The following is a 72,089-nucleotide window of genomic DNA, read 5'->3' as shown; positions in this document are numbered from 1 at the left end:
TCTAAAGACCTGACGAAGGAGTACAAGGGCGTGACCGAAATTTCCAAGGTCCGGCCTAACAAGCTCCGTGTCGTGGTCAGTAACCTGAAAGAGGCCAACGATATAGCTTGCTCTGAGCTCTTCACACGCGAGTATCGCGTTTACATACCCGCACGAGACGTGGAGATCGACGGTGTCATAACCGATTCGAGTCTGTCCGTCGAGTGTATACTGAAAAGTGCCAATGGGTGCTTTAAGAACAAAACCTGTCCCGATGTAAAGGTGCTCGACTGCAAGCAATTGCGGTCAGCATCGATCATCGGTGGCAAAACAGTATACACCCCGTCAGACTCGTTTCGAGTTACGTTCGCCGGGTCAGCGCTACCAAGCCACGTCTCGATCCACCGGGTTCGTCTCCCTGTGCGATTATATGTGCCTCGCGTCATGAACTGCCTGAATTGTAAGCAGTTAGGCCACACCGCCGCCTACTGCTGCAATAAGGCACGTTGTGGCAAGTGTGGGGAGAATCATGCGGATGATTCCTGCAGTAAAAATGCTGAAAAATGCATTCACTGTGGGGAGAGTCAGCATGAGCTCTCGACATGTGCGGTGTACATGCAGCGCAGGGATAAAATAAAGAGGTCTCTCAAAGAGCGTTCGAAGCGTTCTTACGCTGAGATGCTGAAGAAGACCGTTACCACTTCTCCCATTACATCAAACCCTTATGATCTGTTGTCCTCTGATGAAACCGATTCTGACGATTCACCAGCGGGAACATCTTACGCCAATCCTGGGGCGTCTAGAAAGAGGAAAAATATTTCCTCTCCTAAACTTCCCAGAAAAGGTCCTAAGATTTCTCAAAGTGAAATGAAAGTTACAAGCAAACCAAACAGTGCTGCGGAAAACCCGAAGCAAACTCCTCCTGGGCTTGCAAATTTAAAGTCCCAGAAGGAGTTCCCAGCACTGCCAGGAACATCTAAAACCCCAGTTGTTCCTTTTGCACATCCAGTTGATGAAACAAACTCTGGATTGGTGAAATTTTCTGACATTGTGGACTGGATTTTTGAAACTTTCAATGTACCCGATCCAATTAAAATTTTTCTTACAGCATTCCTCCCAACAGTTAGATCAGTTTTGAAGCAGTTTACTGCCCAATGGCCCCTCCTTGCAGCGATTGTATCCTTCGATGCCTAATTCAACTGCGTATATGAAGGATTCTATCTCTGTCTTACAGTGGATTTGTAGAAGTATTTTACCAAAAATTGATTCGTTTAAAGTTTTGATAAATGAAAACAAATGCGATGCATTTTCCCTTTGTGAAACTTGGCTTACTTCAAATATTGATCTCAACTTCCATGATTTTAATATTATTCGCCTTGATCGAGACACCCCATATGGAGGAGTACTTTTAGGGATTAAAAAGTGCTATTCTTTCTATCGTATTAACCTCCCCTCGATTCCAGGCATCGAAGTTGTCGCATGTCAAATGACAATACAAGGTAAAGAGCTTTGTATTGCCTCAATATATATTCCTCCCAGAGCACAGGTTGGGCAACGGCTGCTCTTTGATTTAATAGAACTTCTTCCCTCGCCACGTTTGATTTTGGGAGACTTCAACTCTCATGGCGTGGCTTGGGGTTCCCCTTACAATGATAACCGCTCCTCTTTAATCTATAACCTTTGCGATGACTTCGACATGACTATTTTAAACAACGGCGAAATGACACGTATCCCGAAACCTCCAGCGCGCCCAAGCGCTTTGAATCTATCCTTATGTTCGACGTCGCTACGGTTGGATTGCACATGGAAGGTAATCCTCGATCCTCACGGTAGCGACCATTTGCCTATTCTTATTTCAATGATTAACGGGTCAACTCGCATGCGACCAGTTGACATTCCGTATGACCTCACACAGAATGTCGATTTGAAGTTATACGAGGAAATGATTTCAAAAGCGGTTGATTCGATTCAACATCATCTACCTCTTGAAGAATACAACCTCCTCGCGGGCTTGATTCTCGACGCCGCGTTGCAAGCCCAAACGAAGAAATATCCCGGCGTAACGATTAAAGAACGGCCTCCCACTCCGTGGTGGGACCTAGAGTGCTACGATGTCTACACGCAAAGATCTGACGCGTTTTTGGCCTACCAGAAGGGAGGTATACCTGGCGACTATTTACGGTACTCGGAGCTTGATACCAAGCTTAAAAGCTTGGCTAAAGCAAAGAAACGCGGATATTGGCGTCGATTCGTGAACGAGACGTCGAGGGAGACATCGATGAGTACTCTTTGGAACACAGCCCGAAGAATGCGGAATCGCGTAACGGTCAACGAAAGCGAGGAGTCTTCAAGTAGGTTGATATTTGATTTTGCCAGGAAAGTATGTCCGGACTCTGTTCCTGAGCAAAATATTGTTCGTGATGCGTCTCCGGGCCACGACGCGATAGAATCACCTTTTACGATGGCAGAATTTTCAGTTGCCCTCCTGTCCTGTAACAATAACGCGCCTGGGTTAGATAGAATCAAATTCAACTTGTTGAAGAATCTACCCGGCAATGCCAAGAGGCGCTTGTTGAACTTGTTCAATAAGTTCCTGGAGCAAAACATTGTACCGCAGGATTGGAGGCAAGTGAAGGTGATCGCCATCCAAAAACCAGGGAAACCAGCTTCTGATCACAACTCTTATAGGCCGATTGCAATGCTATCCTGTATCCGGAAATTGATGGAAAAAATGATACTCCGTCGTTTAGACCATTGGGTCGAATCAAATGGCCTACTATCGGATACTCAATTTGGCTTCCGCCGTGCCAAAGGGACGAATGATTGTCTTGCGCTGCTTTCAACAGATATTCAGCTGGCGTATGCTCGCAAAGAACAAATGGCGTCTGCGTTCTTGGACATTAAGGGGGCTTTTGATTCCGTTTCTATTGACATTCTTTCGGGCAAACTTCACCGACAAGGGTTTTCTCCAATTTTAAACAATTTTTTGCACAATTTGTTGTCCGAAAAGCACATGCATTTTACGCACGGCGATTTGGCAACTTTTCGCATTAGCTACATGGGTCTTCCCCAGGGCTCATGTTTAAGCCCCCTTCTTTACAACTTTTATGTGAATGACATCGACGAATGTCTGGCAAATTCATGCACGATAAGACAACTTGCAGACGACAGTGTAATCTCTGTTACAGGAGCCAAAGCTGCCGATTTGCGAGGACCATTGCAAGATACCTTGGACAATTTGTCTGCTTGGGCTTTACAGCTAGGTATCGAATTCTCTCCGGAGAAGACTGAGATAGTAGTTTTTTCTAGGAAGCATGAACCTGCTCAGCTTCAAACACAATCAATGGGTAAAACGATTTCTCAGGTTTTGGTACACAAATATCTTGGTATCTGGTTCGACTCTAAAGGCACCTGGGGTTGTCACGTGAGGTATCTGATGAAAAAATGTTAACAAAGAGTGAATTTTCTTCGTACAATAACCGGAAAATGGTGGGGAGCCCATCCAGGAGACCTCATAAGGCTTTACCAAACAACGATATTGTCTGTTATTGAATACGGGTGTTTCTGCTTCCGCTCCGCAGCAAACACACATCTGATCAAACTGGAGCGAATACAATATCGTTGTTTGCGTATCGCCTTAGGTTGCATGCAGTCGACCCATACGATGAGTTTGGAGGTCTTAGCTGGAGTACTACCATTGAAAAACCGCTTCTGGAGCCTGTCTTCTCGTATTCTTATCAAATGTGAGGTCTTGAACCGTCCCGTGATTGAAAATTTTGAAAGGTTAATCGAACTTAATTCTCAAACCCGTTTTATGACATTGTATTTCCATCACATGTCCCAAAATATTAACCCTTCTTCGAATATTCCAAATCGTGTCGACTTATCAAATACTTCTGATTCTACTGTGTTTTTCGATACATCCATGATAGGAGAAACTCGTGGAATCCCGGATCATTTACGCGTGCAGCAGATCCCTAAATTTTTTTCCAATAAATATCGAAACATCAACTGCAACAATATGTTCTACACTGACGGATCACTTCTTGATGGGTCCACTGGCTTCGGTATTTTCAATAACAATTTAACCGTCTCCCATAAGCTCGATAATCCTGCTTCTGTTTACGTCGCAGAATTGGCTGCAATTAAGTACACCCTAGGGATTATCGAAAAAATGCCCACGGACCATTATTTCATCTTTACGGACAGTCTCAGTTCCATTGAGGCTCTCCGATCGATGAAAGATGTTAAGCATTCTCCGTATTTCCTGGGGAAAATACGGGAACATCTAAGTGCTTTATCCGAAAAATCATTTCAGATTACCTTAGCGTGGGTCCCTTCTCACTGCTCGATACCAGGCAATGAGAAAGCGGACTCTTTGGCTAAGGTGGGCGCAACAAACGGTGATATTTATGAAAGACCAATTGCTTTTAATGAATTTTTCGCACTTGTACGTCAGAATACGATAATCAGTTGGCAAAATGCTTGGACCAGAGGGGAATTGGGAAGGTGGTTACATTCCATAATCCCCAAAGTATCGACGAACCCGTGGTTCAAGGGGTTGGATGTAGGTCGGGATTTCATTTGCGTGATGTCCCGGCTTATGTCCAATCACTATAGATTTGACGCGCATCTCCGTCGTGTTGGGCTCGGGGAAAGTGGTATCTGTGCCTGTGGTGAGGGTTATCACGACATAGAGCATGTGGTTTGGTCATGCCCTGTACACCGTGACGCCAGGTCTAAAATAATAGCTTCCCTGCAGGCCGAAAGTAGGCAGCCGGCTGTTCCTGTTCGTGATGTCTTGGCGAGCCGTGACCTATCCTACATGTCCCTTATATACGTTTTCCTGAAATCCATCCACGCCCCAGTTTAATCCTATTCCCTTCCGCCTACATCCAACCAAACTTCAAGAACACGTTAAGACCCCGGATCCGGAAACAGCAACTAGACCCGCACGATACTCTCAAGTCCCGAGGGAGACAACCCAATATGTCAGTCCGTAATATCTTGGCCCAGCAGCGGAACATATTCAATATGCTGCTTACCTATGGCGATGGAAAACCATTAAACAACAAATCAGTGCTTTTAATGCAAAAAATTCTAGCTTTAAGTTAGATTTAGTTTCAGCTCGTAGTCGGCAGCGAGGATAAAAAATTTGCTTTTAGTTATTAAGATACTTTAGAAAGTAAGCTACCAGATATAATTGGCGCCGTTAAACATTAAATTGTATTTGTGCCGTGTCAAATAAATTATAGATGAGGAAAAAAAGTGCAACGTAGTGATTCATCATCAAACCAACTTTGGACATTGTCGAAGAAGGTTAGATTAATCAATCTGTAAACTTAAAAGACTTATAAATAGTCTCGATATTGCCAGGGTACATTCTAATAAACACAAAAATTCTGTAAATGAGATTTTTAATATGTCATATTATATGAAGTAAGTTAAGTATCAATGAGTTTCAATGTAAACAGTCAATTGCAAATCAAAGCCTGTATGTTTCTGGTCAAATTGGTGGTTTTAGATCATCCGAACCAATCCGAACTCATGAGTTACATCATTGTGAAAATCATCGAAAAATTTCAACTTTTCAGCTTCCGGCAGCGTTGTTGCCTTAGTTTCAAGAACATACCTCTGTTATGTAACGAATGAGTGTTCTGAGACAATCTCAAATGCACTATACCGCCCATTGGGACTGATGCCAGTAATGTTCCCAATTACGGCAACTGGTCGCATCAATATAGGATAAGAGTCGGATTTCGTTTTCGTACCATGATTTTGGGCTGGCACCTGCGCCGAGCTCCCTTAGTAATGTCGTGTGATAACGGCTTGAAACGGCGAGATTACAACCGGTGCAGGGGTCTCCGTCCCGTAAAACCTGGCAGGCCTTCCAGTACGTTCCGAGTCCATTGCCGGGTGGGAACCCGGCAGGAGTAGGATCAGATGTCTTTTCCTGACTTGCGCCGGTCGGGGGTGTCATAGTTGCCCATAAGGCGCTATGGCAGCCGCCCCTAGCCATGGCCTCACTGCTCCGGCATAGACTACCTTGGGACCATTTAGGCGACTACTCCATTATGGATAAGGATAGCGGCTGGTAGGGGGACCCAATAAACAAAAATGTTGAACTCAAAAACAAAAGAGACGGGTGCGGAGGGGTTACCAAATCCCTTCGCACGAGGTGGCATCCAGCGGTCTCCGCGGAGACGGATGCGGCGAAGTCTGGAGGTGGAAAAACGGTGAATCCGTCGGTGTCCACACCAGACATCTCGGTAGACGGTCCCTTGCTAGTCAAGGCCGTCGAAAGGTGTATGGACACGCGGCCAAGAGTGGCGGCGCTGTCTGAACAACTCGATGCCATAATCGAGTTCTTGGCGAACAGGCGAAACATCGCTGGCGACCTGAAGCAGAGCCTCCTCCTGCTTCGGAGCACCATTGATAAAGCCAGAAAGGAGCACGAAGAACTCGTAGCTCGGGTGCAGGCGGCCGAGAAAGCGGCCAGGACCGGGAGGGCGACTGCATCTAAAGAGGTGCAGACAGACGCCCCCTCGTTCGCGTCGGTCTGCTCCACGGGGCAGGTCGCTAAGCGAACGAGGCAGTCCCCGGGGGAAACGGCCCCCGGGAACACCAAGAAACGATTGGTCGTGCTACTCCCACGGGAACACACGCCAACCGGTTCAAGGTCCACCGTGGAAAAGGCACAGGTGGAGGCTACGGGCAACCCTTGGACTACCGTAGAGGGTAGGAAGCGTCGGGAAGGTGCGACGCGACATGATGGCGGAGCGGCCAGACGACCAAAAAAGGTGAAAAGGCGCGGAGTAGGGGTGATGCCTTCATACTCAAGACGAATGGGTCGAAGTACTCAGAAGTCTTGAAGAAGATGAGGGGGGAAACCCAGCTCAAGGATCTGGGGGCGGATGTGCGGAGTATCCGCCGATCTCGCACTGGCGAGATGATACTTGAGCTCCGGAAGGACGCCAAGAACAAGGGGGCTACCTACAAAACGGTAGCTGAAAAGGTCCTAGGGAAGGAGGTGCAAGTGCGGGCACTCACCTCAGAAGTGACTCTCCAGCTTAAAAACCTGGACGAAATCACTGAGGGGTGCGACATTGCACAAGCCCTAAAAGCGAAGTGCGGGGTGGAGGTGGCTTAGGAGTTAATCCGCCTCCGCAAAGGTCCGGCGGGGACCCAGATAGCTACCTTCCGACTACCGTCGGCGGACGCTAACCTGGCCCTGAAAGAGGGCAAGTTGAAGGTCGGCTGGTCTGTATGTCCTCTGGGCATACTACAGCAACCAGACATTTGCTTCCGGTGCTTTGAGGGCGGACATAAGTCCTGGACCTGCAAGGGGCCCGATAGGAGCCAGCTGTGCAGGCGATGTGGAGGTGCAGGCCATAAAGCAAAGGACTGTGTGGAGTCTCCCAAGTGCATGGTATGTTCCGGGAAACGGGACGCCAAACACTTTATGGGAGGCCCCAGGTGCCCAGCCGGTAAGCCGGCTGCGAAACCACGGGCGTAAGGGTGACGCAACTGAACCTGAACCATTGCTTCGCGGCTCAGCAGCTGCTACACCAAGCAGCCACTGAGTCGTTGTCGGACATCGCCGTCATATCGGATCCCTACCGCATCCCTCCCGGAAACGGTAACTGGGTTGCGGATAAGTCCAGTTTGGCGGCCATATGTACGACGAGCAAGTTCCCGGTTCAGGAGGTTGTCTCAACCTCAGAAGAAGGGTACGTAGTTGCTAAGGTAAACGGAGTGTTCTACTGCAGTTGCTATGCTCCGCCACGTTGGTCTACCGAAAGGTTCACCCAGATGGTCGACCTCCTATACATGGAGCTAACGGGCCTAACGCCGTTGGTGGTGGCGGGCGACTTCAACGCTTGGGCTGTTGAGTGGGGAAGTCGCTTCACGAACCAGAGGGGCCAGATCCTGTTGGGAGCTTTTGCAAAGCTCAACCTAGATCTGGCCAACGTTGGGAACAAAAGTACATTTAGCAGAAATGGTGCGGAGTCGATCATCGACGTGACGTTCTCCAGCCCAGGACTGATCAAGAACTGGAGGGTAGACGATGGCTACACTAATAGCGACCACCAGGCGGTCTGTTATAGTGTAGACAACCACGAGAGGCGGCAAGCGACGGGTAGAGCCAACACTCCGACCGTTCGCGGGTGGAAGACATCGCACTTTGATGCCGAGGTATTCGAAGAGGCAATGAGAAGGGAGCGCGAGGGGGGCAGTTGGATCCGCCTGACTGCTGACCAACTAGTTGCTATGCTATTGCGGGCGTGCGACGCCACCATGCCTAGGACTCGCCAACCTAGGAATGGAAAGCCACCGGTTTACTGGTGGACGGACGCGATAGCCGACCTTCGCAGTGCGTGCCTCCGTGCAAGACGGGGGATGCAGCGTGCGCGAAACGAAGAAGAGAGGACAGAGCGCCGCGCAGCATTCAGTTCAGCAAGATCGATGCTAAAGAGTGCGATAAAGGCCAGCAAGAGGGCCTGCTTCGATAGGCTATGTGCGAGTGCCAATACAAATCCGTGGGGTGACGCCTACAGGATCGTAATGGCCAAGACTAAAGGCGCGCTGGCGCCTGCAGAGAGATCACCAGCGATGCTGGAGCGTATCATCGAGGGACTCTTTCCACGCCACGAGCCAAGTCCTTGGCCTCCGGCAGTCGAGTCTCACGTCCGACGTTCCAGTATCTCAGACATAGACCAGAGATGGTCGGCCAACCTGCCAAGCATCCAATCCGTGAGCGACGACAGCCGTGTCGAGGCAGGGGAGGAGGCAAGGGTTACGAATGAGGAACTCATCGTGATCGCCAAATCCCTAAAGGTGAGCAAGGCACCGGGACCGGATGGTATCCCTAACCTGGCGATCAGGCTGGCGATAAAACGGCCCCCGGGCTGTTCAAGGCAGTCATGCAGAGGTGCCTGGATTACTGTCTCTTTCCGGACAGGTGGAAGCGGCAGAGACTGGTCTTATTGCCGAAGGCTGGGAAACCGCCAGGGGACCCATCGGCATATAGGCCTATCTGCCTGCTGGACACCGCGGGCAAGGTGCTTGAGAGGATCATCCTCAACAGACTGGTGAGGTACACGGAGGGTGTACACGGTCTGGCAAGTAACCAGTTCGGCTTCGGGAAGGGCAGGTCCACGCTGGACGCAATCTCTTCCGTCATCAAGACGGCGGAGGTAGCAATCCAGCGCAAGAAAAGGGGAATACGCTACTGCGCAATCGTCACGCTCGACGTGAAGAATGCGTTCAATAGTGCCAGTTGGGACTCCATAGCGCTCGCGCTCAGGAGCATCCATGTACCGGTGTCGCTGTACAAGATTCTGGAAAATTATTTCCAGAATCGAGTACTTGTTTACGACACGGAGGAGGGTCAGAAGTGCGTCCCAATTACCGCAGGAGTTCCGCAAGGTTCTATCCTGGGCCCGGTGTTGTGGAATGTCATGTATGACGGAGTGTTGAAACTCAAGTTCCCTGTAGAGGTTGTGATCGTCGGCTTTGCAGACGACATAACGCTGGAGGTTTACGGCGAGTCTATCGAGGAGGTCGAGTTGACGGCCGCGCACTGTATACGCAAGGTCGAGGACTGGATGCGCTCCAGGAAACTGGAGCTCGCGCATCATAAGACGGAGGTCACGGTTGTGAACAACCGTAAATCGGAGCAACAGGCGGTGGTCAGAGTCGGAGACTGCACCATCACCTCGAAGCGATCCCTGAAGCTCTTGGGGGTTATGGTGGACGACAAGCTCACGTTCGAGAGTCACGTCGACTATGCCTGTAAGAGGGCCTCATCGGCTATTGCAGCACTATCTCGTATGATGTCCAATAGCTCAGCGGTTTATGGCAGCAAGCGAAGACTTCTTGCCAGCGTGGTTTCGTCCATACTTAGGTATGGTGGGCCAGTGTGGTCCAGAGCGCTAGGTACTAACAGTTACCGTGGTAAACTGGAAAGTACCTACAGGCTCATGTGCCTGAGAGTTGCGAGTGCGTATCGTACGGTGTCATACGATGCAATCTGTGTCTTGTCCGGCATGATGCCTACCAGCATCGCCATCAAGGAGGACAGAGAGTGTTTCGACCAACGTGACACAAGGGGCATACGAGGTACCAGAAGGTCATTCTCGATGCTCCGCTGGCAGCGGGAATGGTCCAACTCCACAAAGGGCAGATGGACGCACCGACTCATACCGGAGATATCCGGCTGGGTCGGGAGACGACATGGTGAAGTGAACTTCCACCTGACACAAATCCTGTCAGGCCATGGTTGTTTCAGGCAATATCTGCACAGGTTCGGACACGCGGTGTCCCCCATGTGTCCCGAGTGCGTGGAGGAGGAGGAGACTGCTGAGCATGTCTTCTTCGTATGCCCCCGTTTCGCAAGAGCGAGGAGCAGCATGATGGCTGTGAGCGGGCCTGGCACTACTCCGGACAATCTAGTCCGGAGGACGTGCGACGACCCGGACATCTGGAACGCGGTCTGTGCGGCCGCCTCTCAGATTGTTCTGGAGCTGCAACGTGTGTGGCGGGTCAACCACCAACACGCCAGTGGTAGCTAATTACCAGTCTCCAGGTAGTTAGCTAGGAGGTTATAAGAGTAAAGAGGGTGCATCACGCACAAAAGCCACTCCCCGACGTAATACTTAACCGTCGTTCCGGGATGACCAGGGCTGGAGACTGGAGGGGTTTTAGTGGGTCGAGACAGGGATCAGTAGGTGTCTGGGCGAGTGTAACTACCCCAGCATCTCTCCCCTAGTCTCATCCCCACACCCTGAGTTCTCTTCTCAGGTGTCTGTTTGCAGATTTCCCCGCCACCTTTAAAAAAAAAAAAGACAATCTCAACAGGTTACTATTAAATTCGGATCCTTTGATTACGAGCTCTAGACCAAACTCTAAAAAAAAACAGTCAAGTTTTTTCGTCCGAAACAATACAAATGTTGCAAGTGAAAACTTCGTACACGGACAACGATAATGATACTAATGACTCTTCAGATTCTCCTGAGTGCTCAGATTGATTATTAAACAAAACAGTGTTCACCCTGAACCTCACTGATCCAAAAAAATAGTTATATTTCATTCATAAAGGCTCAGTCATCTATTGTAGAAAAGAAACTACCATTGAATCCGAATTACATCATCAGAAAAGTAACAAATCACTCAATGGTGAGTTACTCCATGAAACTTTTAGTCACAACTATTTATTGTACTATATTTTCGATCCATGATACGTTTCCAGTCCAAAAATACTTAAAAATAATTTTGATCAGGTTTGATGTTCTAAGTGCTCCACTGTGGGACAGTATGTTTTATGAGTTTAGTTTAAAATGCATAAATCTCATACAAAAATGGGAAAAGTTCATAACACTCACTAATACTAATGCATCGACGTGAATGACATACATGCTCGTAAATAATAACTCATGAACTGAGCAACTCTGACTCAGTTTAGAACGATGTTCGTAGACGTTAAAAAATGAGTAGAAGTCCTTTTTGATTTTGAGTAGCTTTGACTCACTTTTTGGGTTCCCTTCATATAACTTCTTTCTGAGTAACGTCGCATATAACGATGTCCATTTTGAAAGATGATTACGATGTGCTTCAGTTTGTGACATATGTTTTTTAATTGTGTGCGCCTCAGAAGGCATTATAACTGTTTACTTTTATTACAAGGTAATTAATGATGAACATGTGGTGTCGTTTATTGGCCGTGGCGGATTTCTAGCCAGTAATGAAACTGAACTGTACCCAAAAAAAATGAGTAATGTCGTACTCAAATTTTGAGTAATAATGACTCATTTTAAAGACGCCTAGTGTTATTCAGTTTTGAGTATTTAGGGGGTTACTCAATTTAAGAGTTGTTCCACTTTTTACGAAAATGCTTCAAATGTTACTCATTTTGAAGTTATTATTTACGAGCGTGTACCTTCTAGAACTGTCATTTATACTTGGGTACACGTTAAGCCATTTTTACTCTAAATCGAGTGAGAGCACGTAGTTTTACATTTACGAACCATGCATCAAAAAATGAGTCACATTGATTGGCAAAACCGAACCATTGGCATCCCTATACCGACATACAGTGAATGACAAAATGACTAATTTGCGCCCACTGTCAGCTGTCAGAAAAAGGTGTATGAAAAGTGGCGGTGATATGCTATCTCCTTTACGCATACTTTGAGATGTTCGCTCTTGAAATATGGCGCTATGCCATTGGCTGGGCAAAGCTGAACAACTTTCACTGTCAATTATTCAGCTCTGTGATTTCGGAATTTCCATACAAGAATGTCAAAAACTGAATCACTCTATCAGGCTTCGAAATGGTCACGGTAGAACAGGGCTGCCAAGTATACAGATTTTTTTTGTATTATACAGATTTTTTGACCACGATACAGAAATGATACAGAATACAGAATTCATACAGAATTTTGATTTTCAATACAGATTTGTACAGAATTTCCGCAATCGATTTTTTAAAGTTTCGGTTTGAATTTGTAATGTTTCGCAAAATGTTAGAACTAAAAAAGGTAGCTCTGCCTCACAAACATTTCATCCAAACATCATTTTCCGGTTTCTCGAATGCGTTTTCCACATAGCCGCCAAACTGGCCGAATCGTCTAAGGCAATGCACGTGTTACATTTCACTGCTTACACGTTTGTCATTGCTGTTGTTTTTCAAATGGTAAAACCAAAATATAACCGAACATGAAATCATTTAGTGTCGGAAAAAAAATCTCAAGCAATATTTCATTGTTGTTTAATGCCTTGTTCAGACTACGCCGGATATAACCTGATATCGCCAGATGATATCGGATATCACCTCGAGCGTTCACATTGTAGTGAGCTGATATGATTTGACATTTGCTTTGATGATTGAAAAGAGAAGAAAACAAAAACAGATCAAAGCTAAAACAAGACAACAAGAGCAATGGGATTGAGATGGAGATGTCAGTGAGTTGGCTCGTACCAACGCGAACTCTTATATGCAATTGTCAACATATGCGGGATGAAAACAGCAAAAATATTTCCTTCCTTCTTTCTCGCATGCAACGCGAAGTGCGAAATTTGCAGGGTTGCGTCAAATGTCTGTTGGCCGTGTTGCCAACTGCTTGAAATGTGGTTATTATTGGTTTTCGAACATGATATCCGCGATAGCATGTAGCCCAGGTGATATCCGTTGACAGCTCGATTGTATGGGATATCAGGTAATATGGATGATGATATGGCCTCGATAGCACGAATCGCCTGCCGGTGATATGCGGTGTAGTGTGAACGGGGTATAAAGGATTTCCACTTGCACTACTAGAGCAACCGATGTCCGATCGGTTTGTTTTTTACACTTTTTTGATTCGGATTGCATCCAAGTTGCGTTCTCACGACAATACCTGAGGCTTTGAGATCTGTTTCTTCGTCCAACGTGGAATATTTGCAGCTGATAGTATTTTTATTGTATTTGCGTTGACGACAACCAATGCTCTTCTTTTGCCCTATTTTACTTCTGTTCGACTTCTACTGGCCGTCCGGCATTTAATTGCTTATGTTTGATTTCTTCTGGACATCCGACATTTGGCTAAGCGGAAAAACTTTGGAACACAAATACCTGATTCGATCGCTTTCATAGGAAAAAAAAACACGGTTATAGACCTTTCTTATAGTTTTCTTTCTTTTTTTACCCAACCTTTACGGTTTGAGGCGAGGTTTAAAGTCGGATTCTAAGCCCAGTTTCCTCAACCCCGAGAACTTTTAGGCACACGAACAAAATGCAGAAAAATACAGATTTTTTACAGTAGACAGCCGGTAGAACCACTTTTCATTGCGATAATTGTTTTCCTCTTCCTCTGACGCTACCAAGGCTCGCTGTCTGAATACATTCTTAAACAAGAAAGTCAAATGAGTATCGCCATCACGACGTTATTTTCCTCAAACGTATTTTGACATTTTTTCTAGAAATGAGACTTACGCACGATGAGTGCGTGTATTCTGGAAATTATTTATTTCATTGATCTTGTAATAATATTTCTCAACATAAATGAACGAAGTATACAGAAATAGGCCGAAATAACTTCGCTAAACAGTTGACAGTGTGCATATCTTTGATACGCGAGTGTCGTTTGACTATCCTTTTCTTTCTGTGAGCTGAGCGGCGATGGTTGTTTTACATTTACGAGCGAAAGCCGACTGTGCTGTGACGCACGCTAAGGAAGTGAGATCTAATTCGGGTTATTCGCGTGGAAAGAGATTTTGAAGGCTGTTCGCACCTACGTGAACACTCATATGTAATTGTCAAAATGTGCGTGATGACAAAAGCAAAAATATTTGCTTCCTTCTTTTTCGCATGCAAAAACCAAACAAATATCAGCAACACCGTCAACGCGAATGAAAATGGTGACCGTTTACAAGGCTGCACTCTATTGTGTCAAACCTATTGGCATAAACAGTAAGCATATTTTTTTATAAGCTGTACTTATTGCACTAATGCGCATTTCACAATTTTTCCAGCAGGGCCTTGATTTTATTTTTCAAAAATCAAAAACTTGTTTCAGTTCAGAAGGAGGTTTAGTCTAGCAATACTCAGAGGGAGAGATATGCGAAGAGAATGTTGTGAGCCAACCGAACAAGGAAGGTAACACATTGAAAGGTGTTTCAATCAGGTACAATGAAGGATATATTTATTTTCACACGTTTTCCATGTTTTATTGCTGAACAATAAATTGAGAATGCTCCAAAATTGGTTAATCACCGTGATTTTTACCTGGTGGTTCACAAATTTTGTGTATGATCAACAAAATAATGATCAATTATGGTGAGGGTATATAAAATTTAATATAAACATAAAATTTAACAACTGCACGGTTTTTGTGATGCATTTTATTATTCCTCAGGACTTTCATTGTCACCACCGGTTATATGAGTTGAATACAAAAGTAAGTCAACATTGCGCTTTGAGAAGAGATCTGGCACCTCTAACATGTGAAACCTAGTTGCCAAATTGCCGGTTTTTTATCGCTTGTCTCTCTCTCTTTCTCTCTCTCTGAGTATCTCTAGTTTAGTCTTCTCCAGAAGAAGTGGTCTTTTTTATTTATGATAGGTTATATACCTTTTTGCCAAAATGAGAAAATTGGGATTCTTTTAAAACTCTATAGCGACTTTGTGTATCTAATGTAAGCGCTATTTGAAATTTTCGATGGTAAATATATAAGATTAATTAGTCCTTAGATAAGTAGTGTCACTAGTGTACCTATTGTATTTGAGAAAAATCGTGCTTTGCGAATCATAATCTAGTAGCATTATCACTATTTTAAGCTTTTCTATGGGCACCAACTGATAAAAAACAAGCAGACTACACTAAGCCAAATTGCTCGTACATAAATATCTAACAATTGTTTGAACTTGTGTGGATTTCATATGATTTTCTGAATTTCACCCATCTGATACTTTTGAATAATAAATCATCTAATAAAGGTTCGACGATTCCGAGCAGTGTAACGAAGTGTGATTCCCAAATAGATCAACTCTAGAGTTTTCCATTTGTTTCTGTATCGGTGTGATGCATTAGTGTTAGTGAGAAAGTTTTCTTTGTTAGCTGTAAGAATTTTTTGTTAGCTGTAAGAATCTCGAACAAAAAATATATAAACAGAGATGAATTCTACGCACACTATCTTAGATTGCAACTCTATATATAACCTGTGAAAATCCAGCGACATTACTTATCTAGGGACTAAATAATCTTATTTTTTTTTATTCTCGCTTATTTTCCGTAGGTCTAGTTCCGCCACTGTTGTGGCCAATCACCGACGCCCAGGGAGGCGACTCCACACCCAGGACCCTAACTCACGACCCGTTTATCAACGGACCGGCGCCAACGGCTTTACTTCCTCATGCGATGGAAGGCGTGATCCCAGAGATTTTTCGCCTCAGAAAATCTTCCGGTGTCGGCCCTATACCCCCTTCGACTCTTTCTTCATGCTGAGTTCTAAGGTTAAACAGAGTTACACCAAAAACATTATATCAAGAAGACTGGCATCTCTGGATCGATCCCATACAAATGACAAGCGTCTAATCAATCAGCGCACTCCTTCTATTGGAGGTGGTAGCTTGTTATGAAAGTGGTGGTTATAACATCGCTACGAAGTCATTGTGTACGTATGTGATATTCCTGCATGTGAGTTCGAATTACATGCGCAACGCCAGCTCACATACTAGCATGCATCAGTTCCATCTGAACTCATTAGACTGCACTGCCAAAACTGTAGCTCGATTTCAGGCAGAGTTCCCAGTCTTCTTGATATGATGTTTTTGGTTACACGCAGTTGAATGAATACCTCTCGAGAAAATTATATTTGCCGATAACTAACGAGGCTCGGTAAAGAAAATCAATAGCAAGCGTAAAAGAAAAAGTAAAAGCACAAAATAACAGACGTAACACTGGAACCTAGCTGCATCGCCACAAAAAACGTTCATTTCAAATTTCGAATCAAACAACCGTCATCGCCAACAACACCGTCTGGGGCGCTGTCATGCAATCTCGAAATTTATTGAAAATTCGTTCAAAGTGTTATGTTTGTTAGTCTGTGGTAGAGGTATAAAAAATCAATCACTTACCATCGGGACGAAATACCAAACATGACTTAAGCAAGATTCGCGATTCTTGTTGCAAGTAGGGGACACGAATTTTAGGGCGCATGAACAAAAGTCCAAATAATTTATTGATTATTGATTAGTTATTTATTTATTAGTTTATTTAACCCTCTAGTGCCCAAGTTAATTTTCAGACGAGCTTCGAAAAAAATCACTATGAATCTTTAAAATCATTTTTTAAGTATTGATTGAAACTTTTTAGTGGTGTAATTGGAGACCGTCTAAAGGCGGCACTGGGCACCAAAATGTTAATGATATGGATGGGGGAAGGTGAAACAATTTCTTCAGTATGCCATTTTGTTTTCGTTCTCATCTTTGCACGGTTCCTTTCCGTTATAGTCGTTGGAGACGCAATGTGATATAATTTAGCGTAAAAGATCAGTTTAAGGTTTGTTATCATACTTTTATTTTACATAAATCTATTCTAAATCTCGTTAATTTACTCGCACTAGGATTGGTTATTGTACAATCACTTCTTAGTTACATATGATTTTCACCATATTTCACGTATAGTTTTAATCTAGGGTCTCATAATTGAGAAATTAAGCTTATTCCTTATAATTAGATTGAATAATAAAACAACTTGATATGCCATGAAACTTATCAAAACTCTTTAAGTTGCCTTCAAATAGATCATGCCAATCCTCTAGTGCCCAAATTAATTTTTAGACGGACTTCGAAAAAATCGCTATGAAGCTTTATAAACATTTTTTAAGTTCTTATTGAAGCTTTTTAGAGGTTCAACTGAAGACCGTCTAAAGGCGGCACTGGGAACTAGAGGGTTAATGTTAATATTTCGCTTTTATGAAAACTAGCTAAAGTTTCTTCGAAGCTCGAAATTAGTTCATCATTCTTTTTCCGATTCGTTCGTATGGAAAACCTTGCGAAAAATATGAGAATTCGTTTCATTGCTAGCTGCGCTTTAGTAAGTAGAAAGTGAAAAATGTATCAAGTTAGAAAGCTTTCATCAAATGCCGAACGAAATAAATTAGGAGTGGCGCTAGCTTTTCTGCCACTATTAGTGTGAGTGTCCCAATGTTCCCTCACGTAGGAATTTGTCAGACGGTACGGTCCGGAAGAAAGTAAGCCTTCTGTTGAATTTAATGAAAACAGGTAGAGTGTAAACCGGAACACGGCCTTCTGCCGTCGTCCACTAAAACAATTCACAGTTAAAGCAAGCAGGAAAAGTTCCTGATGAAGAAGATCACAAACAGTTCCGCTATGCAAACATTGGCAAAACACTTGGCCCTTCGCGATGCCTAGCCAGAGCTCTGAGTTACCTATAGGGTAGTATTCAAGCTTTTGTGTAAAAAAAACTTCCAATCTACCGCTTAAGTCTCGAGTGGTTCTGCATGTGCAGGGTGCACGTACAGGATTCGAAAAATCCAGGACACAAAGCGGTACATTGAGTGGTGACAGCGGTGGGATTGTGTGATGTGTCTTCAAGAAAGTAAGTAAGTGAGGTGACTCTTAACATGAGCGTACACAGTACGCTCATGTTGAGTACAGTATCAATCGCCTTCTCCAATCATGCAGATTAACACCAGTCCAGTGAATTAGTGAAGCAAATAAAAATACTGCGTTGTACGCTCAGCCTCAGTGAAGCAATAAATAAAAGCATGGCGAAAAACAGTTTGTGTCATCAACAGTGAAGGCCGTGCTTCATCGGTTAATTACAGACAAAAAAAAAACAAAACATAAAGTGATCATTCATGTTTATTCCGGTGCATTTTCATAAGAGTATAATCTAAGTGAATCGCTTAGTACCTAAGTACTTTGCGTATTAAACACAAACTGAATCGTGGTTTTAAATGTCGCCACGAGGCTACTTTATGGACTGTAAGTGGCCTATCCCAATCAATGTGGTTGAAATGATTTTATTAGCTACTTAGTGCAAAACGAAGCATTAGTGATTGCAACCAAAAAACGAGCAGCCCCCCCCCCCCGCCAATCTGCCGCGCATACTACTTATTACTAAACAATACAGTGCCGAACAGAATGCAAAATAGTGCTCGAAATGACTACAATGCGGTTTATTACTAAACAATACAGTGCCGAACAGAATGCAAAATAGTGCTCGAAATGACTACAATGCGGTTTATTACTCAACCCCAACAATGGTGAGTGCCCATGTACACGTTCTCTACATCGCTATCAACAAATGACTTTAAACAACAAGAGCTAAGTGAAAAAGATGGGAAAAACTAATTCTAAATTAGTACAAAACAATGGAGATCCACAGGTGAATATACAAAACACCTTGGATGTCCATAGCGAGTTCCATGCAGACCACGAGGCGAAAATAATCTTAATATTGTGCGTGGTAGTTATTCAATTACTAATCACGGTTTATCAAATATACAAGCGCCACACGTACAGCGATGGCTTTTCGAATTGCTATCTCTGTCCCTTTCGCATGCACATCGATCATGGATAAATGATCGATGTACATAGCACATAGATCACAAATACATAGAACGGTGGCTTCAGGCGTCTCCAGCAGGAGACATGTAACAATATTCAGGAAAATAAAAATTAATTCTACCAGAAAACCTCAAACGATTGACTTCTCCTTATATGTCTCCTTACATAAGTGAACTATATTGGTATTATACTTGCAAGCTATCGAATAGGGTCTGCAAAAATAATATTTCGTAGTGATAATATCACGGTTCAAAATGTTTTGCACGAAAGTAACTAAGATCAAATGACAGAGCAGAAAATCACATATTTCATAGTTATTGTTGTAGTTCCGTTATTTGGCAGCTGGGTTTCATATACCATGGGATGCCAGATCGATTTACTGACTTTCACTTACGACTTGAAAAATGTGCAAAAAGCGTTGAGGTGTTAATAAAACACAATTGAAACATGTAAGTTTTTTTCGATTCGATAGTGCGATTCTACAAACATTGCGATTCTATAAAATCTATAATTCTAAAACTTAACCTAAATTACAGTGGTTTAAAGTGCTTTAAGAATGGAATAGAATGGCAATAATAGCTATGACTGACGAAATCGTTTAGTATTTCACTAGCTAGTAGTGGCAAAATTTTAAACCAGACGTCCACTAATCACGTAGAATAACTTTTCTGAAATGTAAAATTTGTTTCCATAGCAGAAAATTGCATTAGACTTCCCATGCCAACAGCATAGGATGCTGGACGAGAACCCAGGAAAAAAACCTGTCTTCAACCAGTTTTTCGTTCAGCATTAAAGCAATTAGAAGTCAATGTCCTCCGCTTGGCCTAGGCGACACTAAAACCATCAACGATACGCCGTGTAATCTCGGCGAGCAGCGTAGTGTGAGAATCACCGCTCGTAGGAGAATAGGATTAAGACGATTAACAAAGGCTGCACCCGTAAATTACGTAACGGAGGAGGTATCCTTGTACGTTATGAATTTTTACACAGGGGAGGGGGGTGTTGGGATCAGCGTTACTTAACGAAACATTTCTGGGAAGACTAAAATTTTACTCCAAGAACGAGCATTTTCATTTGGCAAATTTTTATACTGCATTACATAGGTTTTATGGAGGTTACGTTTTCTTAGATAGCGGGTGGGGTTCAAAAATTGGATTTATTTGCGTTACGTAATTTATAGATATCGCCTAATGTACTAATGCCTAATGTAACACAGAGATAGGCCGAGGAAGGCCAGTAAAGTAAGAGAGATAGACAAAGGAGAGGAATTGTCCCTCGTACATTGCACATCACGAGTAGCATTAAGTTCATTTGTTGCATAAAAATTCAATCTTCGTTTAGAGGTGATTCCGTGCGGTTATATGACCGCATTTACTAAACGATTCCATGGTTTTCAATATTTATTTATCAGAGTGAATGATAAACAATTTACATTGGCAAAATACTTGGCCCTTCGCGATGCCTAGCCAGAGCTCTGAGTTACCTATAGGGTAGTATTCAAGCTTTTGTGTAAAAAAAACTTCCAATCTACCGCTTAAGTCTCGAGTGGTTCTGTATGTGCAGGGTGCACGTACAGGATCCGAAAAATCCAGGACACAAAGCGGTACATAGAGTGGCGACAGCGGTGGGATTGTGTGATGTGTCTTCAAGAAAGTAAGTAAGTGAGGTGACTCTTAACATGAGCGTACACAGTACGCTCATGTTAAGTACAGTATCAATCGCCTTCTCCAATCATGCAGATTAACACCAGTCCAGTTAATTAGTGAAGCAAATGAAAATACTGCGTTGTACGCTCAGCCTCAGTGAAGCAATAAATAAAAGCATGGCGAAAAACAGTTTGTGTCATCAACGGTGAAGGCCGTGCTTTATCGGTTAATTACAGACAAAAAAAAAACAAAACAAAAAGTGATCATTCATGTTCATTCCGGTGCATTTTCATAAGAGTATAATCTAAGTGAATCGCTTAGTACCTATGTACTTTGCGTATTAAACACAAACTGAATCGTGGTTTCAAATGTCGCCACGAGGCTCCTTTCTGAACTGTAATTGGCCTATACCAATCGATGTGGTTGAAATGATTTTATCAGCTACTTAGTGCAAAACGAAGCATTAGTGATTGCAACCAAAAAACGAGCAGCCCCCCCCCCCGCCAATCTGCCGCGCATACTACTTATTACTAAACAATACAGTGCCGAACAGAATGCAAAATAGTGCTCGAAATGACTACAATGCGGTTTATTACTCAACCCCAACAATAGTGAGTGCCCATGTACACTTCTCTACATTGCTATCAACAAATGACTTTAAACAACAAGAGCTAAGTGAAAAAGATAGGAAAAACTAATTCTAAATTAGTACAAAACAATGGAGATCCACAGGTGAATATACAAAACACCTTGGATGTCCATAGCGAGTTCCATGCAGACCACGAGGCGAAAATAATCTTAATATTGTGCGTGGTAGTTATTCAATTACTTGTGGTCGATAAATAAAACAACAATTTCTCTTGTACAGACACCTGACTGCAACCCGTTGTGCTCTTATAGCCTATGACTGCAATGGAGTGTCGATAAATAAAACAACAATAATAATAATCCCCAGAGACGAAATGCAAATGTGGCGGAGGAACCACAAGAGCAACAACCCCGAGCAGAAGCAAATGTAAGAGAGTTTTTTCGTGAGTAATTTTAGCGGCGAGAGAGCTCTAAGATTGAATTTCAAAATAGATAACACTAATTTTCTTTTAGTAGTGGACAGTGGAGCTTCATGCTGTCTACTCGATAAGCGTCATTTAACGAAAAACTTAAATTCATATCTTGACAAATCACGGATAATTGAAGTAAGTGGTGTAAATGGAGTAACCACTACACTAGGTACAATAGATACTTTTACAGAATATAATGGCTACATGTACCCGATTACGTTTCACATTATGGATGAGCTACCATCCAATGTCATAGGTTTAATTGGAACCAACTTTTTGAAAAAGTTTGGAGCAAAGATAAATTTTGAAAATTCTAAAATGACATTAAGAATCCCCCGATTTGAGGAAAATTTCATAATTCCTCCACGAACTGAAGTGATTGCTTTTGTTGAAACTTGTTTCTCAGAACAAATGGTTATTCTAAATCAGGAGATACAACCACAAGTATACATTGCAGGAGCAATTGTAAAACCTGAAAAAGGAAAAATTCCTGTTAGGATACTGAACATAAAAAATAAAGCTGTGAAGGTTGATAATTTAAAACCTCAAGCAAAACCTTTAAAAAATTATGATATACTTGAGATTGACGGTGCATCAAAATATAATGTTGCTAGAACGAAAGAACTTTTGTCAGAATTAAAACTGACTGAAATCCATGACAAGGACAGACCAGTGATAGAAAGATTGTGCATGAAATATAACGACATTTTTTGTTTGAAAGATGACAAATTAACAGTGACGAAAATTTATCAACCCTCGCTTACTGTTAAGCCAGATACACATCCTGTATATACCAGACCATATAAATTACCACAAGCTCACAAGGAAGAAGTACAGAGACAAGTAGACAAAATGTTGAGCGAAAATATCATTGGGAACGCTATTTCTGAGTGGAATAGTCCTTTATTACTGGTTCCCAAGAAATCAGCTCAGGATGAAAGAAAATGGAGGTTGGTCATAGACTACCGCAAATTGAATAACGCATTGCAAGATGATAAGTTTCCACTTCCTAACATAGAAGAAGTGATTGAGTCGCTAGCAGGAGCGAAATATTTTTCTCATTTGGATCTTTCACAAGGATATTACCAATGTGAACTGAAGCCAGAAGATAGACCAATTACCGCTTTTGGTACCAGCGGAGGACAATATCAAATGACACGTCTTCCTATGGGATTAAAAGTGAGTCCTTCAACATTTTCAAGATTAATGACCGTAGCCATGTCAGGCCTAAATATGGAGAGATGTCTTGTTTATTTAGATGATATTATTGTTTTTGGAAAGACTCTGGAAGAGCACAATAGAAACCTTTCAGATGTTTTCGAACGTTTACGTAAAACAAATTTAAAACTCAATCCGCAAAAATGCAATTTTTTTAAAACCGAATTGTTGTATTTAGGACATTTGGTATCTGTAGAAGGAGTAAAACCCGATCCTTCAAAAATTGAAATAATAAAACAATGGAGTAGTCCACGAAGCGCAGATGAGGTAAAAAGGTTCGTTGCTTTTGGGAACTATTACCGTAAGCACATTAAGGATTTTGCGAAACTTTGTAGTCCTTTAAATAAATTAACTCGAAAAAATGAAGATTTTAAATGGACAGAGGAGTGTGAACGATCCTTTCAATACTTGAAGGAGTGTTTCATGAATCCACCAGTCCTCGATTACCCGAATTTTTCGGAGAGTAATATTTTTACCTTGCACACAGATGCATCGGGAAAGGCTTTAGGAGCAGTATTAAGTAATCAAAACACTAGACCCATCGCATTTGCGAGTAGGGCTTTGAATAAAGCTGAACTGAATTACAGCACTATCGAGAAGGAGTTATTAGGCGTCGTATGGGCAATACGCCATTTCAGACCATATTTATATGGCAGGAAATTTGAAATTTTTACAGACCATCGCCCATTAGTTTATTTATTTACACTAAATGATCCTTCAAGCCGATTAACCAAGTTCCGTTTGGCTCTAGAGGAATATAAGTTTGACGTTATATACAAAAAGGGCTCGGAAAACGTAGTAGCGGACGCGTTATCACGTATTTCGATCGAAGATCTTAAGGCTCTAACACCAGCAGGTACAGCTTTTATTTGTACCAGAAGTCAAACCGCGAAACAGAAAATACAGTCTGATACATCGGTTAAGATTGATACACCGAATAATTATATTGAAATTAAAATTGGATCCATGAAGAAAAATGAAGCGCTAGAAGCTCAATTAGAGCAGGGTATTTTTTGTATCGACCCTAATACGACATTGACTCACCTACGGGGAGTAATGAACCGATTAGTGGATCTTATCAAAGAAACCAAAATAAAAGGCCTAATCGTTAAAAATACGATTGAAAATAAAAAATTCAAGGACAAAATAGAAGTCCTCGATATAAAAGGCATGCCGCCTATAATTATATTAGGCAGAAATACTCGCCAAATAGACGATAGAAATGAACAAAAAATTATTATAAACGATTTCCATGTATTGCCAACTGCAGGGCATGCAGGAATAAGAAGAACAATTAATACTATAAAACAACGATATCATTGGAAAACCTTAGATAACGATGTTGTTTCATTTATAAAGAGATGTACACATTGTCAGAGAAACAAGAGCCATTACACTAAACAACCAATGCAGCTGACAAGCACAGCTAGTCAAGCTTTCGAAAAAATATTTCTGGATATGGTAGGTCCATTATTGCCGGACGCAGAAGGTAACCAGTATATACTGACTACTCAATGTGATCTGACGAAATTTGTGACCGCAACACCTATTATGGACAAGACAACAGATGCCGTGGCCAAAGCGTTTGTTGAGAATGTCATTTTGAATTATGGTGTACCAGCACAGGTTCTAACAGATAGAGGTGCCGAATTTATGTCTACTGTATTTGAAAAAATATGTAAACTATTACAGGTGAAGAAGCTGAATTCCACAGCTTACCACCATCAAACAATCGGAGCGTTGGAAAATTCGCATAAAGTTCTTGGAAATTTTCTACGCATACAAACGAACAACTCTTATGGAAGTTGGTCTGCCTGGATACCGTTTTACAAATTTGCCTATAATACAACGGTACATAGTGCAACAGGTAAGACTCCGTTCGAATTGCTTTTCGGAAGACTTTGCACCCTTCCTTCAAATCTAACTGGACAATACCAAACAGACCCAATATATAACATTGACGACTATACGAGTATTTTGAAATACAAGCTACAAGTTTCTCAAAGAGAAGCTAGGGAGAATCTTCTCAAAGTAAAGGCAGATAGAGTTTCAAAATATAATCAAAACGCCAAAGACACAAATTTTACAAAAGGAACATTGGTCCTCGTGAAGACCGAAAAGGGACCTAAATTAGAAACAAAATATAACGGACCATATGAAATTTTAGAAGATATGGGATCAAATGTAAAGATAGCAATTAAAAATAATGAAGATACAGACATAGTTCATAAGGACAGAATAAGAGAATTTTTAAAGTAAAAAAAAAAGAGAGAGAAGAACCTACATTCAGTTTTTCAGAAAGATAAGAAGATGAAACCAGAGTAGTTTATAATGATTATTTCCATGAATATTTTATATAAATGTTATTCTTATGCATAAACATTTTATACAGAAATATTTTTATATAAAAACATTTGATACAAAAACATTTTTATACAGATTTTAATATATGTATATGTACGTGTGTGTGTGTGTATGTGTATATATACGTTATGAAAAGACGAGCCCAGCCGACCATGCCAACACGCCGCATCGATCGACCACAGCAACCGATGCGCCAGGGAATTGATGAGCCAGGAGAAACCAGCGTAGCAACAGCCAGGGTAACTACATCGAGACGACCAACGCCAACTTACCCCATCGATCGGACGCAACGATCGATGCACCGTAGAAATGATGAGCCAGGAAGAATCCAGCGTAGCAACAACCCAGGAAGGCAACGTAGACACGACCAACGCATACCAACGTGGAGGACCCATCGAACGATATTGGTTGTGCTGACTAGGTAGATTTAGTTAATAAAAGGTTTAGCGATAGGAATATCGAGTCAGTCTTAAGCGTGCGTTCTATTGTAATCGGTCTTAAACGTGAATAAATATTTTTTTATAATACTCGTAACCATTCGAGCATTACTTATATATATATATATATATGTATATATATATATATATGTATATATATGTGTATGTATATGTATATATATGTATCTCCATCATTATATATTATATTAGAGTAATAATTATAAATGCAAACTATAAATTTTTTTTTTATCCACCAATTTCAATTTGTATTATTGATTTTCACTTCATATGTTTTATTCCTAATTTCAATTCAAACATTATATAGATTTAAAAATTAGAACTTAAGGCTATATTTTAAATTCATTAAGAAAGGGCGTGTGGTGGATACGGCCCCTTTTAAGATAAGCAAAGGAAAGTAATATAGACTTAAGTAGTGTAAACACTGTGATCAGCATAAACGCTATCACGCCACCCGCGCGAGGAACGGGTGACGGCGATTATGCTGAGCACAGCATTAAAGGTCACGTATCGATCTGCGATCGTGCGGCCTGTATAGGCTAAGAAATAGAAATAATAAAGCATTATTGAATCGACCGTACACTCGAGAGGTTCGAGTTCTCTTTTAGTAACCGAAACCCACATAAACACATATATACAAACCACCAACATTTCATACTAATCACGGTTTATCAAATATACAAGCGCCACACGTACAGCGATGGCTTTTCGAATTGCTATCTCTGTCCCTTTCGCATGCACATCGATCATGGATAAATGATCGATGTACATAACACATAGATTACAAATACATAGAACGGTGGCTTCAGGCGTCTCCAGCAGGAGACATGTAACAATATTCAGGAAAATAAAAATTAATTCTACCAGAAAACCTCAAACGATTGACTTCTCCTTATATGTCTCCTTACATAAGTGAACTATATTGGTATTATACTTGCAAGCTATCGAATAGGGTCTGCAAAAATAATATTTCGTAGTGATAATATCACGGTTCAAAATGTTTTGCACGAAAGTAACTAAGATCAAATGACAGAGCAGAAAATCACATATTTCATAGTTATTGTTGTAGTTTCGTTATTTGGCAGCTGGGTTTCATATACCATGGGATGCCAGATCGATTTACTGACTTTCACTTACGACTTGAAAAATGTGCAAAAAGCGTTGAGGTGTTAATAAAACACAATTGAAACATGTAAGTTTTTTTTGATTCGATAGTGCGATTCTACAAACATTGCGATTCTAAAAAATCTATAATTCTAAAACTTAACCTAAATTACAGTGGTTTAAAGTGCTTTAAGAATGGAATAGAATGGCAATAATAGCTATGGCTGACGAAATCGTTTAGTATTTCACTAGCTAGTAGTGGCAAAATTTTAAACCAGACGTCCACTAATCACGTAGAATAACTTTTCTGAAATGTAAAATTTGTTTCCATAGCAGAAAATTGCATCAGACTTCCCATGCCAACAGCATAGGATGCTGGACGAGAACCCAGGAAAGAAACCTGTCTTCAACCAGTTTTTCGTTCAGCATTAAAGCAATTAGAAGTCAATGTCCTCCGCTTGGCCTAGGCGACACTAAAACCATCAACGATACGCCGTGTAATCTCGGTGAGTTACCGGATTGTTTACAGATCCAGACGAGCAGCGTAGTGTGAGAATCACCGAGAATAGGATTAAGACGATTAACAAAGGCTGCACCCGTAAATTACGTAACGGAGGAAGTATCCTTGTACGTTATGAATTTTTACACAGGGGAGGGGGGTGTTGGGATCAGCGTTACTTAACGAAACATTTCTGGGAAGACTAAAATTTTACTCCAAGAACGAGCATTTTCATTAAGCAAATTTTTATACTGCATTACATAGATTTTATGGAGGTTACGTTTTCTTAGATAGCGGGTGGGGTTCAAAAATTGGATTTATTTGCGTTACGTAATTTATAGATATCGCCTAATGTACTAATGCCTAATGTAACACAGAGATAGGCCGAGGAAGGCCAGTAAAGTAAGAGAGATAGACAAAGGAGAGGAATTGTCCCTCGTACATTGCACATCACGAGTAGCATTAAGTTCATTTGTTGCATAAAAATTCAATCTTCGTTTAGAGGTGATTCCGTGCGGTTATATGACTGCATTTACTAAACGATTCCATGGTTTTCAATATTTATTTATCAGAGTGAATGATAAACAATTTCTGGTAACCTATATTCCCTATAAAAGATATGCAGATCTTCTTCCTAAATGTCTACTGTCCGCCGTAAACATCGAACATATTCAGGCAACACAAAACCGAAACCGTTACTTGCAATCGGAAACCAATCAAGTCAGGTTGACTCTTTGTGGTGATTAACAGAAAAACATGTATTGACACTACATGCCTTAGGCACTGTCTTTAAAGCTTATGAGAATAAGAATTTCTACTAGCTTAAGAATAAGAATTTCTACTAGCTAGCGTTCCAATTGAAATATAGTTTTCTCCCGAAAGTTACATGTGCAAGAATTGCTTTTATTACCCAAATTGACTGGACACAAAATTAGCGTACTGTTCGGGTGTACTGTCAAGTCAGAAAGTAAATAAACGCGAGCGGTGCGATGTTCAGCGCAATTTGTTCACTTTGCGCAATTTTTCTGATAGAAAATTTGAAAGTTCCTTTTTTCGTTTTCCGGTGATTCCGTGCATCTTTACTGGTGGAAGTGACTTTTGTGCAAACCATTTTGCGTCTAGTGAATATTGCTAGACCTTGTGAAAAACATAAATGAATCTTAATGTAAAATTACTCAGTAAAACATTTTTCTTTTAAACTCAACGAGCCACGGACTCATAAGTCTTAAGAAGAAAATTAACTACTAATTAATCATTGAATAAAAGTTTTAAGATCAACAAAAAAGTCGTGATAAAACTGAGAGAATTTGCAAACAGCCTTATGCTGTCATATGAACGTTACGAGACAGGGTAGCTCTCAGTACGAACGGAAGAGCCACCCTTGCACCCAATAAGCCACATCGATCGTCCACCGCGATCGACGCAAAACCCAACTGCCGACGCAGCCAAAAGCAACATAGCAACAACACGAAGAATCAACGCCAGCCAGGAGACACACCAATGTGGACGACGACACCATCAAAATGCTGACCCGCCAGAATCAATTAACAAAAAGGTTTAGCGATAGATATTAAAATTCAGTCTTAGTAGTGCAGTGTGACGAGTAAGAGAAAATATATTTTTTTAGAGCGTTTGTCATTCGTCTCATTATTTGAAAATAGTCAAGCAGACATTATAACTGGCGACGAGGATAGACGGGAAGGTCTGTCAGAATCAATATCACATTTCCAAAGTATCTGGACAGGCTGCAGGATTGCGCGTTACTAATGATCGATACGCAGCATTCACTGGATATTTAGTTCAGGATGTCAACTACTCTCACTAACGTTACCCGCTGCAGGAACAACAGAAAGAAATGTTGAAAACGTTTCTGAGTTAACAACTCAGTAAATATCCTATTGGGTGACAGATTAAGACCGTCGCAGAGGAAAAGAATCTACAGCCGAGTTGGCTGAAAGTAGGCAAACTAACTCCTATGGAAGTAAAGTAGATGCCTGGTGCATACGACCCATTCTTATGCCTGTTATCGTTCATGGAACTGCTTGGAGATTTACAGTTAGACAGCGAGAATTGTGGTACAACGTAAGTTGTTCACACTTCAACGGTGGTCTTGTGGTGCGGATGTTATTATCGTCCGAACATTGTTTATTTAGGATAAAGTCGTGTAAAAGTAAGTCTGCATACATGGCGAGACGTATTAATGCCCAATCCGTCTGTCCTTTTCTTATCTTTTATGCGCAGGGAGATAAGAATACGTAGATGAGTGGGTATAGAAATAAGATAGGTAAGCAATAAGGATTTGAGACATAAAAGACGGCTGGGAAATCAGTCACTTATATAACAAAAGAAAGTGTTCCACAATTTGGTGTCAGAAGTGGGATAAACCTAAGTAGAAACTAAATTAAGTAGAAATCCAATATTTTTAACGTTGTTTGAATGAATTATAACTCTACTCACATTAGGAGAATTAAAAAAGTGATTTCACCAAAAATATTTTGAAAAGAAACTGAGTTCAGAAAAATCTGAACCCAAGTTAGAAGTTAAATCGAAAATGTCAGAAATATTAAAGTTAGAGTACATACAAACATTTAATGGCAAACTCGCAAGTCACAATTAATTTATAGCGGTTTTAGACGCGCTGCATAAAAATGAGCAGATTGCTACTCTCGCGGATGGATTGATATTCGTTGCGACAATTGTACATTGTAAGTTGTCGGACGAAGTTAAGGAAAAATTGACAAGTATCGAGTTGAAGTCATGGGTACAGTTGAAACACATTTTGTTAGAAAAGTTCGAAACAGATCCAACGCAAATCCATATAATGCTCACTGAAATGTCGAGTTTTGCCATTAATCAGGACGAATGTTCCACCGATTTTGCGAATAAATTGTTGTGCAAAATAAGGGAAATTAAATTGACGTGTGGAGCAGGGTCAGAAGTATTCTTGAAATTTGCTGAGGCTAATGCGGTAGAAAAGTTAAGAGGTTATTGTTCTCCACATGGGCAGTTAGGTAATTTGTTGATGTAATTTGTTTAATGTTAGAAGTTGAAAATGTTTGTATTGTTAAAACTTAAGGTTAGCACATGTAAAAAAACGTATAAAATGTACATCGTATGTCAAATTTTGCATAAATGACTTTAAGATCATTCCATCCTTTTTCGTGGTGACAACTTGAAACCTCATGCCATCGTGTAAAGAAAAAAAGTCAAGCCGAACATTACAACTGGCGACGAGGATAGACGGGAAGGTCTGTCAAAATTAATATCACATTTCTAAAGCATCCGGACGGGCCGCAGGATTGTGCGTTACCAGAATCAAAGCAGTCGCTACGACGTCGACCATCGAAGGTACTACGGAAAGAGTTGTTCGAAACGGTTCTGAATTAGTAACTCAGTATTTAGATCTGCTGCAGAGTGATGCGAAGGGAATATTCTATAGGGTGACGGATACCGACCATCGCAATGGAAAAGGATCTGCTGCCCAATTGGTTGCCGTTAGCAAGACGTACCAATATTTAAGGACGCCAATTACGATAGACTATCCAGTGCGTACGATACACCTGGGACCATATTCCTCTCAAATTCCTGCGGAACTCGATCAAGTAACTTCGCCTCCCGTATATTCGAATGGAATCAGGATACCTATTTTGTAGACTAGCCTGCGCTTACGATATGTTTCGCTTTCGCCGAACCCAGAAAAGGGCTGCCGATGCTCGCTTCTTGAGTATCGGATTGGAACCCTAACTACGTGAAGCAATAGTGTGTGATAAAATGTTCCCAAGTCTTTACATTCCTACGCCCAAAATGTAGCCTAAAATGTAAGATCTTTATGATCCTGGTACTTAATTTACGAACTGTGAAACCTTATTTTACAGAACCGCTAGACCTTCTTTTTCATTAACACAACAAGTCAAGTGTTTACTGCATTTGGTTCCCTATTATGTTCCCAATATCAAATATGTTTCAACTTTTTACATTTGAGCTTGTTTCTTTTCAGATGGCCTAGTTCTGTTTGTTTTGTTTTACGGCGACCTTTTTCGCACCACTGTCGCGCTGTTGTCATGATGCGCGTGCGAAAGGGGCGAACGTTATGGAGTTTACCAACACCTATGCGTGTTGCGCGTCATTGGTAAACTCGGCTCATGACGATAACCTAACTTTGTATACATTATATACTTGATTCCGTTGAATATAATTCTTGTGCAGAGTTAAGTAGAATTTAAGTTCCTGAAACAAAAGTTGGAAAAATAAAGAACAGTCTTACACCAGACACCAATGTATGAACTTCAGAAAGAGAAGAGTATCACAGTCCAGTAGTTATCCATTCAATCACAGTCCAACAATTATCTATTTCATGGCCACCAGTGAGCAGTTGACGGCGAAGAATAAAGGTCGTTACCAAGTGTTAGCACGTGTTTGAAAATTTCTTAACGCACAGAAAGTGTCAGAAAAAATGGGAAGTGTATCATTCAATGAGGATAATGCGAAAACGATTGGTGATCAAACTGTCGCCATCGTTGAGAACCAAGAATTTCACACGAGTGCGCATGAACAGCACTCGTGGTGGTTAAATGGGATACTAGGACTGGTAGTGCTACAAATAGTAACAATAATAGTAAAAAACATACTTAGAATAGTGAAAAAGGTACAAAATCCAAAGTGAATGAAGAACCTTCATTGATTAACGAAACCTTCATTGATTAACGAAAGACCTTCAAATCTGGTAGCACTGGTGTTTCGTTACAGAAGCTAAATTTCGTGCTCTACCTATTTTGTGATTTTCTGGCTAAAGTGGTAAAAATGGCGCGGTAAAAATCGCGAAAAGCTTATGCACGCTCGTTAAATTTTACTCTAAATTAAGAAGAAAGTACTCACTTCCGTATTTTGATTTAAAATGTCAAAAAATGAGTAACATTGATTAACGAAACTGAGTAGTTTCGTCTCAGTTCATATTTTTCTGTTTTCCTCACGTTTGGGTAACTGTTCACTTTATGTCAGTTTGCTGTAACCAAAAGCTAGGCAATTAACAGTTCCCTGTATGTTTCGCCTTTGTACACTGATTTAGTTTTGAAAATACTGAAACGAATAGTTCACAATAAAATAAAAATCCGCCCTTCGATAAGTTAAATAAATGTGTGCTGAAGCAATGAGAGAACGAAACGCGAAGAATAAGTGCATAAAAACATCGGACACGTCGCGCTAGTTCGAATTAGTTTTGTTTTTGTTACATTGATTTTGTAACATATTGATCAAATTGCCAATTTTTTTGTGTAATATCGTTTGTAAGCCGCTTACGTGTTTCTCTAACCGGCAATACTGTGATTCTAGTCTGTTCGGGCAATTCGAAGTGCCTTACTCAGACAATCCAAGTGAGTTTTGCTGGTTTTTTCATTTTCGGTGAAAGTGCAGTGCATTGTTTATATTTTCACTTCTCGTACTACCGTTACCGCCTTTAATTTTGACAGAGCGAAAGCTGAACTAAAATAAACAACAGTAAACACTGGAGCAATGGAGTCTTTGTGAGTGATCTTGAAGATGAGGAGTTCTTTGTGCTGTCTTTGCTCAGTGGAAGACACCGGGTCCTGGTTGAGACGATGTACCGGTTTGCGTAAAAGAGCATTGAGGCTTTGTTTCACAGGAGCCGTGCACGTTATGGGAGCGCGACTGCGATGGATGTTGTGGTTCGTTAAGATCAGCGTGGATGAGGTCAGGTAACGACGTATGCTATGAATACTATAACCAATGGGAAGACCCAGATAGGTAGATGCTTGGAGGCTGTGGTCATATGGAGCACTAGGGAGCCATGGTGATGGCCGGTGACGACGTTGTTATGGCCACTGACAACCAGCGTTTCACGGGGAGTTTGCAGTTCATAACTGAGGCTGGGAAGATCCGGAAGGCTATTGGAATAGGCGTGCCCGCTCGATTCACTAGTAACTGTATCATATGTTTTGCGACCACCCTATCCAAATCACAGTACAATTGAAGTCAAACATAAATAACAAAAGGTCGACCACCAGCAAAGTGCATGTCATGCAAAGACGGCCTCGCTGGTCGTCCCTTAACATTACTTTTCGACTCAAAACGAAGCGCACCCAGCGCAAGGTCTCAAATTGGATAACCGGCATTAATTAACCGAGGCAAAACATATGATTGCACTCCTCAGCCAAAATTGTTTGTCACACGTTCATTCCAGACATCTCACTCTAGCAATGAGAAAGAATGTAATAAAGAATACATATTGATTTCATAGCGCAACATTCGGTTGGCCATTTAAAGCTAAGATTTTCAAATAAAGACAATTAAAAGACCTACTTGACTCTGATCCGGTTAACGGACACCGCTCTTTAAAGAAAGTCCTTGAGCGATCTCGAAAAGGACACCGTTCATAAATCCACCTGAGTTTGCCTTAAAAGTCGTCCGCTAGTACAACTATTATAGCTGGGAGGAGGTTGAGTTTTATCCGCACCAATTTCATCGGCTGATCAGGTGTGATGGACGGGAGCTCATAGAACTTCGCCGTAACGAGCATGAAATTCTTGCCAGAAGTCGAATGCAGAAGGAAGGCGTTGTGTCACTGAAAGATAGTACCTGTTTGGCAAAGGCATATGCTCAAATATAGTCTTTGTGCTAGTAAATTAATAGTTTATATCACATCTGATCAATTAATAAAAAAAAAGCCAAAACATGCTTGGTAATGCTTGTGAGGGGCTGAATATTATCGTCGAACATCAGCTGGACAGCTGGAAATAAAAATTATACATGATGGTAACTTTCGTTGAACGACGACGGTTTTCAGAAGTCCAATTAGTTTTCAAAAAGAACTTTAAACGACGATTTAACGCAACTACTAAACAACACAAATCAAAAACCGTATCTTGAAGGAGCGATTTTCAGTTTGTTTACGTGGAAGGGTTAGCAGTTGCGTCAAATAGTCGTTTGATGTATTGTTTACAAAGACAGATTGTTCGTTTTTAAAAATCATGGTGGGCCAACGTTCGATTTATACATTTATGGTTGTGTATAGTCACGACAGATAAACAACAGACGAAACCGTGAGGCTTTTATCTACTACAATTTGTAGTGTAATTTTTTCTTTGTTTCGGTAGTTAATTAAAAGAGTGTAAACGATTCCGCCATTCCGACTAAATCTTCTTCAGAGTGTGAAATTCCGTTTCATCCGTTCCTCCCATTCCGCTAGTAACACTTCCGAACTATCAAACTATGAGCGATGATTTTTCGCGCGAAATAACCTTTTTAAGAGATAAACGTCACTTTTGTGCTAACAACCGTAGCGACTGGTCACGTTGAAAATAAAGAGCTTTCGAGTCTAAAGCGAGGAGTTTTATTTCGACACCTTTAGAGAAGTTCATTTGACTTTACAAATTAATGAAATTTTGCATTCATGAAAAATTTGGTAGGAGCCAATTAGAAACGTTCGATGATCGGTAATCATCGGGCAGCACTCTTCAGATTGGCTATATAAGCCCTTGCGTTGCCAATTGCGTTTCTGTCTTCAACAGATGGAGCAACTAACTGTAAATAAAACTTAACGTCAGCTGGCATCTTCACATTTGAAGACCTCAGTTATTGCTTCCCCAGACAATAAGATAGCAGATCTTAACATGACTCGATATGCAGAACCGAGCCAAGATGATATACAACTGATGTATCAACTATCTCAAGGCATATGAACTTTAATACGATTTTATCTAATATTCTGAGCACGCATATTGAGATCTTTACTTATCTTAAAATCAATCGTGGGGGTCCTCAAGAATATAGACCAAATAAAGATGTAAACCCCCGTTCTTATCATGTATTCAGAGTCACATTTTCTCACAGTCGATAAACAACTGCAGTAAAGATGAAAATCTGTTGTCTCTGGAGAGTTGAAGAAACCTCAGTTAGACAAACCCATGGATGGGAAGATTCGAAAAATGATCATCTAGCTAGGGACAACGATTATATGCGATGCCTAGAAGTTATGACGCGATTGTTTCCGGTCGAACTTTCCCAAATTGACGACCTTAAATTTCGTATACAAAAGGTTATGTACATAAGTAAGAAGTACAAAGTAGAAATTGTCAACTGAACAGAACCCGAAACAACTCGTGAAAAGAATTTTAGAAAAAAAGAACGCTTTTCTTAACAGGGATTCACTTTATTTTATAATGAATGCATTTTCAATGCATTTAGCAAATTTTACTTATTTCATGGGAACGCTGCTGTGACGTCACACGCCGCGCAGAGATACCTAAGACCTCGACAACAATTTGGCTAGAAAATAAAGTTATTCAGTTCTGAACGTTATCCAAGCGCACATGCTAGCCCGAACCATCCTAAATGTGCTACATGGCGACCGTGACAGGACTCGAACCTGCAATCTTCGGTAAATATATTACATGGCGACCTGTGCCAGTGTACATAGGATTTACTGTGAATAATTAGTGCGTGAGACAGTGATTAAGTTATAAAGGCTGAAACATGGGTAACGAACAATCGACCCCAAAGCCGATAACAAAAAAAGAGCTGGTTAACATAGTAAATATTGGCTATACCAGAAACAACGAACACACCGCGAAAAGTGCAGAGGCAGTAACCTTACTGGCCTTTATCGCACTCGCACTAGCTGTCGGGTTGGCCTTGTACATGACCTACAGACTCATTTCCCGATACGAGAAGCTAAAAAATCAGCAAAAAAATAGCACGAGCTATCACGCTGAGTAGTGCCTAACTAAAGGAAGAACAACTCTATACCAAAAACCTAACGATGGCAGATCTCGAAGATGTTGGAGATTCTGGGATGCAAGTTCCCCGAGAGCTTCCTACTGCAGGATTCGCTCCAACCTACGCATCTGAATATTTTGCTTAGATCCCTGGGAAACCTAAAGTTGCCATCCCAAATCTTCCAACTGGTTGCTTTCATCGAGCTATGTTTGATTTAGTAAAAACTGGGAAAGCGACTTTGCAAACTGCGAAGGCCTACATTTTGGAGTGAACTTATTAAAAAGGCGGAGGAGTTGGATGGTGACTGGGTGTCTTACGGGGTTAACCTTGGGAAAAAAGACGACAAGATAAACATCGGCAATATCATCTAGGGGGAAGTCTCTACAGCTGGGGCTCCTATACTTGCAGGAAATGATGAAGGAGCACCAACAGATGAGGAGGAACTATGGATTCTAACTCTCTTAATGGCTCCGTTTCGTATTCACTCTGGAATTAGATCCGACTATAAGAAGCAGCTTATAACAAGATGCTTGACCATCCTGGACTCTCGAGACTTTCTTGAGTGACAAAGGGCAATGGGAACAAGATGAGGGCTACTCTCGATTGATTTCTGCGGTTGACATATTTTACACCACATTCGGACAATAGAAAACTTGAGAAAAATTGCTTGCGCTCAAATTGGAGAGCTGATAATGTGGGTCTGGACAGCTGAAATTGGAAAGGATCTGAAAGCTATCTTTAAGTCGGGGGAAGAACTGGATAATATGGATTCATATTTACCATCTTGCTAAAAAGAGCCCTTACTCCGCATCTCATTGTCCTAATCTTCATTATTTTATCCATCTTTCGGGATCTCTAATCGGACAAATAAGATCTCAACGCGCTCGAATATTACCGGACAGCCATATCCAGAATGCATTATTTAATGCTCAAGTTTTTGCTTACGCCAAGCAAAATCGAGCGACATGGTCACTTGGATTCCGGTTAAAAGGAGACGTGTCTAGTCTAAAGAAGGTTACTCCCTTAGACTTCGATACTACCCTTGGAGAGCAAGATCAAAGAGCTCCAGAACCCGATGACTCTGATCCGAGAAAGTGGTGGAGATACATTGCCCAATTTGGTGCACAACTACCAGAAAAAATCTTGGTAGCGAATGTGAACAAAGCAAAGGCAATTCCTCAGCCTGAGCTGATACCATAGGGAAATTCCTAAATGATTGGGCCAGAGGTATGAGTGTAGCCCGTACATGAAAAAAAGAAAAAAAAGTGTACACCGAACATTGGTACCAACCGAGCAAAAATCAAAAGCGCGAAGTGTATACTGCCCATAAACGGTTACATTTGACATTTTTGGGATTTCGTGTTGTATTCGGAAAATGCTCAAAATGCAGCCAACAATGGACAAAGTTTCAAAGGGATTGAAACCGTCATAGTCACCTTGTGAACACCACCGAAGCCCGCGGATCAACCCGGAGAACGGAAGTGAGACATGCACGGTATGATATAAAATAGTGAATTGAAAACAGGTGTTATATAGCAAACGTAGTTCAATTAGAACTGAAAATGTTGTATTCACCAATTCTTGACACAAAATTCGAATAATTCTAGTTCAGACAAGACATTGTTTAGTCGTTTAGTTGGTTTACTATTAAATTTTCACGTGGTTGAAGAAAAAAAAAGTTCGCATCATGTAGATGCCAGTAGCAAAGATATATGTGAGCCGAAGAGCTAGTATGGTATAATAAAAGTATGATAAAGCAAACTTCATGTTCAATTGAAATGAATATAACTCGTGACACTTTTATTTGCAAATGATAGAACGGATAGAGGAGGATGTTGCAACCTTAGCAAAACTCGCCCAAAACCTAATGAAATCAATCAATGTTACGTACAAGAAGGAAACTCTTTTAGCAAAGCTTCACTTTGCAACTGAGTTGTTTCAGGAATTAGAAGAAAAACTAATACAGACAGAAGCAGAAATTCAACCAGTACAGTTAAATTTTTTCATTAAAGCGTCACGAGATGCTTTTTATGTCATAAAGACAATAATAGGAAACTAAATCACTAATGACTACAACGTTGAAGAAAAATCGACAAACAAACAAGTAGTCATGGCGGTTGCCGCACCACAATTCGACACCTTACGACCGACGGCGACAGCGAAAAGCTATCAGCCTTCGTAGACGGAATCAAATTTTTAAAAACGGTGTTAGCAGTGGAACACCATCAAGCTTTGAAATTATTTTCAATGACAAGGATCTCGGGGAAAGCGCGAAATGCCTTGCCAAACGATAATGTTGATAGGTCACGTATCGATCTGCGATCGTACGGCCTGTGTAGACTAAGGAATAGAAGAATAAAACACTCTTGAATCGACCGTACACTCGAGAGGTTCGAGTTTTATTTATAATACTAAACACATGAACAGTTAGAATCAGGGAAACAGATATTGAATATTTCAAATTCTCGTTTTTAGTATGTTTGTTGTCATTCCAACGCACGGCAGGCGATGCAGTAATATCACAGTTCGAAAACAATTTTAAATCTCTTTCCAAAACTGAACTTCAGGGCTTTGAGCTATCCAGAAGTGTCACATACCTTCGTTTACTACCACACGAAAAGTCAAAATATACCGTTAAATTAAACAAGCTGGAAATTTCACAGCATGAGACCCATCGAGACGGAAAATTCTGCACAGCAACCAATAGGTAACGTTTCAAAATAATATGTCTTCAGAGGTTAGATCCGTGACAATAATAAGTCAAACCTATATTGAACTTAGAAATATCCCAATATCCAGTTTTACATATTACACAAAATTAATGTGAACGGGTTTGTTTACAAAGTTTTAAAAATATGCCTTTTGTTAAGCAAAATTCACATTTTAAAAATATGTTTGAACCTGAGGGGCTACTTCTTTTGAAAAATTTTGATGAATTTTGGAATACTCAGGTAAAGTGGGGTGAAACGGGCTTTACAATCGTGCAAATCACAAAAAAGTGCAATAACTCCTGCTAGACTTGATGGATTTTTCTTTAAATTTGTACTATTATTCGTACACTATTCAACATAATCTAAAATGTCATGATCTACAGAAATTTCAGATCTTTACTTTGCCAAACCACGACTGGGTCGTAACTGCCGGACATAAATGTCAGTGATAATACAAGCGAGAATGGTTAAAACAAACTCTAACATGTTTTGTGAATTACTTGCATGTTAGGAAATAAGTCACTATACTAGACGCGCAATTGAAAACTTGCGATACGTGAGCGTGAGCATGTGATATGTGAGCCACTCTAAGCTCCTTCCACCAGTTCGTAGAATGTGGGTATTTGAAATAATTCTGAGTTTCAACAAAATATTGAAGTAGCTACCACCGAACGAACTGCGTGTGATCTAATTAATAAATAACACAATAATGAAATTAACAAACAGGTGTTACCACAATAGGATGTTTTAAGGGTACGTATATTATTTTTTCTTCTGATAAGAATTGTCAAAAGAAATGTATAATTTACCAAGGGGCAAGACACTGTTGGTATAGAGCGAAATGTTTTCAATAGTTATTCAGTATTACAAAGTTGCATTTTCGAGCACCCCTCTATTTATATCATAGCTCATTGACTTTACATTCCCGTTGGAGGGTTTTCAATTGACAGATAAACGATAAATATTAAAAAATATCAACCAATATCGAGTAATATTATCTAAATAATTTTCATTAATATGAAGGTGTCTACCCTTCTAGTAATCCTCAGCAGAACTATTGGAAAATTCGGATTCGACGAACCCTGCCGTCAAGCAATCATGACACAGGGAGGCCAGGTCATTTTTTCAAATGTCTTCTAACTCCAAGAAACAATCTCTTTATACGTGGGAAACGGAAAACACGGTCCTTGTTGAAAATCTACGAAAATCCCAGTGAAAACGTTGAATCGGGTGCGGTTAATCAACAGACTACATACTAGGCTTCCACTTCTTCACACGAGTTCTAATGTCTTCGAAATTAAGATATGTCTTCACATCTGGCATCCCTGCCATGACACGTAAACCAGCGTTTTTTTTCCCCAAGAACAGAATAGCGTCATATTGTGCACTACCAGGGCTATATTCTCCACAGGTCAGCAAATGAAATGACACTTTGTGCACTACTTGCCAGTTAGTGAAAATCAAAAAATATGTAATTTTTCAATTTAAAAATCAAAGATAACTCGTAGAGGTCTAAGCAAAAATTATGTAGTACCTACAGAAAGGTCGGTCATCGATTAGTATAAGAAAAAGGCAGGTATTGTTTTGAATTAAAGCCTCCTATTGCCTTATTAGCACTCAAGATGTATTTTGCCACATCATGCTGTCAAGTTGGCTTGTTCCAGTGAAGTTTTGATATACAGTTATGGATAAACCAATGCTCTATCCACGATATTCAAACGATCGTGGAATAGACGCCGACAATGCACATTCCATGCTCCGATCCATGAACATTATTGAACGACAGTAGCACCGGACGCACTGCCCTGACGCAGCACGTCATCCGACACAACACGTGGATGGCCGGTATTCCTGACACAACAAAACGAGCCACCATCGACACCATCGACGGCAACTCTGGAAAGTTTCAACGACGACGAACACCTGACGCAGCAGTATGCAGTACAGTGGACAGGTAGAATACAATTCAGGAGCACAGGTTCAGTTAGTCTAGTTTGGAGTGTGGAAGAAGCAAGTTGTACAACGAACTTTAATAATAAATATTTTTTAAAAACTCACGAATGCGAGTACATACATATCTATACTTCATATATTTAGTACCGGTACTTGTTCTAGTGGCCTCAATTTTCGCGCTTCTCTGGTGATAAAGATGTCATGAGGTAACGTCAACATAACAACTTAAAGAGACTTACACTCGCATTTTACGCGAAAACAATGTTCAAATAGTCGAAATTACTAGTGTTGGTATCCTGAACTACAAGACTACTGAAATGTGCAACCTGACAAAGATATCGTGTAAGTCAAGAAACACAACCCTCAGGTTCCGTTCACGTTCAGATATTACATTAGGTATTTACGTTAATATAAATATATAAACCTTTGTTTGGACAGAAACTCCTGCCTCAGTTGGCCCAAGCGAGGTACAATTGAGCATGCACAAGTGATCGGTGTACATAGCGCGTACATGATCAATACACAGAAAGGTGCTTTAAGTGTCTCTCGTAGTAGACTTGAAAACATATTAAGCAGTTAAGAATAAAATCATTCTAAATCCTAACGTCAATATGCGTTGTTGATGCCAATATCACAGCCGAATATGTCCTGGAAGGAGGTCTACTGTGGTCCCTTCATCGTGGTGTCAGAAGTGGCATCTCGAAATACCCTAACTGCAACGTATAATGAACCTAAAAAAACTTGAACTCACGTCTTACCCAAAAACAATGTTCAAATAGTCGAAATTACAAGTGTTGGTACCCTGAACTACAAGACTATTGGAATGTGCAACCTGGAGCTGGTTTCTTGTGAGACAGGAAGCACAACTCTCAGATTTCGTTCAAGTATTTTATGGTATGGGCCCTACGATAAAAACCCTATTATTTTTTATTTATTTCAAAAATTTTGCCTTTTAAAATTAAGTTGTTTCGTAACTAGACACACAACTCTTGTTTCACTTTGTTCGCATATCTCTATCAAGCGGAATATGTTAAACTGTTTTGTAACAGCGATATCCGCACTACCCCACAACGTAGGGTCGGGTAGCGCCAGCACTCTTTTTCGAAAATAATTGCATCTATCCACCTACAATCGAAAAACAGGACAAGATATAGAGACATAACAATTTCAACTTCAATCTGACCGGGTATTTACCTCCACGTAAATACGCAAAAACAATGTTCTGTGGTGGACGCTCATGATTGAATCGTCCGGCGGGGCACGGATTGTTTATGCTACCTAAGCATAAACGGTGCGCGACACTCCGGCAAACGGAAATCATGCGCTGACACCGCACATAGCAGTTTTAATAAACAAAACTTTGTAACCAACCGCTTAGCAATAAGACACAGAACAAATCAGTTCACTGCAGAACCTCGAACTGGAGTGTAGTCATTGATGAAGTAAATGAGAAACTCCCCGGCATACCCAAAGAACATCGGATGGCGATCCTGCCAGGAGGGCAGCGACAAATATCGTGAAAAAGTAGTCGAAGTTCGCCTCTCGGTAATTTAAAGTTTTCTCGTAACGAAATTATTAATTGATTACTTTTTTATATTAATTGGTTTCAATCTTGACGGAGTTTCCTTTAACAGAGAAGTTTTCATGTTTATGTATTTTTGAGCTGTTAGGGTAACTCGCACCATTAACCCGTAGAGGCAGACAGACTACCATCTACTATTACCAACTGCAAGACATGCAGGTATGAAGAGGCAACCATTAGTAAAAAATACTTCTGGAAAAATATGAAAACGGACATAGAAGCTTTCATTAAAAAATGCAAGCAGTGCCAAGTCTAAAAAACCGGCAAATGCGAAAAAACGCCAATGACAGTCACTACGACTGCAAGTACGGCATTTGAGAAAGTCTATATGGACTTGGTTGGTCCATTGATTCCCACCGTTGGATATGAATATATCCTAACAACGCAATGCGAGTTGACAAAGTTTATAACTGCAACTCCCATAGCGAATAAATCGACCAGTACAGTAGCTAAGGCATTCGTGGAGCATGTGATCCAGAAATATGGAGTCCCCAGACGAATTGCATCAGACAGAGGTACAGAATTCATGTCTGGATTGTTTACATCCATTGCGAAAGAGTTGAGTATCGAAAAACTTAACTCTACCGCATACCATCATCAAACAATAGGTTCTTTAGAGAACACACATAAAAGTTTAGGAAACTTTCTGAGAATATACTGCAACGAAAAGTTATTCTCATGGATACGCTGGATACCATTTTACACTTTTGCGTATAATAATACTGTCCATTCAAACACTAAATACACCCCGTTTTATTTGGTGTTCGGAAGGGATAGTAATAGGCCAACGAATTTAACAAACGAAAGACCACAAACAATCTATGACTTGGACAACTACAGCGAACAACTAAAAATAAAGCTTCAAGTATGTCATAGTGAAATACGAGAAAACCTTATCAATAGTAAAATAAAGAGAACAACAAAATAGAACTTGAATATAGTTCCAAAAATGTATAAAAAAGGAGACAAAATCCTAATAAAAAATGAAACTAGTAAGAAGCTAGATGAAAAATTCAAAGGTCCATACGAAGTAAAAGAGGACATGGACCCAAATATAAAAATTATAATTAATGGAAAGGAAGATATTATACATAAAAATAGAATAAGAGTATACAATGAATAGAATAGTACAATAGGACGTGTGGTGGACGTAACCATCACATGTAGGGAAAGATAAAACGCTTTATATCATTTCGTTTCATTTAGTTTATTACCGAAAAATTATTAACTACAGACAAAATTTTTCTTTAAAATAAATAGGGCGTGTGGTGGACGCTCATGATTGAATCGTCCGGCGGGGCACGGATTGTTTATGCTACCTAAGCATAAACGGTGCGCGACACTCCGGCAAACGGAAATCATGCGCTGACACCGCACATAGCAGTTTTTATAAACAAAACTTTGTAACCAACCGCTTAGCAATAAGACACAGAATAAATCAGTTCACTGCAGAACCTCGAACTGGAGTATAGTCATTGATGAAGTAAATGAGAAACTCCCCGGCATACCCAAAGAACATCGGAGTTTAAATAATAGAAATTATGAGGGTCAGTGCACTGTACTGCAAGACTGTCAGTATTTTGTTATAATTCTCTTTGGCGTGGGTAGACAATCGAGCTGCCATCACATATCATCAAGGTAGAGTGTTTGTGTGCGTGTTACCTCTACGTAAAGACGCGAAAAGGCAATGTTCGAATAATCGAAATAACCGGAGTTAGTGTACTATACTGCGAGTTTCGTTCAAGTGTTTCAAGCGATGTGAAAAGCACATTGCAGTATGATTAAAATTCTTCATTTATTAGATTCAAAAACGTTGCACTTTGAAATTAGGTGGTTTCGTAACTCAATATAAAATAGAGGAACTGGCAACACGGTAGATTGTTTGTGCGCTTTTACCTCTACGTGAATACGCGAAGAGGCAAAGTTGAAATAATCGAAATTACTAGTGTCAGTGTTCTAGGCTCCAGGACTATCGAAATGTGTAGCCTGGAGGTTACTTCGTGAGAGCGAAGAAATTCAACCCTCACGTTTCGTCCAAACGATGGAACTCATCGTATGGATATAAAGAGCACACTAACAACGCACTGCGATTGAGTCTTAACTGAGTAGTGATTAAAGAAGGAGCAGAGTTCCGCAAAAACATAATTTTAGAATCAATCCTCTCGAGGTGAACAACCCATAGAACCGGTGCAGTGTCAGCTACTTCAAAGCAGCAGCATGCATCTATCAACCCCAACACAGCTCAGCTCAGCATCTTCCCACGTCAAGGAGTGCATCTACCAGGAATCAGCCGCACTGCCTATAGAAGTAGGACAAGACTTACTTACACTTGAAGCCAAGTCTTCCGCTTCGCTAAGCCAAGTCTTCAGCTTGGCTGGGGTGACGAGAACGGCAAAATAAACGTCACCCGTAAGCACAGTTAGAATAACACCATACTTAATGCGCCGCTTACTACTTGAAGCCGTAATGGCGTATAATAAAATGTTGAGAGAGCTTAAGACTGTTTGAGCGGTCTATGAATTCTTTTCTTCCAGCCTGATCTTAGGTCCCCTTATTGTTTTAGATATTGACCGGCATATGAAGAACAATCTCGTGCAGCATGCTGAACGGCAGAAAGAAGTGTTATCAATGATTCCTAAGCAGTTGGAACAATTGGACAAGTCGCTTATGTCTTTCCACTGAAATTTTTCTACCGCCAGACAAAATAAGAAAAAAAGAATTCTACGGTTCGAAAAAAAATTTTAAGGTCTCTGCCCAAGACTGATTCTGCCCCAGTATACGGTGCCTCCTCAAACTGAAAATTTATAAAAGTGTTCACAGAGTTTTGGCCAGACATCTTCGAAAAAACCTTTCCTCTTACAACTATAATGTTAGGTCCAATAATTGTCCATTATTAGTTATAAAGATGTTGACTGCAGTCCAAACTGCGCTATTTACCGATTTCAAGGGAATGCACCCTCTATGACTTTTCACAAATTTTAATTTTCTCATCTTACTAATTTAGGAAATTCAACTCATGTAACTCGTCGCCACGTGTGCGAGGGAGAGGTACCGGGTTGTTTGCGGTAATTAACAGAGCGCCAAAAAGTGGCCGCTCTCAGATTAGGTCAAGTAGTGTAGGCCGAGAAAGGCCATTGGAATAACAAAGGCAGGTAGTGTTTCCGATAGGAGAAGTTGTCCATCGTGGAATACACTCCAGGGCTAGGGTGTAAGTTGCTGCATGTTGAACAAACAAACTTCTAATTCCTTAATTGTAAAGTAGGAAAAACTATTCTTCTTATCGAAAATATGGCACAAGCACAAATAATTGAGTATGTCCATGATCCAAATATAATAAAATCGTTAAAATCACCGTGCTCGGCAAGTGTAAATCATAACCTCCACTTTTCCATTCACACTATCGGGACAACTATGGGGGTACAACGATCGGTCAATGCCAGATTTGTCGATGTTCCCGATGGGTGGTTAATGCCATCGTCATAGCGGAAGTACTTAAAGAAATTGCAGATCTCCAAATGCAATACCGAATTCGTGCCGGTTTCACCCGTAATGCTGGTGGCTGTGAGTAGTACATGGCTACTGCAAAAGTAATAAAATGGCTGGAATTCTGGACGGGCTAGTCAGAAAACCAGAATAATCGGCAATTGGCATCTTTTGGTGCCTCAAGTGTTTTAATAGAAGCGGCTAATTGAATTTTCTGTTTCGCAACATGCTGCTGCTAGCGAAAAAGCATGGCAAGAATGCATATTTTTGTTGGTGTTAAATTTACGACAGCGGCCGGCGCAGCTTTCAAGAAAATTTTTCGTTCCTTACCATTCCATTTTATTCTTGACTCCTCCTTCATTCTAACTAGCTGACGAAGCTTTGATATAAAAGTTACCATTCGAACATTTCACCCCATCAGTTTTATTACTAACCCGTACCGGTTACATACGGACACTAGGTGTTAGCAGCTGTAAGGAGGAAAGACAAAATAGTACCGGTCATCTCGTGCCGGTCTCACCCGTAATGCTGGTGGCTGTTAGTAGTACATGATGTCCACTAATTCTCGTTTTTAGTATGTTTGTTGTCATTCCAACGCACGGCAGGCGATGCAGTAATATCACAGTTCGAAAACAATTTGTAATTTTTTTCCAAAGCTGAACTACAGGGCTTAGAGCTATCCAGAAATGTCACATACCTTCGTTTACTACCACACGAAAAGTCAAAATATACAGTTAAATTGAACAAGCTGGAAATTTCGCAGCATGAGACCCATCGAGACGGAAAATTCTGCACAGCAACCAATAGGTAACGTTTCAAAATAATATGTCTTCAGAGGTTAGATCCGTGACGATGATAAGTCAAACCTATATTGAACTTAGAAATATCACAATATGCTGTTTTACATATTACACAAAATTACTGTGAAAGAATTTGTTTTGTTTAGTTTTTAAAATATGCTTTTTGCTAAGCAAAATCCACAATTTAAAAAAATGTTTGAACCTGAGGGGCTGCTTCTTTTGAAAAATTTTGATGAATTTTGGAATGCTAAGGTCAAGTGGGGTAAAACGGCCTTTAAAGATGATATGTCCAAAATCGTGCACATCACAAAAAGTGCAATAACTCCTGCTAGACTTGATGGTTTTTTCTTTAAATTTGCGCTATTATTCGTACACTATTTAACATAATCTACAATGTCATGATCTACAGAAATTTCAGATCTTTACTTTGCCAAACCACGACTGGGTCGTAACTGCCGGACATAAACTCATACCCAGTTTTTATACTGAAGATCTAACTTTGCAATGTCAGTGATAATACAAGCGAGAATGGGTGAAACAAATTCTAACATGTTTTGTGTGTTACATGCATGTTAGGAAATAAGTCACTATACTAGACGCGCAATTGAAAACTTGCGATACGTGAGCGTGAGCATGTGATATGTGAGCAACTCCAAGCTCCTTCCACCAGTTCATAGAATGTGGGTATTTGAACAAATTCTGAGTTTCAATAAAATATTGAAGTAGCAACCACCGAACGAACTGAGTGATGGGAGAATATAGATCTCCACTATTAATCAATGAAGCGAAATCACCATGTTATGTGGTTCACTTTCCGTAATTACTATAAGAGAAAAAAAATATTCCTTGTGCATTGTTTGGCACGCTTTCACTACTCAGTGAGGCAGTGCATAGTAGATCACAAACAATATTTCGTGACCTAGCGTCAAATAGACCATTTTAGGAACTGACAGGTGTCACGGATCCTGCTGACATTGATGTTGCTTTTACTTGCGTTATGTCAGCGGTTCCGAGCTTTCTGTCGAAATTTCATTCATGAATTGAGTTCAGAAACGTCTCATAAAATGGTCTTCTGTAGTGATGAACTGTATCTTCGCCTACATATTGGTTATGTAAAGTAGTTAATAAAACGCAATAAATTATGATGCGGAAATATGACTATTAAATTGATTAATCAAAAAGCTTACCTATTTTAGTTTTCTGCTATTTTTGCCACTACCCCATTGAAAAAATACATTTCGAAATCATTGAAAACAAAAATGGTAGTGACGGACCCCCCTCTAAATTTTGGCATGTGTCAAGTGTTGCAGTTATCGAACGGCATTCGATAACTGCAATGAAAACTTGTTGCAGTTAGCGAACGACGACTGTATATTATTTTTTCTTCTGGTAAGAAGTGTCAAAAGAAATACATATTCCACCAAGGGGCAAGACACTTGATATATAGCGAAATGTTTCTAATAGTTATTCAATATTACAAAGTTGCATTTTTTGCACCCCTCTATTTATATCATGGCTCATTGACGTTACATTTTCGTTGGAGGGTTGTCAATTGACCAATATCGAGTAACATTATCGAAATAATTTTCATTAAAATGAAGGTGTCTTGCCCCTAGTAATCCACTGACAGCAGAACTATTGGAAAATTCGAATTCGACAAACCCTGCCATCGAGCGATCATGGCACAGTGAGGCCAGGTCATTTTTCAAATGTCTTCAAACTCCAAGAAACAATCTTTTTATACATGGGAAACGGGAAACACGGATCTTGTTGAAAATCTACGAAAATCCCAGTAAACACATTAAATCGGGTGCGGTTAATCAAAAGACTACTAGGAGCTCTAATGTCTTCGAAATTAGGATATGTGTTCACATCTGGCATCTCTGTCAAGACACGTAAAGCAGAGTTATATTCTCCACAGGCTAGCACCGACACTTTGTGCACTACTTGCCGGTTAGTGAAAATTGAAAAACAATTGATATTTTCAATTCAAAAATCTAAGATAATTCGTAGAGAACTAATCAAAATTTATGTAGTACCTACTGAAAGGTCGATCACCGATTAGTATAAAAAAAAGGCAGGTATTGTTTTAAAATTATACCTTATATTGCCGTATTAGTACTCGAGATGTAATTTTCCACATCAGTCTATCAAGTTGGTTTGTTTTTATGAAGTTATGTAATACTTCATATAGTACCGGTGCTTGTTCTAGTAGCCTTTAATTTTTTCGCTTCTCTGGTGATAAAGAGTTATGGACATAACCGAACACCAACACCAAAAAAACCGGATGCGCCATTCCTGATGCAGCAGTCCAATGCACGCACCATTCATGACGCATCAGCACTTCTAACCTGGCAACGACAATATCGACGACACCATCGACAATCATCGCACACCTGATACAGCAGAATTTATCACGGCAACCTCGATAGCACAATCGACAGCCTGACACAGCAGAAACAACCATGGGAACATCGACGAGCTCAACTCCGGACCACGTGCCCTGACACAGCAGAACCAGCGACAACGACGACAACGGCGACAGCAACGCGACACCAACAGCGACGGCTACGCGACGCGAACAGAACAACAACCCGGTGGTGGGGAGCTAGTAGGGAACCAACAAATCAGGTTTAGCAGCAGCAGTCAGTCTTATTCGAAGTGTCCTAGTGATAAATACTTTGTAGTGCTTTATTAAGTGAATAAAACTGTGATTTAAATGATTGAAGTTTTTTAAAAACCTAAGTACAGAAGAATCTACATAAGTAAAGATGTCATGAAGTAGGTAACGTCAACTATTCTATAACAACCTAAAGAAACTTTCTCTCGCATTTCACGCGAAAACAATGTTCAAGTAGTCGAAATTACAAGTGTTGGTATCCTGAACTACAAGACTACTGAAATGTGCAACCTGACGAGGATATCGAGTGCGACAGTTACGCGCGCTAGTTACGACACCGAGGGGTGCACATTTGACAGTTACGCCTCTAAGAATCAGGAAAACGGAATATCCCACTGTTCCGTACCAAAACCATTCAATTGGCGGAAATACGCTGCCGTGAGTTTCGGATTGGTGACCATCGGTTTTGTGAGTAAATACGCTATTTCCCGTCTTTGATCAAACCAGCAGAATGGTACTATTACCCAGTGTCTACAGAAACTACCCTCGCTGCCTATACCAACCGACACCGTCCAGAAAGTCTCACGCAGTATAATGGAGATCATATCAAAAGCCTATACCGACATCTGCGAAAATATGTTAAGCACAATACGTCATGGACTAGCCAACAATATGCTGACAGCATGTGACCTGGATCCAAGCGACGTATGTACCAAGTGTGTTACGATAAATGGATCGCAGATGGCTTAGTTGACTCACGTGTACAGCCATTCACAAAGATCGAAAAGATGAAGAATAGTAGTAAATATAAAGTTCCACGAATGATTCAAGCCAGATCACCAAACTTTAACATCCATTATGGAAGATATATCAAGCCGTTGGAAAAGGCAGTCATAAAACACCATCGGCTTAAACACCACAGAAAGGATAACAAAGCAAGTTCAAAGGTTTTTAGTAAATTCAATCCGTCGTCGAAACCGATAGAAGAGCAGAAATCTTGTCAATCGTTTCGTTCTCGAAAGGCGAAATCAATAACCTCGTCCCTTGTGTCTCAAGTGGACCGGAGGAACACATCGCTCAGAAAATAACTCTCGTAGAGTGAATCTCAACGTCCGCTGTCTAATTCGTCGCTTTCACCACAGTATATTACCACCGGGAGATATACTGCCGTTCTTCTCACACTTAGGGCGCGCTAGTTACGACACCGAGGGGTGCACATTTGACAGTTACCATAAAGATATACAAACGAGCGCAAATAATTACAAACAAAAATGGAATCAATGAAATTATTGAAGAAAACCACGATACCCCTACGGGAGGTCACGTCGGTATATCAAGACTATTAAAGAAATTGAGAAGTTCATATTATTGGAACAACATGAAAGCAACTATTAACAGTTATGATAAAGAATGCACAAAATGTAAACAAAATAAGCACTCAATCAAAACCAAGGAAAGTTTTATCGAAACTACAACACCTCTCAAAACGTTCGATATCGTCTCTATTGATACGATCGGTCCTTTTACGAAACCCATAAGTGGAAATCGCTACGCATTGAGAGCACAATTATAAGCAAGCAAAAACACTCGCCAAAGCTTTAGTAGAAAATTGCATCCTTGTATAAGGTTGTTCTTTAGCAATCAAAGCGGACATGGGAACCGAGTACAATTATTATTCCAAAAAATATGTGAATACCTACACATAGAACATAAATTTGCAACAGAATATCACCCAGAAACAATGGGAAGTTTAGAAAGAAACCATCGTTGTTTAAACGAATACCAACGACAATTTATTAACGAACAACACGACGATTACTACGTTTTCAGTTACAATACAAACCCCCATATCACACATCACTACACACCATTCGAATTATTATATGGAAAAACAGCTAACATACCACAGTCGATACAAAATTCAACAACATTAAATCCAATCTACGATTATGCTTCCTACTTTACAGAGCTAAAATTTAAAATCAAGACGACTATTAAGAAAACTAGAGATATACTTCAAAAATTAAAACTAAGCAATATCAGCAAACAAACTATAGTAAGCAGTCCAATTGATGTTTAAGCAGGAGATAATATATGGTTAAGAAAAGAGAACAGCAGAAAGCTAGACGCAGTTTATACAGGACCATTTACAGTGGTTGAAATAAACCATCCAAATGTTACAATTGAAAACCATATTACAAAAGAAAACCAAATTGTCCACAAAAATAGAATCAAAAAATTATAATAAGGCGTCGTACACAAATTACGTAACGCTAAAAACCTTGATTTCAGACCCCTCCCCCCCTTTGTAACGATAAGTAACGTTCGATATGACCCCCCCCCCCTAAAATTACGTAACGCTGGACATCCTTCCACCCTTCCCCCTTCCAAATTCGCAATTTTGAGCAAACATCACAGTTACGTAACGGTCTCAACTACCAACCCCCCCCCTCTCCCCTATGTAACAATAAGTAACGCGGACTTCGAGCTAGTTCATAAGTTCACTTTCCAAAGTAAAAGAATCAATTTGGCAAACAGCCCTTGCGGGAGCGGGGCAAAAGTTTGATCGATAAACACTCACTATGGTATCGCAGCCCCATGAATAGAACAAAACAGTTCAAATGTTTTACAAAGATAAACTATAAATGAAGTAACGACATGCTACGGTTAATGAACAACACGCCGAACCTACGCATCGACATAAGCAAGAGAACCGATAATCCTATCTTGCTCGTTCGTTCGTCCTTTCTTTATCTGCATCACGTCGCCACGAAGTAATCTTATCTTTGCTCGTTTGCTTTCTTTCTTTATCTGCGTCACGTCATCACAAGAAGCCTGACGAAATAGAATTTAAGTTTCACTTTGTATTTTTTAGAAATAAATCATCAGTCTAGTGTAAGCTGAAACCTTACGAGGATAACATGATCCTCCAAATTTTAATGACTTTCCAAACGGACCCAGAAAACATATTCCCACGGGCCGGATAGTCAAACATCTTCCAAATTATTCACACGACAAGTTTTGCATATGACATTAGCCATACGCAATCCACTTGAGAATTCCCACCGAGCCAGCCAAATTCCTAAAACCCATGTTTCCTCAATAATTCAAAACTACCACACATTGGGTTCTCATGCATGTGCATGCAACCACTGGAAAATTAACCAAGTGCATGTGGATATATGAGAACCAAAGAACCTTTTCGATCCCATATTTGCAACACCACATAAACTAACCAAAACATTGCCAGCACAGCCAGCAATGTTTAGCTTCCCACGATTCTTTCTCGTCCCACTTTATCCTTTCGAAATAGAACGAGAGCCGCAAGCAGCTAAGACACTAGCGCAACTTGCGGACATCATGAACATGTGCTATTGCCTACACTCAGGCGTATAGGAATAGCCCGCTAGCAGTGTGAGTTTTATAGCAAGCCACACTGTATCAACCAATGACAATTCGATGCTCTGGTTCCGCCTATTTTCATATACATATTACAGACATACATAAACCATGTTACATGTAAAGTAGTATTAGGTTAAAGTTAGAAATTAAGAAGTGACTTAGAGTTAAGTAGAGTTTTAATAAATCAATCCCGTTTGGGACATGGTAAAAACAAGTCGTGTTTCAGTGAAAACCAAAAGAAATGCCTAAGTTCAGATGGCGACCGTGTGGCGCGAACTAGCATGCCAAGTAAATGAAAAATTAAAAAGTGAAGTGTAATTAGTAAAACAAGTGAGCGAAGAATGAAAAAAATCCCATGGCACGCCAAGTGAACGAAGAATGAAAAATCTCATGGTCTCATAGTCGCAAAGAATGCAAGATGGGGTTTTTCAGTGCGGACGAAGTGATAACGAACACCGCGAGCAGCAGTGCTAACAGTTCGGTCGAGAATAAATACGCCGCGGGCGCACTGTGCTTAATAGCATTGATCTTAATTTTAATAATCGCGTTTAGGTTGCTACGAAGTGCAACCAAAAATTACATTGAAAAAAAGTAAAGGCAGAAACACGCCTACATGTCATCAGTGCCTCGACAGTATAAGGGGCAATTAAAGACAAAAACAAAAAAAAAATAAAAAGTGACAATGGAAACTGCATATGAAGCAGCCTATAATAGAGTGATAAAATATCTGCCAGAATTATACGAGTTAAGAAAAGAAGAAGCAACAAGGGAAATAATAAACATGAACAAACTCTCAAAGGTGTGTGTGCTAATCGAACTCCTCAAAGAACGTCGATTAGACGAAGAATCACTATTAAGAACCGAGCGATATATGTAAGTTCTGTTCGGAGAAAACAATAACGAAGAGTGAGTGCGAATAAAAACAATGAAAAACTATATGGAAGACTTTGAAGAATGCTTAGCATTCTATCAAGCGTGGGAAGCGGCTATTGCAGCCAATACACCCATAATACGAGGAAAATACAAAAACACTAAAGATAAAGAAATCGAAGTGATACTAACATTTGAAGTGAACGGTCAAGTGGAAAAAAGAAAAACGCGTTTCGAGCGACGACCGACGGTACTAGAAGACTTAACCAAAGAATGGTTCGAGTCGTGGAATAAACTCAACATTACACAATGAGAAGAAAAAAAATCAGATAGGTAGTGACAACATTGGAAAGACAATACAAACAAGTGCACAAAACAATAAGGGCAACTATCTCGCCCATAAGAGATAAACAGTGAAAAAAAAAGGGAGAACAATTATAAAAATACAACGACAGCTACAACTAGTTTTGTACGTGAAAAGACATGGTTTAGTGTCCCGACCTAGATTGAAGAAACATAATTGGTATATTGCTTGTGCGCGTTTTACCTCTACGTAAATACGCAAAAACAATGTTCAAGTAATAGAAACTACTAGTGTCAGTGTTCTGGACTGCAGGGCTACCGGAATGTGCAGCCTGAAGAGAACGTCGTGTTAGTGTTTCATCCTATGGAATTGAAAAGCACACGGTACTATTTATAATTAGAAAGCCTGTATTCATTAGATTCAAAATCATTACATTTCAAAATTACACTGGCGTTTAACCTTCACGAAAATACGCGAAAAACTAACATTACCAGGAAATCCGAATCAGCTCCATTTAGAAGGAAAGTATCCAGAAACAATGTTCAAATAATCGAAATTACTAGTGTTGGAGCTCTGGATTGCGAAACTAATGGAATTTGCAGCCGGAAAAGGATTTCGTGTTAGAAAAGAAACGTGTTAGATAAGAATTACCTTAGGTTTTCTATTGTTTTATTTGATTGAGTCGTTTCGCAACTGAGCACAGAATTTGGCAACACTTTTGTTTCGTGTTTCGTGCATATCTCTATCAGACGCAATATGCCCTACTGTTTCGTAACGAACGAAAAAGTTCACCATAAGTGCAACAGTAAAAGATTTGAAAACAGCGGTAAGGACAAAGCTCCCTTCGCGGAGTGTTAGTATACTAATAACCACCAGGCAGGGAATAGTGACACATGATAAAACTAAAACCAAGTGGTTTGATTTGGCTTTACATTCCAACAAATTTTACTAAAGAACAACCTTGACTCCCGCAAAAACAATGTTCAAATAGTAGAGATCTCAATATAAAATAGAGGAACTGGCAACATTGGTAGATTGATTGTGCGCATTTTACCTCTACGTGAATACGCGAAGAGGCAAAGTTGAAATAATCGAAATTACTAGTGTCAGTGTTCTAGGCTCCAGGACTATCGAAATGTGTAGCCTGGAGGGGACTTCGTGAGAGCGAAGAAATTTAACCCTCACGTTTCGTCCAAAAGTACCATCGTATGGATATAAAGAGCACACTAAGAACGCAAAGAACGCACTGTGATTTAGCATTAACTGAGTATCGAATAAAGAAGAAGCATAGTTCTGCAAAAATATAACTTTAAGTCAATCCTCCCGAGATGAACAAACCATAGAACCGGTGCAGTGTCAGCTGCTTCAAAGCAGCAGCATGCCGCTACCAACCTCAAGAGCTAGTAGACTCACACAAAAAAAAGACGAAGCGAGTTATCCAGGCAACAAGAGGGTTGCCTAGAAATCTCTCATTTATCACAAAGAACGAGGAGTCGGGTACCGGAAGTTGGACGGTCGGGTGTCGACGGCTGTACGGTTCAAACAGCATTTCGAGAATGATAACCAATACCGAGATGGATGACACATATCTAGGAAGCGAATCGTGACGACAACAAAAAATCAACCACAACATAGCTAGAATCAACACAGCCCACGGTCGGGCCAGATATACACCGAATTTTGAGCCAAAGCCTATTAAGTTAAATGCAAGCACATACCCATCAAAACATATGCCGCAATCACGAGAAATCCAACGAGGAGGAATGAGACGATTCCACCGCCTAGCACCAGCTGAGGAGAATCTTGTAGGCCAGACACGCCACTCCCGTTTAATTTCTCCCGCAACCCGGCTCGATGCATTGATCGAGCGACGAGAGGCAACACCTGCACGAACACTACGAGCCACAATATAAACGGAAACCAGGAAAGATGATGAAATTATATTTTTGATTCGAATTTGTATAATATTCATAAACCAGCAGCTGACCGGCGTAAGACATCTAGATGAACAGGCCTTCCAAGAATTAGGAAACATTTTATTCCCATAAACTTTTTCCTAATTCTTGGAAAGCTTGAGGATTGGACCCCGGAATCTAGAATTTTGACGGATTTATCCGGTGAGACAGCCACCATAGGCTCGTCTTGTGGGATACCTTCTGTCGGCTCGTTTTAAACGAGGTGCGCCAGTGGAGCCTACGGTGGTGAGCTATTACTGGCACGCCTGGTGAGGTGACTCTTAGCATGAGCGTCACTGTATCGACCTCAACCTTACAACAAAAATATAAACACACAAGTCAATATCCGATTATGCAACACACAGCTGGTAGCAATTGAACTAGACCCTTTCGCACTCTCGCTTTCAGCCTAACGTACAGTGTGAGGTCCAAGCCGTACAGCGCGAGTGCGAAGGAGGCATCCAATTTCGCACAGCGAACGGCAAGGCATTTGAAAGAGAGCAAAAGTTTTTTACAGTCTATAGACATGAGATTGTGATTCCGGCAGGAGTAGACGTTTTGGTTGCTTCTGACATTCTTTGCAAAGCGTTCACCGTAAAATTTGAATCTAGTGGTTAACTTTTTCCTGTTTTTTTTTTTAGAAAAATCAGAGAAGAAATCTGACGTTCTCAGACTTTACCCAGCTCATCTAAATTCTACAACAGAATGACGTGTGATAAGCTGAGGTATGTGGTTCCTGCGGTCAGAAACTTAGACGAAACTTTTCGGAAAGACTATTTAGCAACAAGTGCTATAACGTATTGCTGAAGCCAGTGGACAGAAACATTTCGATGACGTATGCTGCAGTGGTGTTTTACACAGAAAATAGACACACGAAAAGTGCAAGAGATCGCCGCGACTCTCAAACACACCAGTAGTTTTAGAACTATAAACAAACCACTAATAATAAACGTATTCATAAACGTCAATAACAATCAATTCTACAGGTTCCACCTCTTTAGACTTCGCAACGAGAATTGTTAACGTGATTTTCTCCGTGTGTTACACACACATGTGCAAACAAAAGCTGTTTGACGTTTCTTCTCTTGTTCCAACCGGACTTGGTTTATTAGAGTAAGTATACAACGAAATGCGTGTTATCAATTTACGAGAGGCGGTCCTTTTTCCTCGACGAGTGGGCTAAACAGCAGCTGGATTCAGAAGCCGTGCAACTTTTGTTCCCTTGGAAATGTGAAGATGTAGAATAACTTGTGTTTTACCCCTGCTTTTCGAGCAGTGTGTTTTACATATTTTTATTTTTGTGTACGCTATGTGACAAATATCACCTAACGGCAACACTGTCGGAAAATGTGTGACAATAATTGAACGACCTGGAGCTGGTCTCCAGCTCTGAGTTCTGTTTCATACTCCGATCTGGATAGTGTTTTTATCGTGCCAAATTGAAGATCCCCATTTTCTAGTTCCCGGAGTTATAGTTGGTATTGCCATTTAGATTAATCGTTGGCTAGTGTCTACTTTCGGTGGTTAAAAGTTTAGGTAAGTTTCTTTTTTCCTGGCGTCGGAATTCCAAAGTGATAGTGATAAAAAAATGAGGGTCTTATATTTGATAAGAACCCGGACACAGAAACTTGAATGCTATTTTATTCTGACAAAATGGCGAATAAACGTGTAGTTCGATAGACGCACTATGAAGAAAACTAAAAGTTCCCTGATTATGACATAACAATCGGACACAATCGGAGGGATAATATCACAACTCGGAAACAATCTATAAACCATGCTTGATTACTTAGCATACAGAATATCTTCCCAGATATTGCAATTACACACTACACGCAGGGCAAGTTCAAGGTGTGTGGAACTCGTTCAGACAAGAATTTCCGCTAACAGAGACGGCTCTGGAAGAAAATGATACTCCCGAACACTCACAGTTTGAGCCCTATTATCGCCAAATCGGTAGCGACGTAAGATCATGTTTTAAAGAAAAACAAAATGAAATGGCTACACAACAAGCCATAGTGGATTTGTTAAATAAACTAGACAGAGCAGTAGTGGATCAAACAACAGTAAAAGTTAATGGGAAAAAACCGACAATTAAAAACTTAATAAAGTTACTATATAAAGAAAGAGCAATCGAAACTTTGTTCATACAAAACTAGCAGCAATATGTGAAGGTCACGAGAAACGTAGCGAAGGTACACGCAACGCCAGAGTTGAAAAACACAAGCAGTGAAGATTTTGTGTTTGAGTGCTTGAAATTTGTCATGCTGAGAAGGTCAATTCTACCCGGCATCGAACCTTCAGTTCAATGCCTGCAATATGGAGCGACACAAAAAACAGAAGTGTCGCATTTCTGATTCACTGAACCATGCTGTTACCAAGAGTACAGTCATGAAGTTTCAGCGAATATATCTTTCTCTCTTTCGCATGTACACGATCATCGATTATGTGATCGTGTACATAGCATACATAGATATCGGTGCTTCAAGTGTCTCCAGTAGGAGACTTGTAAGAACATTAGGAAAAATAAAGTATTCATTCTTCTCCAAACCGTCTCTGGTGCAACTTATTCAATCGAACCTCCAAGTCCGCTAATTGAACTGTTATGCAACCGTAACAATGGTTTCAGCTGGATGGAGTCAACTTGGTGCCGATCCAGATACAACAATTGGCGACGAGGATAAGGGCACAAATACGCCATAGTAATATCACTGTTCGGAAGCAAATTGGCATCTTGGGTAATCTTGTATAGACTTTTCGGCTTCATTGACGCTCAATCGGCAGATGGTCAGAGCACCCCGCACTTGGTTAAATGATCATATTTAATGGCGACCGTTAGTGTTACCCTACAATCACTGGATTGCACGATGTACCACGAAGCTGCGAAATAAAACCAGGGTGGAAAAATAACAGGCTGGGCGTGCTAATTGAAAGCTAAAAACAATTACTTGGATTTATAATTACATGGTTTATGAAAGTAAGTAAACAACGAAGTCAATTTTCAAGCGGCGGTTGTTTTTCACGACCAGTAAGCTAAAAAGCAGCTGGACCCAGGAGCCGTTTCACTTTTGTTCCCAAGGAAATTTTATTCCTGGATGAAGAATACCTTGAATGTTGTTTTATTCTGACAAAATGGCGAATAAACTTGTAGTTCGATGTCCGCGTTATGACGAAAACCCAAACTTCTCCGAATATGACATAACAGTCGGACCCAATCGAAGGGATAATATCACTATACGTATACATAATCATGCTAATTTTAAGATACGAAGTTTTGTCTCAAATTCTAGAATGCTTCTAGAACAATTGCCTGCCGACAGAGTGTCACCAATAAAAGATGTTCTCCTTGATGAAGAACAAAGTTTTGAGAAAGTTTTGGGATTGTATTGGGACACACGAAATGGTATATTTAGGTATAGGTTGAAAAATTCCAGAGTTTGAAACGTCAAAGCTAACCAAACGACAAGTTCTTTCCTTTATCATGAGTGTGTACGATCCACTAGGGCTCATATCTCACCTGACGATTGAGTCAAAGATGTTAATACAAGATCTATGGCGAACCGGCATAGATTGGGATGATAAAATCCCGGATAATTTAAATACAAGATGGCAAGATTGGATAGAAAAACTATCACTAATTGTTAATATTAGTATCTCCAGATGTTATTCACTTCTCAAAGAGGTGACTAGAAGAGAACTTCATGTATTCAGTGATGCGTCATTAAGAGCATACGCTTCGGTAATATATATGAGGACTATAGCGTCTGAGCAAACGGAAACATTGTTGTTGCAAAAGCGAAAATTTCACCGACTAAAATTGTATCGGTGCCGCGACTGGAGCTACAAGCAGCCGTGATGGGAAATCGCTTATTGAACACGGTACTTAGCGAGTTAAGATTAACAATTGATAATGTAGTTTATTGGACTGATTCAAGAACAGTCTTGAGTTGGATCAAGTCGGACGTAATAAGATATAAGCTATTTGTACAATATCGAGTAAGCGAGATTCTAGACACCACATTAGAATCGCAGTGGAGATATATAGATTCAGAATCGAATCCGGCTGATGAAGGCACGAAGCTGATCTCATCAGAACCAAAATTTATAGTAGGACCATCATTCCTGAAACTAAAGGAAGAAGATTGGCCTATGAAATTAAAAGATGAGCCGGCTGAAGAATCATGCGAAGAAGACCTACGGCCTGTTTTCACTTTAAAGGAAGTAGATAAACCACGGCTTAATGTTTTATCTATTAAATGGTGCTCTGATTGGAATCGGTTGAAAAGAGCCCTCTGTATTGTAAAAAAGTACGGAGGATTTAGAAAATGTAAGAAGAGGAATTTACCGTTTAACAACAAAATATCTGCTGCATATATGGAAAAAGCAGAAGAGTTTTTAATTAAAACCGCGCAATGGGATGCGTTTCCCGATAAAATGGTAGAGTTACAAACAAGTGGTACAGTTGATAAAACTAGTAGATTAAGAACTCTAACCTCATTTTTATCAACCAATGGAGTTATGAGAGCAGAAACACGATACAAAAACACGAAAGTAGTACCATATGCGGCTAAGTATCCGTATATTTTGCCGGATAAGCATCATGTTTCTGAACTGATATTAAAAAATCAGCATGAACGTTTCAAGCATAAGAAAATGGAGGCTGCAATAGCGGCTGTTCAACAGAAATATCATATCATTCATATCGATGCTGGAATGAGAAAAGTACGCAATAGTTGTCAGCATTGCAAGAACGAATTTGCAAAAGCAAAGGCGCCAAAAATGGCATCATTGCCAGAATGCAGATTACAACCATACACGGAGGAAAAACTAACTGGTTTGTTTTCAACATATTTTTGGTTGATGTTTGAACGAAAAAATATTGTTGCTTCAAATTAGGATTGTATGATTACAAATTATTATTCTAGTTTAAAACTAATCTAATCAGCCGTTTCAAATTAAGTGCACAGTTTTTGTTGAATCGATATAGAATGTTTATTGTTATTACCTAAGAATTTGTTTATTTTGAATTAAGATTAATTTTGATACAACAATAAAACGGTGTTTTTCAATCTGTTGTAAATAATATCTTTTTTCAGATTAAAACATTGTCATTGTTGTTTGTTTTCATTTGGCTTTGTAAGTTACCGATACTAAAATACTCGATATCTTGAAAAAAAAAATCGATACCAAAATTTACGATCTTCGTATCGTCCATCTCTATCTGTCATAACTCAACGTGTTTTTCGGTTTTTCCTGTCTTTTCACAGCGACTTGTGATGAGTGTAAAAAAATCCTGCCTGGGCTCAATACGACGTAATTTTGCTGGTGTTATTGGTAACTCTAGTGCGTGCCGTTTAACTACACGGATAAAACCAGATATCGACATCATCAGTGGGGTAAGTTTTTTTTTCTCTGCGAGCTTGTTTCTTTTTCTCAAATCATCTACTGTTCTGCAGTTACGCAGTCTTGCACAATGTCAGAATCGTTTCCATCGGATGTTCCAAAACATGATGATATCAGTAACAATCAGAATCTTGACATAGAATATTTGGATGCCGATTCGCGATTCATTCCCTGGGCTGACAATGAAATTATACAATCGCTACAGTCGTTCAAAGTATCAACGGAAGTTGTTCAGAAGTTCGTGGGTAAGAGTTTGTAAAAGCATTGTTCCTACAAAAACTTACTAAAATTTTATTACAGTCAACGAATACAGTATTATGTAATATAGAGAAGCATAAATCTAATGTAGCAAACATAAACGTTTTGCACAACAGATCAAACATTACGGAATATTCACGTATGTGCAATTATTACAATGTCAATATAGATATGGAAGATGTAATGATTAGGTTATGAATAAATATTTTGAAAATTGCACGATGAAAATTTTTAATATGAAAAATGTTGAGAAATAAAATTAAGCAAAACTTTGTTCAAAATAATCAAAAATTTTGGTTATTATTAACAAAAAAATGTCAATTATAAACAACAAAATTGATTATTTCCAACCAAATTTTGTTTTCTTAAAAAAACGCTTTGGTTAAAACTACCATAGTTTTTATTTGTAGTTAACGGTGGTCAAAAATATAAAAATTTTTTGGTTTGGATCAACCATGTATTTTGTTGAAACAATCTGCACTTGCTAGTTTATTATAAAACGAATAATTTATTTATTTCAAACAACCGCTATGGTGATGTTACCCAAAAGTTTGTTTGTCGCTGTTTAAAACTAAGAATCTGTTTGAGTTAACAAGAAATTTGGTTGTTTTTACCAATTTTTTTTTCTCCGTGTATGTGAAACCTTTACACATACGGGCGTGGATTATTTTGGGCCATACAATGTATCAATAAATAGGCGCTCAGAAAAGAGATGGGGAGCGTTGTTTACATGTATGACAACAAGGGCCGTTTATCTAGAGGTGGCTCATAACTTGAGTGCAGATGCATTCTTGTTGTGTCTTAATACTGTCCAAGCTAGACGGGGCAGGATCAAGTACCACCACAGGAATTGAGTGGCATTTCAATACTCCAGCATCACCGCATTGTGGCGGGGCCTGGGAACGTTTAGTACGCGAGGTAAAAAGTTTGATGCCGAGCGGGACGATGCCTGAACATGTATTCAGACATCTTCTCGCTGAAATTGAGTTTATAATCAACTGTAGACCATTGACAACAATTTCATTGGATGCTACTGATGATGAGCCTCTTACTCCCAACCATTTTTTGATCGGATGCGCTTGAGGAGCAGAGCCGTCGTTGAATGATGTCTTGATGCTTCCGCTTTAATGGGATTGACGAGATCAATCCACGCTCGGAAGGTAGACTGCATCGGCGCCACAGATGCCGTTCATAACGGATACATAACTGGATACATGCTGAATAGCCGAATTGACTAAGAGGCTTAGTTCATAAATCCGAACGATCGGGATGAGTTTGCCGTTGTGGACCCCACAGCCCGGGGTGGGCGCAGATATGCACAAAACGACAGAGCAACAGGAGCGGCATCGCTGGTAACGGACGACATGGACCGGTGCGAGCCGGACGGTCGCCAGCCTGGACCCTGGTACAGGTACATTAAGGGCCATAAGAGAAAGCATCCTTCGCGCTTAATGAGCGCTGTAGCAAACAGGCTCAAGCGGATACATGCCACCAGAGCAGGAACAATGGGGGAATCCGGGCTGTTAGATCAACACCTTTTTGATTGTAATTTGAACCACTAAGAAGATAGGTTGTTTCCTTTTGACTTTACAGTCCGAAGATATAGGGTAAATTACCAATTCTCGTCAGTCTATGTCGTTTGTCATGTTTTAAACTGTCATCCTTCTTTAGTAAGCTGCCTAATTTCATCTATTATTTTTCTAGCATATTTTCTTACTTTTTATCTTTTTGGAAAAATCAAAAAAGACACAAATAATTTAACGGAGCTTCTAAATTTATTTGTAAAAAAGCCACTCTTACAGTTCCTTTTTGGTCAAGCCATTTCCATTGCAGTCAGAATTTAGTTTAGTTCGTCAGTAGCAGAGAGAGAAAGAAAGCTTGTAAAACTATACAAGTTTCATCTAATTTCATTGCTATGAGTTGCAAATAAACGTTCTTCGTTATTCCGCCATTCAAAGTATAAGTAGAATTCTGACGCCATAAGTTGTACGTGCAAATTGATACTAGTGATGTCATATTCGTATTTCTGTATATGTATTTGCTGCGCTTTTGTACACACGATTGTCGAGGGATTGATACATGCTGTCGTTTACTGTGTGAGAACAAAAGGGATCGAGATATTTGCGCAGTGCGCAGCGTGTGCAGTGGCTCCAAATTTACCACAAAATATGTTTGTACTCTAAATCAGATTACTATATCTGTTTGATTTATAAAGTAATTCCTTTGTGTAGGAATATACAAATAGCAATAAGAGTTTTTGCAATTCAATAATCATCAAAACATGGTTTCACATGTCATAAACTCTATTCAAAATGGGATACTGCACGTTTTGCAACAAAAACAGTTCCCTTTTGTTCTGGCAACAAAAACACCAGCAAAATGCCGTTGTAACGGCCCCCACGCGTCCCGTAGATGCCTACCGGGTTCCGTCACATTAGATGACATAGTTAGAACCTCGAAAAGAGGCCGGTTTCCTACCGCATTCTTTTCAACGTTGGCACAGCCTTCAGCTGTGCGCGAAAGTAGGTCAGAGCTTGCTTACTGTTGAAGCCAAGTCTTCCGCTTGGCTTGGGTGACGAAAACCGACACCCGTAAGCAAATTATATTAAAACAAACCAAAGTCCGAGGTTGGTTACTTGATGGATCGGTAACTCATCGACGCGCGAGAGGTGAGTTACCGAAAATGTTTGTTAACAAGGTAGAGTGACGAGCGCACGGCGCCCCACTCGCAGTAGAATTGAAATTAAGTGATCCAAAATAGAGACAGGCCGAGAAAAGGCCATTAGGGTAGTAAGGATAGGTGGTGATTTCGCGAGGGGAAATTGTCTCTCGCGAAATACACTCTAGGGGTAGCTGTAAGTTCTCATGTAAGGTTCAAATTAATCGCGAATTATAAGAGATTCCGTACGGTCCGTACCGTACGTACAGGAATTGCGTCGGTTGATCTCGAAAAATATCACAATTCCTGGTAGGGTAACCCGGGCTGTCTGCTGACGAACTAAATCAACCAGTTGGATCTGTTAGATAAATTCAAGTTTTATTCATCCCGTATCCTCTATTAACTGTGAGTGTCCAAAGTGTATGAGTTATTTGCTTTCGCTAGTACGACGAAACTAAAATTATTTGAGGGTGAACAAATGTATATTTCTCGAGAAAACCGTAACTAAATATCGCTAGCGGCGAAGATGTGTTTCGCGAAAGTTTTCTTCGGCCTGGTGAAATTTCTAGATGTGTGAAAGTGGCAGTTTAATTTTTGTCAAAAAGCAATAAATATGTTTGAGTTTTTAATGGAGTGATTCATTCATGCGAACAGAAAAACTTCAACGTTCAAGGTAAGTTAACATACATTGAGTTTCTGAGTGGAATATAAGCAGTAGAGCTTGGTAAACTGAATCCTGCCCACAATGCACAATGCGGACGTAACAGTGCTCCTTAACAACCCGAAGTTTCCGGAATGCAAGGTTATTATGAATATGAAGTCAGATCAATTAAGTGACTAACTAGTAAACGTATTTCAACTAAAGGACATTACTTCTGTGTGGTACAAATTTGAAAATATCGCGAAGGGATAATATCACAGTGCGAAAACAACTTGTTAAAAGATGGTTTAAAAGTCAGCGACTTTGAATGTCAGGCCGCCAGGCGTGATTAGCTACGGTAATCCCTGGATTACCGTAGTTGGCATGAAACGACAGAAATCGACCAATCGACCACGGAAGGCCAGAAAAGCGCAGAGAACAGGCGATGTCCTCATACTCAAGACGGACTGCTCTAAATACTCAAAACTGAGTGCGAATGTGCACAGGTGGGATAACCCTGGGGTTTCACAAGGACGCCAAGTGCAAGAGCGTCAGCTATAAAATTGTAGCAGAAAAGGTCTAGAAAACGATGTGCAAACTCGGGCACTCACGTCAGCTTAAAAACAGGACGAGTCTTAGTGATTAAGAAGCGCGATATTGCATGAGTCCACAAAGACTTTGATAACCGTGGGAACAAGTTTAATTTGTTGTAAGACACAAAGTTTAAAATATTTCATTCACTTATTTGTTATTTTCGTCGAACACTTTTTTATTATAAGAAGAAGGTTCGAAACTCTAAATATAAGTAAGAAAGTGTCCTATTCGGACATACAGAGACGAAAATGACGCAAAGAAAAGATGGTTTTCCTTCCTTTATTTTCCTTCTTTGGAAAACTTCTCTAGATTCTTAGTGTTCTAAAATTGGGCCTCAAGATCCGCCTCATGGCTGCAAAGTAAAGGAAATACGAGGACGGTTAATCGATCTCATTCCCCTTGGCCAGAATAACCTCCACGTTATCATTATCGCTGCGGCAATTGTTTGCAACAAATGCAAGTTTACCTGCGTGCGGATCTTGTAAGGAAAGGAAAACAATCGCATCAAAGGTCGAGTCTATGGTTTAAGGCGACACAGAGGACCACGAACCTGATGGCAAAGAACAGGGTCCATGGTATAGATAAACACTGAGTTACAGGTTATGCTGCCAAAGAGATTCATGACTACTGTTTGCTATAGGTTAGGCCGAATTCATTTCCCTGGAGCAGGAACAATGGAAGAATACCTCAAAGGTGAGGCGAAAGCCTTTTTGGATGCAATAAAACTACCCCCAGTCTTTTAGATTAATTATTCTTCGGCACTTTCATTCCACATGGACATGAAAAAAAATGTATTACTCACGCCCCTATCCAACTGGATGAAACATTTGGCTTTCAAAACCTGAATTATCTGGTGAAAGGTATTCTACCCGTGATGCTGTACATTTCTTAACATAATTAATAAATCTAAACATAAAAAGGAGCTTTCAAAACCACCATTCCCATTTTACGCTCGTAAAAAAGCAATGTATCAAAATTGTCGTCATGAGTAAACAAGCCCTTTGACAGTCAGGTTTACTTGGAACGTTCTAGTGAGATGCAGTTGCGTTCGATTGCACCACATTGCATGGCGACCGGGACTGGTCAAGTTACAAGAAATAGATACGCCTGGAAAAGATACGGCATTGTGATGAAACGTTTTTCTCAACTAACGATGAAGATAAGTAAAAAATTCCGAGAAAAATATTGTAACTTGAAAACGACACGTATAAGCGGCTTACTTTTTCTAGGCCACCTGCGCAGCAGATGAGAAAACATCATTATTATATTTTTCGTTCGTTATACACGTGTTCAAGGCTTTCCATCACGAACGTATAGCCAAAAGAGTCGTCTAGATTGTGTTTATGATAGTGATAAGAAAAAATCAAGCATCACTTCGAAACAGCAGATAGCGTTCAATTACTTTTAAATCATGAACATCGTTTGATAAGTTCATGGCATTCAAGTAGCTACTTATTTCCTAATTCGAGTCTCTTATTTTCTATTTGTGTACATTCTATCTATCTAGTCGTCATGTTTCTTGATAATATCTTACTTGAACCAGTCGTGACAAAAGCGCCGCCATGAGGTACCCACGTTTATTTGTGATCTGCTTTAGGTGATCGGGAGAGTCGCAGGTAGCTTTTTTGTTTCCTATCATTTCCTTCGCAATCAGATTTGTTCGCACCGGGGTGTACATTCTGTGAGCGATTGTGAAATAGCCATCGATTGGACAGCTGAAAGTCAAACAAATAGGTTAGTATTGGTTGAGATAAAAAAAAATTCAAAATGGCGTGGCACACGTACCTTACTATTTGCAGTCATTATGCACGAGTTAATTGACTGAAGAACGAGTCGTACATCTCTTAACAACAATCGAGATTTATTATGTCTTTACGACATATGTCTTCTGCTTTAGTTTGTTACTCGACAGCATAGTGAAAACTTTGCCAGCTAACATTTCAGGTAAATTTTCATTCGCAAAAATGATCTAATAACGTATATCAACGAAATTATCAGATCAATGCATTGCTTTGCCTTTTACGTCGCGGCGTTTTTTGGATGATGATCGCACTTTTCGCTTCGTTTTTCAACACGAAATCACTAGTATCGATGGCATAATGGTGCTATATTGAATGCTTTGCCAACTCCATGAAGGTCTCGACCCATTTTGTTCAAAAAATGAAGTGCACTTTCTACTGTTAACACTCAGAGAACCAGATAAAACTGTAAGAACGATGTCTAACTTTTGGCTATTCAATGTGAAATGATGTCTGCCTGCAGCTGTGTACAGGCCGGCCATCAACAGTATTCTTTTAGGTTTTGACTACCTATACTAGCACTAGCACATATCTCGGGAAAAACCATCACCAACACACGTTCGTATGATGAGCACTGGCGAAGGTGTCTCAGACTCTCTGAATGGACAACTAAAAGCTCCGTTCGACACATAGTTGGCGTTGGTGTAAAATGACGATATTTTTCATTTGTTAAATTATACAATAATTCAGAGACCGAAGTATGAAACGGAAAGGGTCTACTATTTTTATCAATTGCAGAAAACTCAAACTCTAAAGTTTTGATCAATATTCACAACTTTAATGACGGGAACAAAAACTCTGATCATATTAATTTTTATTGATATTTTCTAGTCATATTTTTTGTTTGAATTTAAAACGTTGAATTCAAAACCAAAAGTTGCCATCTTATAACTCAAAATGTTGTCTGAGATCGATTTGTGACTCCAGTGCATCATAACGATGCCGGCAATATCCTTATTGGGAGGTATTTGGTCACTTTCCGCTGTTTTTTTAAAAACCGGAAGTCACCATCTTAGAGTTCTAAATGGTGTTTGTGGTCGATTTCAGCTCCTGTGTATCATTCTAGTTCCGGATATTATTATATTGGGTGGAAATCGATCATTTTTGGCTGTTTTCCAGAAACCGGAAGTTGCCATCTTACAATTCAAAATGGTGTCTGTGGTCAAGCTTAGGAAAATGACTGGAGAGCGACACTATACTGACCACTTTTCTCTCTTTTCACTCTAACAGCCTCATGCATGAGCTATTCATGAGAGCTCACATACAGCTACAGCTTACACAAGGCAAAGAAACTGTCTTGTGTTGCGTACGACAGCTCATTCTTGTGCATGTATTTTGTTCGTTCAGACATGACAGCCTAGTTTGCTCATTTGAGGATGTCCTGTTGTTGTTGACAGCCTGCTGATCGGCTGCGGCTGTCATCGGCTCGCATTTTTTCGTTTCTCCTTTTTCACAAGCCGGTGGCATATTGAATACAAAGCAAACCGTTTCCATTGTTGATATTGTTCCCCTCGTGAGAAAAAACGTGCTTCGCACCATCTCTCTTTCATTCTTTCATCGGCCTTACTGTCGTAAATCATAATCACCTGACATCCCGCTCGGATTCGTGTTGAAGGATGTCGGAAGATTATAGGATGTCATTCGCGTCAGCTTGGAAACACCAACAGACATAAGGAGATGAAAAATAACAGCCCGTATGGAGTTGCATGTGTGCTGTCGTCAGTTGCTGTCGAACTGTTTACCGAACGTGTGGGGAGCAGAGAGAGCTGCGCAACACAATGAGAGCCGGATCAGTTGAAAATTTGCTGTCATTTCTTGCAGTCATTTTCATAACACTTTCTGTGGTTGATTTTAGCTCCCATGTATCATTACGATTTTAGAAATACCCATATAGGGTGGTATTTGGTCACTTCTTGCTGTTTCCAGAAACCGGAAGTCGCCATCTTGGATTTCAAAATGGCATTTGGAGACATTTTTTGGTCTCTGGGCGTCATCCTGGTTCCGAAAACACCAATCTTGGAAACCGGATGTTTCTATCTTAAATTTAAAAGTGGCGTCTGGAGTCAAGTTCTGGCTCCTGTGCATCGACCCGATTATTTTAGGCTGTTATCCGGAAAACCTGGTTAGTATAGCTGTTTAATTTACATAGGAGACCTCCCTCTCCTTCCAGAGTACGCAGGAGTGTCAAACCACCATAGATTTGTGTTTGATTTGTATAAGAGCCCTCCCATCCAGAAGTGAAAGGGGTGTCGAACCATCATGAACATATTTTTTGCTCCCAAAAACCTCCACATGTCAAATTTGGTTTCATTAATTTAATAAGTTCTTGAGTTGTGAAAAAATATCATTTTATTTTGCATAAACCCGCTCCTTTAGAAGAGGGAGGAGTGTCGAACCACCATGCAAATTTTTCTTGCTCTCAAAAACCTCAACATATCAAATTTGATTCCATTTCTTGATTATTTCTTAAAATGTGCAGAAATTTGTGTTTCATGTGTAGGAAATCCCACCCTTCCAGAAGAAGCAGGGGTGTCAAGCTATTATGGACATATTTGTTACCCCTAAAAACATTCACCTGCCAAATTTGGTTGTATTTACTTGATTGGTTCTCGAGCTGTGCGAAATTTGTGTTTCACTTGTATGGGACCCCTCCCTTATAGAAGAGGCAGGGTGTCAAACCATTATGGACATATTTTTTCATAGGGGACATAGGGGAACATTCAAGCAAGAGCCTTAAACATTCACCTGCCCAACTTGGTTTCAATTAGTTTATTGGTTCTCGAGATGTGCAGAAATTTTATTTCATTTGTATGAAATCCCTTTCTTCCAGAGGAGAGAGAGAGAGGGGTGTCAAACCATTGTTAATCCAAAAAATATTCACATGCCACATTTGATTGTATTTGCTTGATTGGTTCTCGAGTTTTGCGAAATTTGTAAACCATTATAGACATATTTCTTACCTCTAATACCATCAACATGACAAATTCGGTTTCATATGCTCGATTTTTTTTTGATTTGTGCAGAAATGTATGTTTCATTTGTATGGGACCCCTCCCTTCCAGAGGAAGGAGGGGTATCAAACTATCATAGGAACCTTTCTCGGCACCAAAAACTCCTACATACAAATTTTCACGTCGTTCGGTTCGGTAGTTTCCGAGCCTGTATGGATCAGACAGACTGCATTTTTATATGTATAGAAGAAGAGAGACGATAGATAGATAGGACTGTCATTCGTTTGAGAAGAAATTCTTGCAGAGGGGAAATTATTCGTTCATGTGATTCCGGTAATGCGGTAAGCGGAGAATGCTATATAAGCGAATTTCAACGGAAACACACCACGTAGAATGACTCGAGAAGGTCTCTGGCGATGGGGAGCGGCGAGGAAGCAAAGAAGCTGAAATCTACTGCATTGCCAGCAAAAAAAAACGGACAACCAGGATGCAGCAGAAAAATACGAAAAGCGTGGGACGCTATTGATGTCAACCCAGCAGCAGCAGCAATGCAGCAAATCTTTAGCTATAAAGGGCATACGACACCAAAACCCGAAGTCACAATCGATTCACGACAATTTTTTCATTATGGATGATAAAACTTACATCAATGCGAACTTCCGTGGCTACTATTCACTGCCCAGCACAAGTTTGATGTTCTTGAGGAAGTAAGGAGAGTCCACGCTGCTTCGCAAATCGATTCTGATCGACCATTTCCGATTTCGCTGAAATTTTTCACAGTTGTTTCCAGTTGATAAAGAGGTTATTCTATACTATCAGTTCTTCATGTAGACTCACGACTGTTGTTTCAAAAGGGCCTATCCAAAAATGTGTCTGATGAATGAAATATTTTGTATCAAAAAAAAAACGACTAGTTTGATTGAAATGGTGGCTTCAGCAAAGTTATAGTTAATAAAATTGCTATTCTAGAAAGAATATGTACACTGTAAAAATATTTTTTTCTGGGCCAAATATTCCAAATTGTCACAAAATCTAAAATATCTCAAAAAGTACCTTTTTGGAAAATCTAAAAAAATGTTTACGCATTGAAGACGACAATATTCATTACCATCTGTCAAAATTTGGTGATGGTAAAATGAGTAATAAAAAAATTATAAAAGCAGCATCAATATCAGCAGGATCCGTGACATTTGTCGGTTCGTAAAATGGTCTATAACCTAAAAGTAATAAAGTTACGCGCTTGTATGCATTTCTGCAGGGGAACATACAAGCAAGAGCCGCGTTGCATGTGTAAGCGAGACATCATCTGCTGTGTTTGTATTGATGCAGCGATCTAATTCAATCAAGTAACGACCAACGTTGCCAGTATGCCAGATAAATCTGGATTTTGCCAGATTTTCGTTTACGCGCCAGACAAACAGATAAACCTCATAATCTGCCAGATATTTGTTAATAAGCCAGATATTTGCCAGATTTCATCCGCGTCGTCTCGCAAAAAGGTCATTACCAGTGTTGCCACATTTTCATCTGTACTGGGAGCTACAAAAATCTTTTTCATCTGTACTATTTCCGGGAAAAATCTGTACTAAAATCTGTACCACTGGCCCAAAGTATTTACTTTATACATTTTTGAAAAAAAAAACAGCTTCAACGTGAATTGTTTAGAGAAAACTGTGACTGCGTTGACTCAGTTTTAATTCCAAACTACTAGCTCGATTGTCAACAAAACTTTTGCACACTTAAGAATGGGGCTCGGTAATGCATATTACCGAGCCATTGCGGTTCAATCTCCTGAAAATTCAGCCAAAAAACAATGGAACCCATAATTCAGCAACACTACCGATATTTCGAATGTTTTGTGCCAACATTTCAGTTTGGTTAAATCGAGATTTACGAAAAAATGTAACAGCTGCCGTTTTTTAACCGAGTGGTGTCATTCTCGACAGCGAATTTCCGAGATTTGGCAGTAAATTCTAAG

At 40.2% G+C, this 72,089-nt stretch overlaps 2 long non-coding RNA genes across 2 annotated transcripts; one reads left to right on the top strand and one right to left on the bottom strand.

Moving 5' to 3' along the window:
* Window positions 1–17,011: 17,011 nt before the first annotated feature.
* On the bottom strand, window positions 17,012–67,628 carry LOC129718659 (uncharacterized). The gene is made up of 3 exons (XR_008726990.1): window positions 67,147–67,628; window positions 66,896–67,076; window positions 17,012–33,974 (listed from the first exon to the last, which is right to left on the bottom strand). It is a non-coding gene; the product is annotated as an uncharacterized LOC129718659 (long non-coding RNA).
* LOC129718657 (uncharacterized) lies at window positions 60,958–61,646 on the top strand. The gene is made up of 3 exons (XR_008726989.1): window positions 60,958–61,203; window positions 61,264–61,455; window positions 61,511–61,646. It is a non-coding gene; the product is annotated as an uncharacterized LOC129718657 (long non-coding RNA).
* Window positions 67,629–72,089: the final 4,461 nt, after the last annotated feature.

Source organism: Wyeomyia smithii, chromosome 1 (assembly GCF_029784165.1).
Source record: "Wyeomyia smithii strain HCP4-BCI-WySm-NY-G18 chromosome 1, ASM2978416v1, whole genome shotgun sequence".
NCBI classification, from domain to species: Eukaryota; Metazoa; Arthropoda; class Insecta; order Diptera; family Culicidae; genus Wyeomyia; species Wyeomyia smithii.
This window is presented reverse-complemented; position numbering and strand designations above follow the sequence as displayed.